The following is a 60948-nucleotide window of genomic DNA, read 5'->3' as shown; positions in this document are numbered from 1 at the left end:
ACAGCTGCCCTCTGAAGTCTGTAGAACATCTCAGAGCAGAATTAAAAAGCTGGTGAGAGCTGGTATGAATTTAGACGACTCAAACAGACCTACAGGTATCGGGAGTTTTAGAAGCACAGAGATCAGATCTATTTGACAAATAAATCCATACAAAATAAAAACCCTCTTTTGCCCCTGCTGGGCTCAAACTCAGCCCTTTCAGCAGATTAATTCTGATGTTACAGAGGAGTCTAAGATTACAATGGCAGGCAATCTGCGGCGAGGTTATCATCGGCTCTGTCTGTGCTCTGCTGGCTCCATCTCATGCTGCTTTATTCATTATTCAATGGGACAGGTAAGAGCAAAGTCTGATCTGACAGTCACGGCCTGAAAAACGAGAAAATGAGGGGAAAGAATCGTTAAATTCTCAAAGAGGAATTGGTTTGTGAAATAAGAAGCTACCACCGAGTACAAAGACGCCGTGGAAACAAAATCCATCTATCGATTAATTTAATACTCATTAAGTAACACGTGATATTTTGTTCAATACTTACAGAAACTGAAGGGTAAGAAACTTTGCCAGTGAGCAGGAACATGCCCTTGGCTGGTTGTTAGGCAACTGCTGAACAGGAAACACATAAAAGTCCCCAAAATGTTGAGTTGTCCTTATTATACTTCAGTTTTCTGCACGGAATAAAGACACAGACATACAGTACAACACCATCATCGGTCAACTTTACAGTCTGGATGCTGGACTAAAGTCTACATTGTATGCTTGGTTAAAATACATCCTATATTTAATATTTTATAAGTCTAAATGCTAAAACTAACTAAACTGCAGCCTTGTTTTGTCCAGCCAATTGCTCTAAATCAAACGTATGCGAAGAGCTACAATGACAGATTTAAATTTCCTCACAGTTCGTAATTAATACACGCAAATGTCTGCGGGCCATTTGATTTCCCACACAGACATGAGAGCATCTCTCCTCAGTAATCTGGCCAACACCAGCGGATATCAGAGTTTCCAGTCACGTTGTTACAGTCTGCTCGGTGTGGTGTAGTAAAGAGACTAGAAACTAGTACCAGATGTCTCTTCCAATCAGATTAAGGCTTTGTGAGGATTAAAACAGTCTGCCATTATAGTGGCTCCGACATTAACCAGCTCTCGACTCAGACAGTGGTGTCCTGGTGGTCTCTCGTGTATGCCCGGCTGCGTGGGAAGGGATTTCTTTGAATAATAAGCAGTTTATTCAGTTTGATCAGTGACCTGCATGAAGAAAGGCCTGCAGCCCTGGAGGTTTAATAACTGCGAGGATCCATGTGATGTAACTTGGTTGAATAACAGAAGAACAGCGAGGCAGCAGCGACGCGGGTTTAAACAGATTACAAAAAGGATGCCGAGTTAAGACAGATTCTGCATTTATTTGATTGAACACGGCAACATTTAAATGAAAAGAAAATGTGCGTATGATAAATGACAGCTCTGTTGTGTCCCGACAGGTGAGAGGAATTCATTTTCCGTCAGAAAGTGAAAACAAAAGTAGCAGAAGAGCACCACCTAGTGGCTACCTGTGTTATAACGACGACGGGACACCAGATCTACATTTTCTGTCTAAAATACAAAGGTTTTTTTTTCTGATATTCTATTCTCCTACTTGAAATAAAAGATGAACCCAAACCCAAACAACTGTTAAACAGCTGCAGGAGCAAACCATCATAAACAAGAGAAGGGAGTAGACTGGGACATTGCTGACTGGCATTATTTTAAACACACGTTACTGAATTGTTAAACACGAGTACGAGTGTTTTTGTTGTTGTATGGTGATGGTTTTGTGTAAACATTAATGGTCGTATTCATATTCAAGTAGTGCATTCGAGCTGGTTGCCGATAGCGGAGAGGGTATTAAAGGTGGCTAGTCGATGTGCGGTGGTGGCGTGTCTCGTGGTGTTTTGCCCAATACATTAAAGCGGCACTCACTGCCGTCAAATTCACAAGGTCCAGAGACGTGGAGCCGGACTGGACGTCCAGCAATCAGGTTCCCCTCACTGGTTCTGCAGTGAACAGCTTCTCGGTACATTTATCACTTTGTCCGCAACACCTGCCAAAACACGTAGCTGATGCTCAACAGATCTACAAAATCTTATCATGCTTTGAAGCTAGTAACGGATTTAAAGGAATAATATTTCAGAACACACGTCCACAAATGTTAGGAACACCGAAGGACTTTGAAACGAGTCGAATCATTTATTTTGGGACTGAATCAATGAATACAAAAACATTTGGGGTTTGACTGACAGTGACGCCACAGAAAGTATTTACAAATGTGTTATCTACAAAACAAACGTACGGGATACCTGAAATCTGAGATTTCCCAAAACGGGCCAAAATAGAGAGAGAGGGAGACTCGACGGCAGAGTGAACAAGTGCTGAAATTTGCGCTCGGGATGTCTGGAAGCAGCCAGCCGCTCCGAACACCTCGAAGCTTCATCACGCCGTGCAGATGGCACCAATCACTCAGCTGACAGCTGGCTGTTTGTATGGTTGACACGACACCTGCTGTGAATGTCTCACAAGGCAGGAGGAGATCAGACACCTCGGGCGGACCGCCGTCGGATCACTTCAGTCTTTCAATCACTCGGGACGAGTCCCGGCCGTCTGCTTTTCTCTATTTTCCCTCCTTTGGTCGGCCAGAAGCAGCTTAGGAAGCCTCCTCGTCAATCTTCGGTGCCAAGTAGTACTTGATGTGTCCCATGTCGGCGATCTTGTACTCTACCACTGCGGGACGACAAACCAGTCTGAGCCACGACAGATCAGATGAAGACCTCGCCGGGAGCGATTTAAGAGAGAGGACACTTACCGAGGGGGATGTCAGCGGACATGCTGAGGGTGACCGTCTTGGACAGCGGCGTGGCCTTGGTGAAGAAGTTCAGGTAGTTGAGGGCAAAGATCAGCTGGACAGGTTCATTCATCTCAATCGTGACCTAAAAACAAGAGACATCAAGATTTCAACTTGTGCACAACAACAAAGGTAAAGTTTCATTCACCTACCGGCTGTTTTAACCGAAACCTTCTCAATTTGCTGGCACAAATTCATCAAAACCATTTTAGATTCATTTGCTATCAGTTAAATTGTTAATTAAGTGTTTCAGCACTATAGTTAAGCTCTCAATTCTTGCTCTTGAGGACAACGACTTTAAATCAGTGTTCAATATTTGTAATTAAATCAGATTTTGTTTGACTTAAATTGCCAACAGTAAATTTAAGTCCTGAATTCAAGCGTTTGCGATCCATGGCCCCGACCGATCAGCTTCTGGACAATTTTAAAAAGAGACACTTTTCCCTGCCGTCTCGATACCATGCTTTCTAGTTCATAATTTAAATGTCCCGTGATTGGGTCGCACTCACCGCCTCGTCCTCTTTGTCCACGTTGCTGGTCTGGGACAGCTTGACGTTTCCGGTGCCCAGCTCTCCTGTGGCGGAGAACTTGACTCCGTCCTTGGCGCAGGAGATCATGACGGCGTCGCCGATCTGGGACAGGTCACGGCAGATGCGAGCGAACTCCCCAGAGGGCATCTTCACCACACAGCTGTACTCCTGCTCCTGGATGGGGAGACAGACAGGGACAGGTCAGGAACAGAAAAACACGTCGGAGACAAAAGGACGAGGACAGACGGTAGCTGACTTACTGGAATACCGAGCTGCTCCACATCCAGGTCCATCAGCTTCATCTCATAATCCGAGACTTTCTCCTGGTCTGCAGAAACAAAGAGAGACACGTGGTGACGAAGACGTTTAATGCTGAAGAAACACGGATGGAAACATTTGATTTCATTCAATCATTTAGTCAGAAACTTACTGAGGGTCTCGAACACCAGGGCGAGTGTGTCTGCATTGTCCTCTGCTCTGAGGGTGATGATGTCCTCATTTCCTGCACACTTCAGGATTTTTGACATACTGGATGAAAAGAAAACAAATCGAAGGGTTGTTAAAAACACAGGGGGACAAAAAAAACAACAACAAAAAACAACCTAATCAAAACTTCAGAGTTAAAAATATATTTAAAAACAAACCAGGAAACCATAATGTGTGAAAGTTTGTACTAAAATGACTCATCTGCTGACAGAAATAAACTTTTCAACAACAATATTGTCTTTAATGTTATGAACAAATGAACTATGAAAACTTTTAAATATCACCACGGCAACGGAAACGTGATGGGTACAATTACATACGTTTTCTGCCATTTTATAGACACGTCAATCGATCAACAAATAAATAAAAATAAAACGGACTAATTCAGTGTTGCACTTAAACCTCGATACTTATTAAATATCTAAACTTAAATGGACATCAATACGTAACAGCAAAGAGAAACATCCAGTGAGCTGGCGTAATGTCGCGGACTGAAAGCAATGACGCACAACCGGAAGTGGAAGTTCCCGGGTTTAACAACAATTCCCGCCAACGCTCTCTGCAGAGCATTTGGCGCTCAAATGACGTCGCTGCGTCGTCTTAAGAGCAGCACACGTCCCTCAAACTGCCCGCATGCCGTTTCAACACCACGCGAACTAAGTTAAGGAGCCCGTCGCGTGTAAATACAAACATCTCTAATTGAAGGCAAAGTTTCCGGGCTCGGGAGAGAGGCATGCCCGGGCGAAGCCGCCAAGATGGCCACCTTCTTTTGTCAGCTTGACTGACACACACACACACACACACACACACACACACACACACACACACACACACACACACACACCATTAAAATGAGCGAACAAAAAAGACACCGCAGTGACCGACAGGCTGGGTGTAACGTTAACCGGTGTAACGTTAACCGGTGGTGTCTGCGCCGTGTACTCCACCTGCTCAGGTTGACCCCCATCGCCAGGTTCCTGTCGCAGCGGTACGAGTCGAAGCCGTCGTGCCGCAGCGTGAGCTGCACCAGGGACACGTGAGACGAGTCCATGCTCTGCAGGGAGATGCCGGACGAGCTGACGTCCCAGCAGGCCTCCGTGATCAGGTCCTTCAGAGCCTCCAGCACCTTCTTCAGGATGGCGCCCTGGACCAGGCGGGCCTCGAACATGGCTGCTGCTGCTGCTGCTGCTGGCGTCTTGCGCGGGTGGAGAACAGGAGATGCGCCGTTCGCCTTCAGCGTCGGCTCCGTCACCGGGTGGAGGCTGCGAGCGTGGAGTTTATCAACCGAGCGGGAGACAAGACGGCTCGCGCTTTTGTGTGGCGTTTAGCGTGCGCGAGGGCAGCGAAGACACACGACTCTCTCTGCTCGCGGGAGGAGTGAGCTGGAAGCGCGCGCTAACGTCAGTATTTAATGATTCGGCGTCGTTGCGTCATTTCCGTTTCCTTTGTTGGGACCGCCCATCCGCTACAACCGAATGGACGTGGAGTTCCGCCATGTTGGAGAGGACAGTTCAGTGGACAAACCAAAGAGCCCAAAGTATATCAGAGGGGAGAAGGAACTACATACACGTACTCAAATACTGTACTTTACTCAAATATGTGTATTTTACGCTACTTTTTACTTAAACTCCAGCACAACTTTAACTTCTTTAACATCAACAAAGGAAAATATTGTATTTTCACTGCATTTCTCTGGCTGCTGTATTTCAATTTAAAATCCACAAGCAGTGTCTACTTGGGGCCTCATCACGTTTCAGATGGATAAAATCAGTCCCTGTAATACAATTCATTACTACAACCTAAATAGTAAACATAGAGTAGATATATTACCTACCCGACCTCACCAAACACCGACGGAGACGAATTTATGGCAGAGCTGTTGACATGATTTGTTACATAATGCAAAGATGTCTCTATAAAGTGTTCAGTAAATGTATAAAGTCAGAAAGCCTACTGCTGTGATAGCTACATTAAAATTCCTTCTGAAATGACCTACTACATGTATCCAAGATGACAACAATACCTGGCAATCTGAAAGAAAGAAAAATCAGTGACAGTATTTAATTAAATCTAATTGGTTATTTCTCACGACTATTTTTTTTTTCAGTTTTACTACGACGGTTGGATGAAAATTAATCCGAAAATGTAACTGCTTTAAAGTATCACCAAGTACCTCATCATTTCCGTTTTGATTTGAGATCCCTTTAACTTGACTAATTCCAAGTAATAATCTGTATTTTTGTATGAAAGAAACACAGCGATCTCTGACTTCTTTTATTGATCAATGACAACTTGTTGATTTGACTGGTACACAGCGTCTTAAAACCCCAGGTCTGTCACGCACACACAGATTAAAAGGTTGTTATCTTTACACGGCCTATAAACCCCTGAGATTATACAGATTCAGGCCACTTGGCAGGTTCATTCGACACTCGATTAAGATATAAGGAATGATCAAAGAGCTTAGAAAAGAGAGCAACTAACAGTCGTACAGTAAAAGCAGTCTGAGGTATTAAGGAACGTGACCGACAGATTGAGTCTGTCAAATTAATGTTTTTGATTTATAGTTGGGACGGTTACAAATTTGTGTAGGGTTTGAGTGCAGAGACTACAGACTTCTTATTCCATCCGTTTAGAGACCATCAGGCAGGATGTAATTGGTTGCCATGGCGAGGATGGGGGATCCTGTGGGAACACCGGGGAAAGGACCGCTGGACCCAGCGATGTCGATGTGGGAGTACGGCAGAGGAGCGCCAGAGTCCACGCCATGCTGCGGAGGAAATCAAAGCACAAAATTATCCAGATTAATCACTGCACTTCTTCTGCATTATTAGCGTTCACTTGCAGATCAATAATCATTTCTTCGGAAAATGTGTGAGCACCTTGTCGAGCCCTGAGGCCAGGATGAGGAACGCTGCAGGCGTCTGATGACCTCGAGGTGTTGCTGAGGACGGCAGGTTGTTGCACTGCAGGATGTCTTCGTACTCAGACTTCCCCTTGTGGAACTCGTAATCCTCGCGTCTGATGCTGGACACCTCGAACACGTCGCCCAACACCTCTCCAGCTGCACGAGGGAGGATGAAGACCATGTATGAGCTTGTGGTGAAAGCCCCCGGACGAAGCAGTGCGCCGAGAGGGATCACTGTGTTTCAAAGTGTTTGACGCAGTCGCAACAGCAACATCTGCTGGGCAGCCTGTGGCACTGCCGATGTGGAGGAGGAGGAGGATCGAGTCCGATTGGTCTCACTTCTGACATGATTATTTTGCCCTACAATAGTTTATTTTGAAAGAATGGACCACATTTGAACAAAATCTGCACCTCTGGTTTTAAACATAGAGGCAAGTTCAAAAGCTCACCCTACATTCACCACCAGAAACTCCTCACTGACACGTGTGGCACAATGAGGCCTCGTGGGGAGGGGTTTGGAGGTGTGGGGGGGGGGTCCACATGATTTCAGACTTGTGCTTTGAAAGTTTGAAACTGTGTTGGGTAGTCCACTTTGAGTGCAACATCACAAGCATTGTTTGTTATCAGGCAGCGAACAGCAGTTATTATCAGCTGTCACTCATCCTGACAAATGAATAGGAGACACAAAATGACCAAAGTTATGTCCTAAAATGGTTACATACAAAACACATGCAGTTTATAATAATATTAAACTAAGAAAAGCAAGCAGCAAAATCTTTAATCCTGTTATCAATAATACAAATAAATCCTGAATAAATCTATTAATGAATTATCTGTTTTAGCTCCAGTTCAAATGAGTGCTGAACTTAGCCCTTTATTGTAGCTTTGGTCATGCAGTTATTCATTTGCCATTTCCTGTGCTTTCAACTGCCTCTCAAAGTCTTCATCAGTGCATTTTGCTCTCTCGTTGTGGTTTATATGAAGGATGATGACGACAATAAAGAGATTCAGTTATGGTTGAAAGCTCTGGGGAAAAACCTCGTACGTTGACCACGACTGACAAATATTTAATCACAGTGCAGTTCCATGTGCAAGAAGGTGTTTTCACCCTCTCGTGTACTGTTAATTTCATCTCACCCTTCTGCCACTGAGCAGCGTTCCCGCCGCGATGGGCCGGCCCGTTGTCCATGATGATCTACAATGACAAAGTACAAACTGAGCTCAGTGTGCACCACGATTTCTGCAGCACTGAGCTGCGTGGATGTTTAACATTCACACTTAAGCATGTTGAAGTATCGTCTGTGTGTCAGCAGCCCTCACAGAGTAGTTGGGTCCCATGGCTCTGATGGCGTGACCGGTCAGGGTAGCAATGGTGAACAGCTGAGGAGCGGTCTCACGCACTGCCTGCACAGACAAACAGGACGGTCACACCGAGAAAGGAAATAACTGAGGCGTAAAGTGAGTCAAAAGGAGATTTTAAAGAGACTTTCTGACCTTCTCCTTCATCTCACAGAGCAGGTCGACCATCACCATACGTCCCTCAGCGTCAGTGTTTCCCACTCTCACCCTGCGACCCGCCCGGGAAACCATCAGCTCATCGGCCACGTAGCAGTCTGAAGGAGGACAGTGTGGAAGGAAGCTGTGATGTTCGAGTCATCAATACTCGGTCCAATAAGTATTTGATGGAGCATGTAGGAATTTGTTATCTTCCCAAATTAGGCAGGGAGAGCGGAGACAGGCCCACTGCTGAACAAGTGATGATTCGGCAATATTTTACAATTAGACCAATCAGACCGAACTGTGTTTAAATGTTGAACAAGCAGTAATACTACATTCCTCTAGGAGGAGCGTGAAGTAAGAGATTTAAACAAATATGAAAGAAACCCTTTGCTCTACATTTCAATCCAGACAGTTCTCATGTGAGACATGTGGGTAGTACTGTCTGTTATACAAAAGTTAAAACTGTGGGACACACAAGAAGACTCTCTGTTTGTCTGTGACTTTGTTCTGGGTCCTTTGAACACAGAAGTGGACACCTTGTAAAAGTTTTGAGGGACAGAAGAAAATCCACAACAGCACTCAGCTGACAAGACGATAAAATTCAGAGAAACCTCATCAGGAACGTGAACCAGCGTCCGACACTGACCTGCACCCACGCTGTTCCTCACCATGGCCATCGAGCCGACAACCTTCAGATGTTTTGGCTTCAGCTGGGCTAAAATCTAAAGAGCACAAGTGGAGGTTAAGTAGGGAGCAGCATTTAAAACAAATGCACACAGTTTCACCCTCCACGTTAAAACATAAAACTCTTCGGATGTTTAAGGACATGAATCTAATCCGTGTCTTAATCCTTTCAAATCCAAATATGGGCGTGCAAAGAGAAAATATTCCTCTCCGTGCATCTAATAGGCTTTTTTGTTAATCACGACTCAGCATCATACAGGTTTGAGTCACCCGGTGTCGATTGCAAGTTACTAAAGATGTATCATTCAGGTGCGGAGGGAGGAGCGTCGTTCACCTGGAAGAAGCCGGCGACAGCAGCAGCTCCACACTTGTCCCTGTGCATCCCGGCCATGACACCACCAGCCTTGATGTCGGCTCCACCAGTGTCGTAGGTGATGCCCTGGAAACACCACACAAGAACCATTGTCTGTTTACATATGTCATACACACTGTCGTACACAGGCGCAGTACATGCTGATATCAATTAAATGATAGACAGTAATAATCTTTACATTTACTCCTGGTTGACCATAAAGAAGGCCAGCAACCAACGATTATTTGCATTTCTGAATTTCTGCCCGGTATTTCTTTGACTACATGACAGATTATTACCCTACGTTGCTAAACTCAAGAAAATCCTATTTACGAACAATTTCAATGATCAATAGAAAACACCACTATTCCATCTCAGCCTTTGTAGATTCATAAATTAATCATTTCCAGCTCCTAAAAACCTAAATGTCAGGAGCTTATGCAACAAAATTCAAGTGTTTAAGTTCAAAGTTAAATGTTGAATTGTTTCTCAGTTGAATTACCACCTGTAGCTCTGCGACACAGAAAAGTACGGTGAACATTTAAAGTATATATTTTAAAAGATAAGACTGCATTTGTTGTGATGGTTGACAGAAAACAAGGGCCCTGACTGAGAGGTCTGACATGTAACAACGATCTCCCAGCCAGGACCTGAATCAAGCACGTGGTTGTTATGCGTCATGGTGCTTTTAGTGCAGTTAGACTGAACTTTGTTCTCATGTTTTAGGGGACATCTGTGTGAGAATAGGACTTTATACATATTTATGTTTTGCTTTTATGTTTTATTCTATCTCAGAAAGTCTCATCTCACCTTTCCCACCAGCATGAGAGTCTTTTGGATCGGCCCCTCTCCACAGTACTGCAGGCGGATCACTCTGGCCTGGTGACGGGGGACGCCTGTAGGAAGAGCAAACCACTAATGACTAACATACGTCTTTAAAAATACAACATTAGACTGTCTTGAAAATCTGTGTTCAGAGCCATGTTAATAAGTGATGAGTAAAAATAATGTTGTCGTACTGTTGGCACAGCGGTTGACCGCAGCCAGACACGGATACTCCTTCTCCAGAGTCTTCAGGTCGCTCACCACTTCCACCTGGAGACAAATACACACAGTTAAGAAGCACACTGATTTATTTTCCAGTTTGCGGTCACAAAAAGTCGCATAAAATGCCACTGAAGAACCCACAAAACAAATCTATCGTGTATTTCTGGATTGACTCACTACCTTCACAGGGCTGTCCTTGAAGAGTTCCTGGATGTAGTCAGCCACACGAGGAGCAGCCATACGTTCAGGGTCTGAGCCGCCGATGTCACGACACGCCAGTCTGAGGGGGGAAATGAGGGTCGGCTGGTGAGAGAGTGAACAGAACAACCTAGGAAAATCTCAGCGGGGGAACGAGGTCAAGCGTCTGACTCACCTCCCACTCTCCAGAGCGTTAGCCAGCTCGGCCAGTCTCTTTCCCTGAGCCTCCTGCGCTGCCCACAGCCCCAACACACACACCTTGTAGTCAGACTGTTTCACGTTCCCCTCTCTCACTTCAAGGGGCTTTATGGGAGAGAGAGGATGCAGAAAGTGAGCTTTTTTTTTGTGCAAACATACACTTTTTTTTTTTTATTATATCTATTGTTCAGCAATCTTATATCTGGAAAGTTGTGTTTACTATCAACTGAGATGAATTATACACATGGAATTAAAATTGTCTGAAGTGACCACAGAATTGAATTTCACTGAAATAGAGCCGCACCTAAAATAACCACACTTTTTCTGTGCTAAACTGAGAAAGACTTCAGTCAGAGACCAAAGACATTCAAATTATCTAACTAATGTGGTCACATACATACAGTACTTCACCATTGATACTGTGGAGTGAGTGGATTACAATGTTATCTACACCTGACCTGAAATGTGATATATTTGATTAAGTAGTTGGACGCACAAGAGACACATTTAAAGAACAACATGCAGAGAATTGATGCAGCAGAAGTTAAGCTGTCCTGTTCTTTTGTTCTTAATATGGATTGAACTGCATACAAATTTGTAACAAAATTTCCTGTAACCTAACCGAGAGCCTTTTTTGTTTGAACTTATCAGTGTCACATCATCCAAACTCTGCAGAGGACTTTATACAGCTGCTACATAGAATCTCTCATGACTGGTAAACTGTACTTGGTCAGTGGAGATCCCTGTTAAAGGTTTACAGTTCCCTCAATAAAGTTTCTTTTCTCACCATGTAGAGAGCATGAAGGGCACCGAGCGCTGCTACCAGGGTGCTGTTCTTATAGTCCTTGTGTGGGGGACACACCAGCAGGGGGCGCTGCATGCCAGCTTTCAAGGCCCTAAAAGAACAAAGAGATGAACATATGAGGCCAGACAACAATGAAACCTGGAGGGAGGGAGGGGGGGGGGTAATCCTGCTCTGACCCACGGACCGTTTGATACCGTTGACTGCTGCATCGCTGAAGCGCCTTATGTCATCGTAGTCGCGGTTGACGGGGCCGGTGGAGGCAAACACCAGGCGGTTGCCGGGGAGACCGGGGACCTTGAGGACCACCACTTCATCGCCCAGACCACTGTCCACCTAGAACGTAACACCACGCAGCAGAACAGCATCACCAGAGAGCACGTACAGCGTCTCTTGTTGACGATCAGCCTCAGCGCTGTGATACCAGAGACAATAAAAACCTCCCATCTTCACACTCAGAGCTGTTTAGCCGTTCGTCTGTTGTTTTTGTTTTAGATAGCTGAGGAGTTCAGGTCTTTTACTGCAGCTGCTCACAACATTTATGGCTCATGACCCCTTTAAATGAAGCTATGCCTTGGTGGGATCTCTTGTCACTGGTTGTACCAGGCCTGACTTTGTTAAAAAACAAGGATTACAGGAATTTCAGAAAAATAAATCCAATTTTGAGCAGCATAATATGCTTTTACTGCATTCCAACGTTGTTAATGGTATGAAGATGCCTCAAAATGATCTTTTTTGCTGGTGAACAGGTGGGAAATCAGCCAATAACTAATCTCCTGATTGAAATCAGCATGATTTTTGAAGGCCGATACTCTTATATTTTGCAAGAAAACAGCATAGTGACAATATGCCTAACCTCTTATAACTTTACTCCTACAATTTAGACATTTTACACACCATATCTTTCTAAATGAACCATTTGTATCAAGTGTGAACACACATTTTTATTGGGAAAATGCAGAAATGCAAGTTAGTATTTTATTAATCAGCACTGTGTGACTGAACAGAAAATCAGAAATAATCCTAAAATACGTGTCTTATTATATGTATTTTTTTCCCCCTCCAATTGCTTTAATTTTTCATGGAGGTGAGAGTTTTGGAAAGCAGACTGGCTGCAGACGGCAGAAGAGACACTTACGGAGCTGTAGTCCTGCAGCGGGGCTTTCAGAAACTCTAGCTCAGAGGGGAGGGTGTCATGGCTCTGGGTCACCAAGACGATGCCATCAAAGCTGGAAGGAGAACAAAGCCATCATGCAACGCAACAATCTGCCAAGAAACTATCGTACCAACAAGCTGACGGCTAAAGAGGAAGCACAGCATTTCTTCTGGTACTCACTTCTGGTTCTTGAGGTCGGTGGTCCACTCGATGGGCTGGACTCTGGGCAGACAAACACACTGCAGCGTCAGCGCTGTCTCACAATCACAGCTAAGATATCTCGAGACAGAGTGACATCAGACAGATTCTACAATGCAGGCTGATGATAACAGGGTGGATCAACCTGTGGAAACCTTGATGACCTTCGAGATCTGCAGCTCTTAAAGAGCGTGACTGATAGAGATGTCTTGTGGGGATAAAGAAACATGAAAGTAGGAAGATGTAGCAGAATTTCTTGCATCTGATCGGAGGGTTCATTTTCTTGTTTCAAGACTTTGCACCTAAAATGTTCACTTTATGATCAGCAATCGCCTTTATTATCAGAAGATTACAAGAGATCCGTTACCTACGCGGGCTTGTTTCAGATTAGTCAGACACTTCTGGTATCATATGACACTTGCAAACACAGTCTTGCTTAGATTTCACTTTCAGTGTGACTTTACTTCCTTTCAGTGCAGACCTGAATGAAGAAACCTCTAATGCAACATAGCAGGATCAAATGTTTCCTCTTTGAACTATGAATGAATAAACATGTTCTGCATTTGGCTAAACTTTAATAAAAAAATAACCAGTAAATGAAAATACGACAATGTAAAGCTCTGCGGAGAGATTATTACACAAAACAACCAACAAAAGAGTCTCCTCGGCTTTGATTTTATGAATAAAAAGCACGAAACCGTTTAATTAACCTTAAAGGACCCGTTTGAAATGAACAGAGTCGTTTATCATACCTGGTGCACATGTCTGTCCTTTTCCTGCGGGATCTTCGGGGTGAAAGAGACAGCTGACAGACAACGGACCCTTCCCTGTCATGTGATCACACCCATGCTGCGTTCACGGACTCACGGAGCTCTTGGGTACTAAATGACGGTAGCTCAGGCATTAAGGAGCTACTATCAGCGTCTGATAATGTAGTTTAAATGTATACTGGGAGTTGTGTCGATATTTTTGACTTACAAATAGAGACGTTTTAGTCACATTTACGTTAGTTTGAGTAAATACTCTGAAATCCCAACGTTACGTTAAAGCGCGTTTAAGGACACTGTAGAGAATTGTAGTTTCCAGAGCTCAGTCAACAATAGCGGAAAGCAACCGTATTACGAATAAAGCAGCTATTGTTTGCAATGATTTAAAAAAAAAAAAAAAAAATCGTGGCTACACTCCGTCGTATGTTTATGTCGCTTTGCATCGGACTGACCTCACGGACTACAAATATCAACCGGAAGTAGTTAAAGTAGTGTTTTCTGTGCAGCGCCGGGGAGGTGAGTATTAACTGGGGACAGTACAAAGGGCGAGAAAGCAGCAGCAGCTTTACCCGGTTAATGAGTAGTATGTTACAGGGGCACATTTAGTCTGAGATAAGCAGAGCGACAGATCGAGCTGCAGGTAGGCTGGAGCCGTGATCCTGATTTACTCCTTCATTATCAATAATGATAATATGCAGACTTCATTTGCACACGCCCCATTTTGGCAGCTTCCTCCCAACAAACTAATTTTGGTTCAGCGCATGTTTCGAGTTCAAGTTAGACGAGTTATGCAACACAACATAGCCTACCTCTGTCCCAACTTTCTTGAAACGTGTTGCTGCCATTACATTCAAAATGAGTATCTATTTTAATACAAAATTAAAATGTTCCCATTTTCAACATTTGATATGTTGTCTTTGGTCTATTTTCAATCAAATACGGGTTTATGTAAATAATCACGTTCTCTTTTTATTTACATTTTACAGAGTACCAACTTTTTTGGAAACAGGGTTGTAATTCACTTGAAGTTTCGGACTTTTGGTTTGACAAAAGAAGTAATCTGAACTGTATCAATCACTTTTCTCACTTCTATTACATTTAACAGGCAAACAACTCATTTGCTAAATTGAAAAAGGAAAAAGATAAACCGTATTTAAATTTGTCTGTTGACATGTGAATGATCAGGTGTGACCCACTGACAATAAAGGAAAAAACAAATCTACTTTCCCGTTTGATTTCTATTTCCCCTGTGCTTGTGTGTCACCCGTCGTCTGTTTGCTTCCTCTTCTCCTCACCAGATGAGACTTCCTCTTCGCTCCTTTTGCATCTTCAGGAGTTTCATCTGTCAAAGGCGAACGGCAGAGAGGCGACACTCGAGCGGTGCAGCGATGCGTCTGGTGCAGTTCCGTCGCCGCGGTGACGGAGGATGCATCAGGGTGGGAGTGGAGCAAGGTGAGGGGCTGAGTGTGGTGGATCTGAAGGCGTTCGACCCCTCCATGCCCCTGACGATGAGGGGGCTGCTGGAGCTGGGAGAGAAGGGTCTGGAGTGTGCACAGAGGTATCAAACACACTCTTGCATCCGGGCATCACTCATCTTCCTCTTAAATCCTCGTCTTCATCCTCCTCAACATCATCTCCAGCTTTTGTAATCCTCTCTCCTACATAAGTGTCATCTACTACATCATTCTCGCCCTTTGTTCAACACTTAACTTGAATTATCGTCTTTAATCATCACCACCCTTTTATATCAACAACCTACTCGTTTGTCGTCATTGAATCATGCCGATAGTAAAACATCGCCATCTTCCTCCTTCAACAGCTTCTTTTTAAATCTTCGTCAGTCGGTCCTGCTTCTACACCGACATCTCTTCCTTAATGAACAACTTCCTGTTCTTGATAAATCACCCTCACTAAAAACCTCATCTTCCTCAGCAACATGAGTTCCCCACATCACTGCTTGTTCTGAATCATCATCACGTTGTTTTTTTTTTTAAAAACCTGCTCCTCTTCCTCCTCAGAGCCCTGGCGTCCGGTCAGTGTGCGGTGGACCGAGCAGACGTCCAGCTGCTGTCTCCCGTCCTGGCCCCGGAGAAGGTGGTGTGTGTGGGTATGAACTACCGAGACCACTGCCTGGAGCAGAACGCCCCCATCCCCAAAGAGCCGATCATCTTCAGCAAGTTCCCCAGCGCCATCACGGGGCCGTACGACGACATCACTCTGCCCTCCGAGAGCCAAGTGAGAGCAACCGAGCAAAGTTCAGAGTTCTTTACAGGAAGAAACAAGGAGAAAAACAAGTGTATGATCCAAATAGGTGGAAGAAAAAGACAAAGATGCAGATTGATTTGGTTTCTTTGAAATATTGTGGGTTGAAAGATTGACAACAGCGAAACCACCATTTTAGGGTTTTCAGCCTCGACCTCAAAACCAGCCAGAAGTCCCTGCTCTTAACATCCAGGGCACAACAACTCTTTCAGGTTTAATGTAATGCCTGTTATGTCAACAGTAAGACTTTTAAATGGGAGCAGCTAAAAACCACCGAAGGTCATTGACCTTGTTTTTATTTAAGAGCAGCGTCGAGGCTGTGCAATCGAGGCAGAGAGGATTAACTGAGGCAGCTCATAAAAGGCGTGACGTAATAAAAACCACAGATGACTTTTACTGAGTTGAAGCAGGCGTCCAGATTTTGCCCCGAGATGAAAGTGGAGGTTGAACGACGACCCCAAAAGGTCACAGTTGGAATTTCTTTGCATTTCCTCGAACCCACAGAGAAAACCTGAGCTGTATTACGAGACGGTATCATGTGGTCCAGCGGGAGTTGTGTTGCGCCCAATTTCACGGCATCAAGCATTTAGAGAAAATGAAGAAAATCGATCTGGTCTAAAATTTTGAAAGACTTGATCCACAGCTAAACACCAATTTAGTGTTTGGTTTACAAGTAAAAATGTAATTCATGAGACCAGAGGAGTGTTATTTCACCTGCCTCCTGAGCAATTTATCTTATTTTTCATCTTGAAGAATCAAGATGGATTTATTCAAGTGAAATCTAGAAAGAAGTTAATTTGCACCATCGTAAAATTCAATCACTTCACTTTCAATTGAGGAGTTTTTCAGATTTGTTTTTATAGCATATCAGAGAGCGAGAGGTGAGCAGCATGCAACATCATCAATATACCTCTGTGTTTTGCAAAGACCAAATCCTGAACTGTCCCAGTTCCATTGTAGTTGTATACCGTATGTACATGCAGTATTTCAGTTTAGTAGTTTTACTGTTCTTGTAGTAAATCTAAATATTTTGTTTAAACTGACACAAAATTGATGGACGTTAATTAAACTGTGACAAAATTGTTTCTTTTTGTTTTCTAAGAACTGCTTTGAGATGTGTCACCAACATTTTTGCAGCTATAACCTGCAGTGCCTCCATTTCTGCCAATAACGTGCATCAACAGCACATTCAACATCAAGCATCTTTCAAAATGCCTGCTGACTGTTTTGAGTAAATTTTGTCATCTTTTTGAACAGAACATACTAAAAACAGCTTAAACTTAGTAAACAGTCTCTGGTTGGGACACATCTGGTGTTTCATGATGCTGTTTTTTCTTCATCTTGTTTTGTGTGCCTGAAGGAGGTGGACTGGGAGGTGGAGATGGCCTTTGTGATTGGACGAAGAGGAAAGAACATCAAGGTCGGCATCACATCACCGCGACGCTTTGATGCTCTGATGATTAGCATCTTATTCGAAGTACATTTCCACTCCTCTCTATTCAGGAGGAGGACGCTCTCTCCTACGTGGCCGGCTTCACTGTGGCCAATGACGTCAGCGCTCGCGACTGGCAGATGAAGCGCAACGGGAAGCAGTGGCTGCTGGGAAAAACATTTGACAGCTTCTGTCCCCTCGGCCCTGCCCTGGTAACCACCGATGCTGTGAAAGGTGAGAGGGAACGAGAAACCACAGCGAGACACGAAAGGAAAATTGAAAACAATCTGGTGAATCACGCAATTACCCGGGAGTTTTTACGTCAGCAGTTTCACTCGGTTTTTAAAAAGCTGCAGTTCAGGGAAAAGTGCAGTTTCCTCTGCAGATGACAGCCACGACCGAGATTATGGTAAATTTGAAGTTTTCGCAAGGTTAAAAACTTTCTTGTTGAATCATTATCATCATTCAAAATAGTCCAAATTCAGGTGAAGTTACAGGTTACAGACCCTGTGCTCTATGTTTAACAGGAGATTGAAGATGATCCAGGTTATTTACCAAATCATAGTATTAAATGAGTATTTCTGTAATGCATTTTTTTCTTATTTTAAAGGTAATAAACTGTGAAGTGTCACTATTACATAGTTTGTCCAGCAAAGGGCAGACAAGTTGATTTTTCAGCTGTTATATGTCCTGCTGAGTGTATATCCGCATATCAGTATCAGTCAAGAATCTTTTAAGTTTATTAGTTACTGAAACATGTTCAAGTTAAAAAAAAAAATACATCGGTAAAATAAAAATAGCTCTTAGTTACAAATGCAATGTGTCTGTTTGCAATTTTCTTTTAATTATTTGACTTATTTCATCAAAACAAATTCATTATTGTAATCTATTTGGCAACTGCTAGGAAACGTGTTGCTCTCCTCTTACTTCAGCGTCTTTCATGTGCAGGTATGTCCATACATCTTCTTGAGGGGTAATTGAGTACTCAAAAGAAAAGTTTAGGTCTAAAGTCAGAACAGGAGGATCGTCTGTCCTGCTTCATAGATCGTTTCTCCTCCAGATCCTCACAACCTGAACATCCGCTGCCTGGTGAATGGAGAGACAGTCCAGAGCAGCAACACCGATCAGATGATCTTCAAGACAGCAGCGCTCGTCGCGTGGGTCTCAAAGTGAGTCCAGTCAGAGTCCCTGCTGTGTGTGTGTGTGTTGTGTGTGTTGTGTGTGTGTTGTGCGTGTGTGAGAACCTCACAGAGACCGTGTGTGTCCAAATCCAGATTTATACATACATACAGGACTTTTTTTAAATTTTCCCTCAGTGAGTCGAGCTGAGAGAACTGAGAGTTTCCATTCAACAAATTAAATCATGTCAGAAATGAATCCACAACATTGAACACTATACGAGCAAATGGCCTCCGTTCATGTCAGAGTCGGAGGTGGAATTGCATGCTTCAGCTAAGACTCACCCACGTCAACCGGCACATTTTCCCCCTGAAGCACGTGGACCGTTCTCTGAGCCGATTCCAGATTTTAGGACGATAAAGCCTCTCCCTCCCTCGCCTGACTTCCTGGTGACGATGCCAGTGTTGTTCTGCAACGACGACACCCCGAGACACTTTTCACAAGATCTTCAAAGACAGCAGGACAATTTGGGGAGGTTAATGTTTTGCACGCATTTCCCAAATCTAAATGAATTACATGACCATGAGAAAGAAAATCCTCATTTCTTGATTAACACTACAAGTCATGGTAATTTTAATGCTACCCTAAGGCACATGCACTTTCCTGTTGTTCCACTCGGGTTGATTTTTTCTTTCTTCCTCCTGTCAGGTTTGTGACTTTAACTCCAGGAGACGTGTTCCTGACAGGCACTCCTCCAGGCGTGGGAGTGTTCAGAAATCCACCCGTCTTTCTCAAGGTGATTTAATGCACCACACTGAAAAACCTAATAAAATATGTGGAGTTAGTTCACACAGGATCTCGTGTCTGCAGCTCCAACTTTAGTTTAATTTTATCCACAGGAAGTATTCTGTACAAGACGGTAGTTTAATGTACAGTGCATCCGGAAAGTATTCACAGCGCTTCACGTTTTAAACATTTTGTTATGTTCCAGCTTTATTCCAAAATGGATTAAATTCATTTTTTTCTCAAAATTATACACACAATATCCTGTAATGACGTGAAAATAGTTTGTTTAAAAGTTTTGCAAATCTATTAAAAATAAAGAACGAAAATATAACACGTACATAAGTATTCACAGCCTTTGCTCAATACTTTGTTGAAGCACCTTTGGCAGAAATTACAGCCACAAGTCTTTTTGAGTATGATGCTATGAGCTTGGCACCTATTCTTGGGCAGTTTCTCCCATTCTTCTTTGCAGGACCTCTCAAGCTCCATCAGGTTGGATGGAGAGCGTCGGTACACAGACATTTTCAGATCTCTCCAGAGATGTTCAAGTCTGGGCTCTGGCTGGGCCTCTCAAAGACATTCACAGAATTGTCCCGAAGCCATTCCTTTGTTATCTTGGCTGTGTGCTTCGGGTCGTTGTCCTGTTGGAAGATGAACCTTCGCTCCAGTCTGAGGTCCAGAGCGCTCTGGAGAAGGTTTTCATCAAGGATGTCTCTGTACGTTGCTGCATTCACTGGGAACTAGTCTCCCAGTTCCTGCCGCTGAAAAACATCCCCACAGTATGATGCTGCCACCACCATGCTTCACCGTAGAGATGGTATTGGCCAGGTGATGAGCGGTGCCTGGTTTCCTCTAAACATGACGCTTGGCATTCAGACCAAAGAGTTCAATCTTTGTTTCATCAGACCAGAGAATTTAGTTTCTCATGGTCTGACAGTCCTTCAGGTGCCTTTTGGTAAACTCCAGGTGGGCTGTCATGTGCCTTTTACTGAGGAGTGGCTTCCGTCTGGCCACTCTACCATACAGGCCTGCTTGGTGGAGTGCTGCAGAGATGGTTGTCCTTCTGGAAGGTTCTCCTCTCTTCACAGAGCAACGTTGGAGCTCTGTCAGAGTGACCATCGGGTTCTTGGTCACCTCCCTGACTAAGGCCCTTCTCCCCGATCGCTCAGTTTGGCCGGGCGGCCAACTCTAGGAAGAGTCTTGGTGGTTCCAAACTTCTTCCATTTACGGATGATGGAGGCCACTGTGCTCATTGGGACCTTCAATGCTGCAGAAATGTTTCTGTACCCTTCCCCAGATCTGTGCCTCGATACAATCCTGTCTCGGAGGTCTATAGACAATTCCTTGGACTTCATGGCTTGGTTTGTGCTCTGACATGTCAACTGTGGGACCTTATATAGACGGTGTGTATCTTTCCAAATCATGTCCAATCAACTGAATTTACCACAGGTGGACTCCAATCAAGTTGTAGAAACATCTCAAGGATGATCAGTGGAAACAGGATGCACCTGAGCTCAATTTTGAGTGTAATGGCAAAGGCTGTGAATACTTATGTACATGCGATTTTTTCGTTTTTAATAGATTTGCAAAAATTTCAAAAATATTTATTTCACGTTGTCATTATGGGGTATTGTGTGTAGAATTTTGAGGGAATTTTTTTTTAAATTTAATCCATTTTGGAATAAGGCTGTAACATAACAAAATGTGGAAAAAGTGAAGCGCTGTGAATACTTTCTGGATGCACTGTATAAGGGAGTGATTTAAAAGGAGTAAACATGTATTTTAATTTTGTGTTTATGTTTTCGCTTTCAGAAAGGAGATGTGGTGGAGTGCCAGATAAACCAGTTAGGCTCAATAATCAACAAAGTGATCTGAACACGGAGACACACCTCTACAGAAATGTCAGCTGCTCAATAAACTGCACCTTTCACAATGATTATTCAAAAATGAACTCACTGATGTGTTTTGTTTCTAATATATTGTGCAAAACCAGCAGGAAACATATCAAAATGTATGTTCCCTGATGAATGTTTTATTCATGATACTTCAATAATTGTGGTATTTTTACTATATGAAACTGTGTAATTGTGCGACTCAGCCTCAGTTATTGAGTCATAGTCATCAGCAGCTGTAAAATACCATCCATCAACACCCACGCACTCGCACCTTACAGCAGAAACCGTGAACCTCCTGACTTACTTTGATTTCTAAATAATAAAAAGTATTTCTAATGGTGTTATATTCAGGACGATAAATTGTATTTTAAAAACTTTATTTCTGCCCGACAGGATTCAAACAGCAACGAACACAAAGAAAGCAGGAGAATTACATTTTATTAAAATATTCTCTTTTCAGAATGTGTCCTTCGTATCGCCTCTGAGAAAACTCTTCATAATGACTTTGATCTGGGCTTTGATTCACGTACCTGCTTGCTTCATTTTCTTTTTGCTGATCTCACAGATGTCTTCTTTCTTTCACCAACAGAGAGCTTTAGGAAAATCCAAGGATTTAATAGACCTGTGAACATTTTGCTGCAGTCTGATGAGGTGACATGTTGAACCTGCTAATTATGTTTACTCATTCAGTCACTGATTCTAAATTAGGTTTTACAGTGGATGAATAATAAAAATAGATTGTAATTTGCAGTTCAATGTCATACTCAAAAACACTCAAATAAAACCTGATCTCCAGCTTCCCCAATAAATTACATGATGGGATTTTATTTTTCTGATTGTGAAGACAGACTGAACATCTTGAATATGAAGTAAAATTGAAATATTGAAAAAGTTAAAATTGCACCACTGGGAAAAAAAAAAAAATCCCTTTCGCCCTGCTGACAGATTTTCTCATAACTGTAATAATTAAAATTACTTAAGTCATTTTTATTTTTGTCTTTTTAAAGTGTTCCTGAAGTTGTTTAACCTCCGTCCACTATCAGTTTCATTTTTCCAGTTGTGAGCAGCTCCCCTATTTCTTTGTGCACTGCATTGTTGCAGAAGAAATAACTTTGCTTATTATATATACGGACTGTTTTAAGAATAATGAACTTATAAACAGATATTTAATTACATTTAAATGAAATAAAATTCAGTACTTAGTGCGGATTTGTGCTTCAATTCCGAGGCCGGTGTGACTGCCAAGCAGGCTTCAGTACCCTGAGTTCAACACTGGGTGGCAGTAGAGTCTCACAGCTGAGACACTGCAGTGTTGGTTTGTACACCGACTCTTGCCTGAACAATCAGTCAGCTGCCAGCCACAAAATATTCTCGCCTGCCAGAAGAAGCTTCGTGTCCTGGTCAAAGCGAGGCATCGATTTGTCTCTGCATCTTGATGTCAAAAGGTCTTCGTCAAACACAGAGATTCTCCAGAGGTCTGACTCAGCACAGACTGATCTACATTCAGGAGAGCCCCTCTGAGTGATGAGATGTGTGGAAGAAATGATATCAAATAGACTAAAGGATTTGTCTACATGACACCTACTCTTTGTGCAGAATTTATGATGAAATAACAACATGTATTTGTCGTCACTGTGAACATCATTAAACCGTTCAAACTCAAACATTTTCACGTGGAACAAACACGCAGCCTTCATTACAACATAAACATGTTGGGAGCACGAGCTGCACCGAGCAGCAGCATCAACCTACAGTGAGTCCTCAACTGATTGCAGGGACTTCATAATCCCCGTCTCCTGCGGCTTTATGTTAATGCTATTACTAAAGATAAACTTAAAATCAATGTCTCATCATTGAAAAATCAAAATGCAATTAAACTAAAGCTCAGCGTGCGTCGTTTTTAAGCGCGAACACAAGCTTCCCTGAAACTAACAGAGGATGAGGTCAGACTCTGCAACAAAACAAAGCTGAGTCGTGGCCTTGAGTCACGTTGTTCGGTTCAACGCATTAATTGTAGAGGTACTGGGAGATGAAGCGGTGCACTTTCTGCCTGTTCTCTGACAACTGGAACAAAGGACTAACACCCAGGAAGACGCTTCCTTTCTGCCGCTCCTCTGAAAGGACCTGAATTGAACATAATGAACAAAAACAAAGCATCATTAGGACGCTCGCAACCACAAGGCTTTTTAGTCGGTAACCTGTATTTGAACAGTGAGTGCGAAGCCTCTTTTTATCTCGAGCAGAGTGCTTTGTGCACAAGGCCAAATAAAAAACAATGTCAAAAATAGAAGAGATAAGAACAAAACAGGAACATTTCAGAAATAAAACAAAGTCTAAGAAATTCCATAATTAACAGCACTTTTTTTCAACTTGGCAAGGTCTGAAATAATGAGGCCAAACTTCAGACTGTAACGTCCTTCCTGCAGTTTTAAACTTGAATAAACACAAACAAAGCACATTTCTGTTCGATTCGAGCTGTAGATCTCAGAAATCATGCCGTCTGGATATCAGGGAGTGGAGCTCACTGTCAGATCCTAAAGATAATTAATAATTGCCTCATGAGATCTTTGGCAGATATATGGGTCAATGATGCTCTATTTTTAAAAGCAGCGATTCCCCACCCCGCAGACTGATAGAGGAGACTGATGGGAGCGGACACTGTCGACTTTACTGAGTTTAAAGGCTGAGTGGTGAAATGCTGGAGTGGAGAATATGTGCAGAAACACCGATTTACATATTTATAGATAACAAATATTGCATCAATTCACTTTCTTCTTAAGTCAACCTTCTATGACAGGTGTGCTCGTGTTAAAGTCGGAGTGTTTAAGTCGGCATTAATTGGCGAGGCTGGCCCTATCTTTTTCATTATTCCTGGCTGTTGTGTGCAGCATCGGTGCAGATGGAGATAACAGATGCTCATATATCTGCCAGACAAACCGTTTACTGCCTCCCCTCTCACACTGTATGAAAAACAACTTTCACAGACTTGAAAATTGCCGCAGCTTTGATAATCCATCACAATTAACCCGAAGACTTTATCTGCCTCTCATCAAACTCTCTGTTTATCCTCAGCTCGTCGTGCCAGAGTGGAGTGTTTCAATATCAGCTCAATTCCTCCAGTAAAATCAGCAATACTCCAGTAAAAATACTCTATTACAAGTACAAGTCCAGCATTTAAAATCTCACTTTAGTAAAGAAGTATTGTCTTAAAAATAAATTTAAATGACGAAAAGTTCTAAGGCAGAAAAAACTATTCGTTAGAGTATGTTATTATTACTCATTATTTATATATATATATATATATTATAAATTATTTTACAGGGTGGATGACTCTACAATAACAAATCATATTTTATAAGATGATCATATATTTACCGTGTATAGTCAGAAGTAACTCCAGCTGTCAAATGACTGCAGTGAAGTAAAAAGTATATGTTTAAGACAGAAGTATTACAGTAAACTATGTATTTATTTGAAGGTGTGTTTGTTTTGCAATTGAATTGTGTTTTAAAACTGAATCCAACATACTTAAAGCATAATGAGAGAAAATGTGAAATGGATACAGACAGCACTATTAAGATTATAGATGCATTGGACACCAGTGTTGTTCTTTACACACCTGCATGTAAAATAGAAATCATTTTGCCACTGCTAAGAGACCTTAACCTGCCTGTGCTACTGTTTTCCAATTTCCAATTCTAATTCACTGGTGCCCTTGCCCCAGCGAATTCTCTTTATAGGCCAACATTGCTGCCTCGAACACGATTGGATGTGGCTGTCTCCGGTCAGGCGAAGTTACTTCTGCATTAAAATCAGGTTGAATTCCTGTTCACGCTGAGCTCGAGGCGCAAGATTACTGTCGAAAAACACTTAGACAGTCATTGACCGATTATAAGTGATTTTGAGATTTGGGGTCAGATTCAGGGTCACCGGGGAACAGATTAACGTCAGGAATGAACTTCGTGAGAGTTGGACTGTGCTTTAAGTTTCAGTCCTGAGTTGGGCTCTAATTCTCGGCAGGCAGACAGATTTAGAGACACACACACACACACACACACACACACGGAGGCTGTCACTCACCCCCAGGTCTATGAGTGTTCGAACTGCAGTGTGTGCCGCCTCCTCTGAGCAGCTCTCTGAGAGATACAACACAAAAGCAGGCATGAATCAAAAGAACAGACAGATATCCGATAGAGAAAAAACAGGTCGGGGAAACAGAACAAAGCCATTACCAGAGGGACAGTAATTTTTACACTGTGTATTATTGAAGGGTGCCATCTGGGTAGTTTCTGATAGTCTTATGTGTGTTTTTGGACAGGAAGAGAGGAAGCTGCTGTGTTTCTTCTCTGGTCTCCGCAGACTTGTTAAAACACACTGAATCTCAGGGAAAAGGCAAAGGTAACGAGGTTTTAAAGTTACGACAAAGAAATGGAAGATCTGTGTGTGTGAGAGAGAGAGAGAGAGGGTGTGTGTGTGTGTGTGTGTGTGTGTGTGTTTGGGAGGGGATGTCAGCTTGCGCTCACCGTAGTGCTGTTTCTTCTTATTTGCTGTGTCACACAGATGGGAGTGGATCTGAGCCACAAACTCGGCTTCTGCAGCCGGAAAGATGTGAAAATGGAGGCATTACTGCAGCAAAGCAAAGTGAGGACAGTTTTCTAAGCTAGTGTGTGGAGTCTTTAGCAGGTCAATGTAAATGTGGTGAAAATAAAAACATGAAGCCCACCATCAATATTAATTTTTAACTCCAGAGTTACTCTTTTACCTTGATTTAAAAAAGAACATGATGCACCCATTAATAAACATAATTTGGATGCCAAATCAAAGCCATGCATTACCATAAAAGCAAGTCATGACCCATTACCTGTGCTACCTCCACACACTGATCAAAGTTTATCACTGTCTCTTTAAAATAGAGGTCACATACCAGCCAGAGGTGTGTCTACGAGGTCCAGTGCCATGGTGGTCCAGCACAGCGCCCTCAGATGTCCAGCGAGCATACTGCAGAGAAAGAAGAGCATCTCTGGACACTGACTAGGCTGACTGATCTGGAAAAGAAGACAGAGAGGACGGGAGGTCAGAAAATGAAATGAGCATTTTCCACTAGACTGAGCACATACTTCAAACTCACTGTCAGGAGGATAAAGTACAGCTGCAGGATGCAGAGGTTTGACACTCAAACTCCAAAAAGTTTTTAGGTTGATGACAATGATTCTTCAGCACTTAGGAGTGTCTAATGGCCAATTTTAACATTTTAGTATGCTTGTGCACTGAGAAACAACAAGGTCACATAGATGTTAGAGATGATTAGTGTTAAAAAGTGCTTTTCTGAGGACTGTTTCTGGGGGAACAGAGTTTCACAGCTTGTTATTGTGTAACCAACCACAGTTATCTCGCCTCGCAGTTTGCCTTTCCCAGGGAACCAATACTCGGGGTTATCGTGAGGAGCGATAAATTGAGAGTGTGTCCCTCATTCGTGGTCCATTCTGTCCCATTAAACTGTGATTCTTGTCCCACTTGCAAGTGTAACAAAAATAAGAAAGACAATTTCTCTTTGGAAAGCTTTTGGTCCGAATTTACACAATAAATTGGCGATGACGATGGGTTGCTGAATGTAAACCAGTGTCGAGCTCATTGTCGAAGGAAAAAGCCACATGTGGGCACAAGCCCGTGACATTTGACAAGCTCCAATACTTCCTCTGACAACAGCTTTGCAACCGAGGTCTCGTGGGTGACAAGCGTGGCGCCGAAGGCCTGAGACCAACGCTGAGTCACTGCAGCATCTCTTAAAGAGGCTATGAACAGGATTTCCATCAGAGAACTTGGATTGTCTAAGGGGGGAAAATTATTGACAATTTAAAGCGACTTTTTAAGGCAACATTTAGGGCATTAAGACGCCAAACTGAGCAGGCATTGCGATCAATTTCAATTCCTTATTTGTGCACGTGTGTGCATTGCATAACTACTTGAGCAGGTAGTAGAGAAGAGAGCCGAGTCCTCGGCTTTTATCAATTCAGACTAACGTAATGGGATCCCAGAAAAGTAGTCCTTGCAGTTATCCACCTGACGTCCAGCATGTGTTATTAGAATATATTTCTGACAGCTGCACTTGATTGCAGATTTGGGTGAAAGAGCTGAGATTTCTTGAGGGAGGCAGTTTCAGTCATCCACAATTAGATATGCTAAAATGTACGTTACAGTACGAGGGAATAGAGGATAGTAGAAAAGAGGAGACACTGACAATAAAAAGAAAAAGAAATTGAACTTTTGGTAAAAAGAAAAGGCAGATTTAAGCGAGACGGAAAAAAGACTGACAGTCCAACAATATTGTCCAGTGTTAAAAAATCTTTTAAACCGCTATTTGGATTCAAACACCGTTTCCAAACCTCGAGGCTGTGGCAGCCAAAGAATATGCACGAGTACTAAGTGAAATCATTGCCTCCGATCAGCCACACACGGCAGAAATATGTCGTTTCCTACGCTGACACATGAAACTGAACTGGCGTTGTGTGGAGAGAAACTAGCTGACTGAAGCCCAGAAATGGGAGGAAAACCTTGACACAGAATATCAAAGGGCTGTGAAAGATCTGCTCAAGCACATAGAGGACACTTTCACACCACAGCTGAACCTCACAAAAATATAAAACTGCAGACAGCAGCCAAATGAGACACCTGCGAAAGGTGTACGAGAACAGTTCGATCGTCAGATCAGGTCCCATAGAATCGCTTCCCACTGCAGAGCCAACAGCCTGGAGAGCCCAGCTGAAATACTATTTCAATGCAGGCCCGCAACCAGACATGTGCAAAGATGTCAAACAGCATTCTGTTGAATGGGAGACAGGCAGGCTGGAAAGTGTGTCAAAGTTTGCTGCCCACTATGAGAGTCGGTGGCGTGAGGCCCAATGGCAAATGGACAAGAAGAAAACAAATGCTGCTGAGAAACTCTAGATGGCTCAGCTCTAAGCATACAGCACTCTGCCTGCTCAAATGAAGGCTCGCGGCCGAGGCAGAGGAGGAGGAGGAAGAAGATGAGGAGGATGAGGAGGAAGGATGGCACAACATAGATGACTTTGTGTGTTACAACCGCAACGAGAGAGAGAACACTTGGTCCGCAACTGCCCCAAGCTCCATGAACGCACCCAGGTGACGGTGGGCAGAGACAGAGACAGATCGAGGGACAAAACAAGGACACTAAGAATACTGACACACACACACACACACACACACACACACACACACACACACACACACACACACACACACACACACACACACACACACACACACACACACACACACACACACACACACACACACACAGTACAGGCATTAGAAAAAGGACAGAAAACAGACACTTTCACAATAACCAACTTTTAACATCTACCAATCAGGTGCATAAAAAACATTATTGCCAACAACAACACTGGAAGTCAGGAGCAACAGAGTCCGTAATTAAAACAACCAATCTCTCTCCTACCCCAGTGGTAATGCTGTCAAAGAGAAGTACACTGTTCCCCTTCCAGTTAAAGATGAAGTCCTGGGAGGATTCAAACATTAACATTTTAACATCCTATTTTCATCCTGTTGGCCGATGAATTCACTGGGAAGAGATTTGATTTGTATTCATGACTTTGTCTTCGTTTGCACAGAACAGGGAATCCAGATTAAAAGAAAACACGCGTTACACTCTGGACACACAACATGCAAAACAAATGGGGAAACAACACAGCACCTGTGTTTGCAGGGAGAGAGTCACTTAGACAAACTGCACAGGCACAGGAGATTCAACCCAGGCCAGAAAATGATCTGCACGGCACTACACACAGCTCCTGAAATGATGCATACAATGAGAACAATTGGTTCAGAGAAGGTTTATGTAACGGATAAACTGACTGTAAGACGGCTCCGTTCGAAGGTCCCAGTTTAACCGACAGAGCATCTCTAAATGTCTAGTTCATATCCTCACATTTCTTTAGCTAGGGGCGGAAGGATTTGGGACTATGGATGAGAAGCTGCAGTGACTCACAGTAGTGGTAGGAGATAGAAACTCTGCAGGTATTTTACAACCAGCGCTTGAACATGTCTAGAACAGCGTGTTCAAATGATTGTGAAGGACAAAAGAGTCGTACACCTACAACCAGCCCACACTTTGGGTGCTGAGTAAGTATGACGTAGGCCTCATAAAAAAAAAATGCAGAACCTGTATTACAGGCCATGTAGAGAACAATGTCCATTGAAGCCTGAAGCAGTTGAAGGTATTATACGGGTCTTAAACTTTCTGCTAGTAGAAAACTCCTATTTTTCCTGCTACTGGTCAGCCATGGGAGTGATTTGTTCAGGACCTGCCAGCAGTAAACCCTGCGGTTCATGCTCGAGCACCAAATGCACCAAATGTACATCAAACTTTGTCACAGGTACCTCCAAATAATAAATGGTTCACAGCAGTTGATTTGACTAATGTTTTTTTTCCAGTGTTTCTCTGCACAGAGACTCCCAGTACTGGTTTGGTTTTTCCTTTAAAAGAAAGAATTTCACAGTCAGTCAAGATTACTGTGAGAGCCTAGCAGTTTACAATGCAGCTATAAAGGAAAACTTGGAGGACTTCACCCTGCCAGGGGGAAGTGCACTCCTGCAGTATGTTGATGACCTGATGATCTGTTTTCCCACAGAAGAAACATGCAAAGTAGACACAGTGGTGGTGTTGCTGAAAATGGTCAGAAAGAAAAGTCTTAATTATAATGACATCAAAAGCAAGTGACCTTTTAGGGCATGTGATCACAGCTGAAGGTAAAGCCTGATCCCGAAAGGTGTAGAAACCATCCAAAACCAAAAACAACCCAAAACAGGTCATGTTTTGTTTGGGAATGACATCTTACTGCAGACAGTGGACTCCCAACAATGCAGAAAAAGAGGCACCGTTCGGCAACATGACTCGTGGTAGAGGGAGGTAAGCTAAGAGAGACACTATAGCTGCAGGTCTACCCAGGTTTGACAGAGCTTTAGCAGCTGCTGAGAAATCACATTTCACATGTGACCCTGTTGGTACCACATTCTGTCTCTGTAATCTCATTTGAACTAAAGACTGCACATCTTTCAGCTGCAAGTTGGTTGAGATACAACACAGTTTTTCCAGAAATACCAAACTATTCAACTTTGTACTGTTCTTCATCCAGCTACTCTTCCTCCAACACCGGAGGATGGGGAACCTCATGGCAGCGTGGTAGCTATTAACATTGTTTGCAGAGCCAGTCTGGAGGCAGTGCTGCTTCCTAAACAACTTGCTGTCTGCAAATGTGATGCTTACACTAATAAAAATGATCCTACATTCCCAGTATATGCAGTTGCTGCAACGAAGCATGCAGAAAAAGCAACAACTCCGTCTTTCGCCACGAGGCAGTTAAAAAGTCATGCAACTCCTACAGAGAAGTGAATTTGTCATATTGCAGGTGCTTCATTAACTAATGGTATCTGCTATGGGCCCAATGATGTCCCTTTTATGCCAAGTTGTGACGTGGTGTTGACCATGTTTCCAAAGGAGGAAAGATAACAGAGGTCAATAGGTGTTGGTTTATGAAAGATTTCTCAAGCTTTCCCAAAATTGTCAGTGAAAAATGTTTGAGATGTGCTAAACACAATCCAAGGAAAGAGCACCAAACCCAACAGGAAGCTCGTTTTCCGCCTGCTGAGCTGTTTGATCACTTACAAATGGATTGAACGCCAATTGAGAGAATTACATTGTTGATGTATTTTCCGAATGATTTGAAGCCTATACTACATCAACGGTGGACCCCTGCGTTGTAGTAAAAACATTGGAAAATAAATAATTCACAGATGAGAAATTCCCCAGGAAAATAAGCAGTGACATCGGCACTCGTGTTATCACTAATGCAGTAAGAGTTTTCTCAGATTGAACTTGAAACGACGTTGTGCATATCACCGCGCTAGTGAAGAAGTTAAGAGAGAAAACGGTACATTAGAGAAGACACCGGTTAAATGTTGTGAAGAAATTGGACTATTTTGGACACAAGCATTACAAATGGTCTTAACTCAAATAAGAGCTCGGCTCAGACCTATGAATGGTCTCAGCCTATTTAAAGTGCTGTTTGGGCTGCCAGTGATCACAGGGCACTCCCCCAGTCTCCTAGTACAGAACAATATAATGATGACCTGTTGAGATACTACATAACCATTAATCTGAAATAACTTCACACGCAGGGGAGAGCAGCGTAGCTCCAAGGACTGAAGAGCCAGCTCCACAATCTGAAACCTGCAGAGTTGATTCTGGTCAAAGATTTCTGCAGAAAACACTGGAAGAATCAAAGGTGTCAGGGCCTTTCCAAATCCTCCTGTCCACACCGTCAGCGGTAAAGGTAACAGAGGAAGTCTACTTGGATTCACCCCAGTCACTGCAAGAGAGTGCCAAACCCGTTCAACGTATACTTGCCACCGGTGCATTAGCAACAACCTCCATAATCTGTCTGACAGCCAGCAGGATGAGCCAGAGAGAGACAGACGAGGAAGAGAAGAGGCTGACAAACGCTCCCCTGAGTGGGTCAAAAGCTCACTGGGAGCCGGCCTTCCACAGTAGATAAACATGCTACTGCAACACATGAGTTCAGGGTGACAGAAACTACAAGTAGCACACACAAAGAAAAAGGTCATCCTGTTGCATATTCATTCCAGCAAATGAGGAGAATAGACAAGCAATTAAATTAGGTATTCGCAGCATGACAGAGATGCTGAAGGAAATGGAATCCGAGGACCTTGTAGCATCAGACTGGTTCAACTCTTTGAGACTGGAACACTCCTGAAACTCATAATCCCTGTACAGGTCTTGTCTTTGTACTATTTTTCAGTGTGTGCCACCATTCACGGCCTTTTGTATTATTATTTTGAAAATATACAATATAAAATAAAGGTTGAAATGTTTTGATTGAGACCTCATCTTTAAGATGGTTATAAATTTTGATTTCCGAGTATGTTTTTAAACCTGGTGCTGGTAATGACTTGGCGTAAGTAACATTTATGAAGATGTTAAGAGTTACTACAAATTGAGACCAGTCATGTTTTTCCACACTGGACTGGGAAAACCATTTGTTTGTGGACTTGACTGTGAGCACTGCTCTGTTGAAACAGGAATGGGTCGACAAAGCTGGAAACACACTGTTGTCAAAAACGGCATTATGTGCTTAAAAATGTAAACTTCCTTTAACTGAGCTTTAGGCAGACCATGAGTACAGAAAGGTACATGGACATAAGGTGTAAACTGGATACCTGCACAAGGCCCTTCATCTATTTTTAGAAGCTGAAAATCAACTTTGCTATAAAATCTGTGTTAACGATTACATCTGGAAAGGATCATGAAAGCACTCGAAGAGTTTAACAGCATGTTTGGGGCCATTATAATTATGTATTATAGAAACATAGGAGAGCAGAGTGTATATTGTAGACTGCAGCTGGTCCTGTAATATTGTGTTGTGTTCCTCAGTCATTACACAGCATTTCAAAGCCATTATGAAGTGTACATTCTCTCAAGAGATGGATGTTTACACTGGAACAGCATGCTGAACAGTTTGCCTCAGTTATCTGCACATATGAACTCATCCTTGTGCAGCAAGCTCATCAGACTATGTTGAATTTTTACTCATGACAACTTTTTTTTTGTGTCTAAAATGTGTTTAAAAATATATAAATCAAGATTTAATTATAAAGTGGTCTTTTGCTCAGCGACATTTAATATTAGTCGATTAGGCTAATTTGTGTTTAAAACCATCATTATGTGAAGGTGCACCACTTAAAAGCATCAGTAGACAGAACTTTAAAATCAAAACGGCAGCAAAAAACTGGAGAGCAGCCAGAGTAACAACTGAGGTGTATGAGCAGCAAAAACACATTATAACAAAAAGGGTTCTGCAGCAGCTTTGTATAAACAAGGCTCTGTAAAGGAGCGAAACATAAATTGAATGTTCAAGTGGATGAAATGTACTCGCAGTGTAATATTTAGGCAATAAATAAAATAACTAAATTGCATCATGCCAACAAAAGAACACGGAAAGAAAGTAAAGATATAAATACTGAGACATCGGCCAATATAAGCTCATCACATGGATTTGTATACATCGACTGATAAATAAAATGATACGGCACTATTTTTCATCCGGTAATTGTCCTGCTTAGTACAGATCAAGTTTTAAATTGATCTTATTTTCAATTTCAGGGATTATTCACGTTTTTATATTGCTCCCCAGCTTGCATAACTGAGATGCAACATGAATAAATAACTCAATATTCAAAAATAAAAAATGCAGGTGCGTTAGGAAAATTTTAATTCTTCTTGTTTGTGAATAAAAAAGTTCAGGTGTTTGGGAGTAAATCTCTAAACTTTGAAACGGGTTTTTCTTAAAAATGAGCTATTATGGGGATTTAATTTGGACTACTGCTTTGTAAGATCAGCCTGGAAACGGGCAGCAGGGGAGGAGATGAGGAAATATATTCCATTGTATGGTACGGGGGTGTTTGATGTCCTCGTTCAGCACCTTCGCTGAGGGCAGCGGATCAGGGGCGTCAGGAGAGGCACACTCCTGACGGATGGAGAAAGTTAAAAGACGGACCTTGAAAGAGTAACTCTGCTTAAAGATTTTCAAGGCTCTTGCTCAGCAGACAAAGCTGAAGTCAGAGAAAGGATTCAATACCAGTGTGGGTGGCAATGGTTTTACTGGACTACTGTGGTCTACCGTCATTTTGCTTGTGGCAAAAGTGGTCGTAACAACTTATCTGGGTGTATTTCCTATAGTTTACTGAAGCCACTTACAATGTTCCTTCAGTTCTGTAATAATAACAGGGTCTTAAATAATGGTTGTATCTCAAGAAACTCGCAATATGGATAGTCTGTGAAGTACAAAAGATGCATGCTGAACAAAAAGAGAGGTAGTCTGCACACTCAACAAATAACAAAAAGAAACACAAAACAGACAAAAAAGAAACCATTTAACATTGTTTACCCTCAAGAAGTATAAAAATCAAGAAAAAAAGAAGAAGACCAAATCAGGAGGAAAAACAAAGAGGACAAAACATTTCCTGGTGGGAAATAAAGCCGCACAGAGGACCGAAAAAAACCCTAGCATCTCACATGCGACGTGACGGACCAATGCCCTGCGGAAGCCTCTTCTGCCCACATGTCGAAGTCTCCTTGAACAAAACCTCTATTACCGCCAAGGTTGAGTCCGTGCCTTTCACGACAGCTCGCATCGGGATACGTGTGAGTACTTGTATTACTACGGTTGGGGGGGTGTACATGTGTTTACACGGTCGCATTGTGAGGACCTGCCTACCTTTTGGGAACCAAGTAGTTAAGAGTTACGCCAAGTCTCTATGAAATGAATGTAAGTCAGTGTGATGTCCTCTGAGATGAAGAAAACACAACTATGTGTGTGTGTGTGTGTGTGTGTGTGTGTGTGTGTGTGTGTGTGTGTGTGTGTGTGTGTGTGTGTGTGTGTGTGTGTGTGTGTGTGTGTGTGTGTGTGTGTGTGTGAATGGGTAGGTCGGAGGGAAATTGTAAAGTGTTTGAGATAAAGGCCTGGTGTCCATTTACAACACCATATCTAAAAATGGTCTGATATGAACAAAATAAATCTGAACATAAAATGTTCCATAATTAGTCATTTTTGGAGAGCTTACAATATGCTACATGTGGATGACCTATCTCTTTCATTTGTATGTCAAGTTGCATCAGGACATTCAGCTCACAGTTTTCACCATTTACTCCAGCATTCAATATATTTGTTTGGCCATGAGGCTCTGTTCACGTGATATTTGAAACTAATCCAAGCAGGCTTGACACTGACCGTCCACTGAGCCTGGGATTCACAACATTTAATGAACACATTATAAAAACGTTGTTCCACACTGGCAGTGTAAAATGAAAACTCCTCTGTGTACCTTTAACCCCTTCATACTCACCGGTGCAATTTCGTGACGAGTGAAATTTCTCCTGCTTTGTTTCGTATGACATCAGTCCATTCAGAATATTCAGACAACCAGAGTTTGTTTGGAAGCACAAAGCCTCATGATTCAAATGGTTCAAGCAATTTTAGGATACTAATACCGACTGCAACAATAGATCCTTCTCTGACATTCAACGAACAAACTGCACCGAAGCTTTCAGTCTGTTTTTAGTCAGATAATAAGGTGACTGTTTGGTGGTTAAATAAAAATGTGTATAAATGGTTTTATTGTGTTTTGAGGTGCTGAAAATGAGAAAATAGTTCTGAATTGATTGATGATGGTGTTCTACCATCAGCTGTCAGCTGCTATGTTTCAGTGTTTATCTATTCACATCAGCGCTGTGATTGTTGCTCTTTCTCAGTGCAGTTGCGTGTTATCACTCTTGAGACTGTCACCTCAAAGTCACTTTGCAGCACTTCTGACTGATGCACCTGCACCTCTGAGCGCTGGTTGTTTGGTCCTTTTGGAAGATGGTTAGCTGCCTCGCGTTGCTTTGAAAAATCTCATGTAACGGTCACGACGGTTGGACTTCTTTTAAAGCCGACATACACTGTTAATTAGCATGCAGGATACGTGACTCATCTGTGTAGGTGCTTTTGTAATGGAGATTTAGTTGCTTCAAAGTTCTTTTCATGTGGTGTTTCCTGTGTTTTGGTACATGCCCTGTAGGCAGTCACATGGAGTGCGATCTTCTGATGGTTGGACCAGCATTGACTATTTGTCCCATCATATAATCTCATGGCTCTCCTTGTGAAGGAGCCATAGGTGTTGTATCTGCTGTACCTTGTAAGAGTGCAGGTCCTGCTCTTCGCAGTCAGAGTCGCTGTGATAAGGATCGTCACTGGTGGTCCAGGTCAGAGCACCGTCCTTCTTCCAGAAATCACACACGGGAATGTCCCTGGGAATCTGCACAGGTTGGAGGGTAAAAAATACAGCAGGATGTCACAATGCCAATACAATGCTAAATAAATAACTCATGTTATGGGAAACTGTATGAGGTTTTAAAAAAAACAACAACGATTTCATTACATTTTCTAACTAAATAATTCATATACACCCACTTTATTAGTGACAATCTAGTTACATTACATTACATTTAATTTAGCTGACGCTTTTATCCAAAGCGATTTACAATAAGTGCATTTCAACCATGAGGGTACAAACCCAGAACAACAAGAATTAAAAAAGTACAATTTTCTTCAAGAAAGCCAAACTACAAAGTTCTATCAGTAAGTGCCATTTTAAGCACTACTAAAGTTCTACTGTTCAAGGTCAAGTCGGAAGAGGTGTGTTTTTAGTTTGCGGCGGAAGATGTACAGACTTTCTGCTGTCCTGATGTCGTTGGGGAGCTCATTCCACCATTTAGGAGCCAGGACAGCAAACAGTCGTGATTTTGTAGTGTTCGCAGCACGGTACGCAAGTACCAATGTTTTGAAACGGATGCGGATAGTTCAGCCCATAACACAGATTTTATCATGTTCACCTTGAATGACATTGTTGCAGGTGTTAAAATTCAATGACATAATTATTTATGAAAAAGTGGTGTTGTGCTGGATTGTAGTATATTGAGAGGTGTTTCATATTTGTTGTCCTTCCAATTTACTTACATGAAGGTGGTCGAATATTACGCTGTAATTATAATGCAGTCCAGTACAACACCATCGCTGACTGTGACCCCAACTTACAATTTAATGAACGGTCTTTAACAGTCTCAAAAAAACTGTGGACACAAGCAAAATACTTAAATTCAAACAAATAACAGGTTGTACAAAGAGTTGAAGCATTAAAAATGTTTTTGCAGATAAAAGGCAGAACAGATCAACTCCAATGTTGAATAATGAAATGAACTTTAAGCTAAAATATTTTTCAAAAACAATGTTTTAAATAATGTAGTGTTTGTGAGCTCAACTTTTAGAAGTGTCTAGGTGTTTCTTACTTCTTCCATGATCAGGATGCCACAGCGTACCAGACTGTCAACGGCATCCAAGGCGAAGCTCTGGGACGACTGACAGGGCTGCAGGGAGAGAGCGAGGGGGAATGGGTGGAGCGAGGTTAAAGACGCAAACAGATTCAGCCCATCACAATCCAAGGAGTGCAGATGGAGACAGCTGACAGAGAGCATGAGGTGTGCAGTGGAGATATAGAAGAGATCATAGAAGAATGAGAGGCGGCCAGCGGGGGAGATATTTTTTGGTGTGGAGGGGGGTGAGGAACATAGCTGCAAGTAGAGGAGACAAGAAAGAGCAGCTGCTGCTGTGAAAGGTGGACAAACAGAAAAGAACAGCATTTCTGGCTCAGATACGAAACCCTTGAAGTCGGTCTGATGATGCACTATATGCACAACTACACACGCGCGCACACACACACACACACACACACACACACACACACACACACACACACACACACACACACACACACACACACACACACACACACACACACACACACACACACACACACACACACACACACACACACACACACAAAATCCTCTATCTCTGCCCGAGATAATAGAGGCAGGCAGCAGAGCAGGATGAATGGCTGTTCAGCTCCATTAAACATCCATTGAATGAGACACTCTGGTGTGTGTGCGTGTGTGTGTGTGTGTGTGTGTGTGTGTGTGTGTGTGTGTGTGTGTGTGTGTGTGTGTGTGTGTGTGTGTGTGTGTGTGTGTGTGTGTGTGTGTGTGTGTGTGTGAGATATGAATTCAAACTCACTGGCATGAAGCCTGGCGGCAGGAGATGGCAGAGCTGCAGGGCTCTCTCAGTCAGCTCGGACTGGCAGAGCACTACATCAAACTCCATGTCACCTTTGACCTCCTCTCCCTCCACGCCGTCACTCCTCACCCGGCTGCTGACGCCACTGAAAGCCACCTCGCACAGCATGGCTGACACCGAGCACGCTATAGGAACAAAAGCACTCACACATTTCATTGTTTGCTCTGGTTCTTCAAACACACGCTGTACATACAAACAGGTGTTTGATGTTATCACAGGTGAAGCAGGTTTGGGTCTGTATCACAGCAAAAACACGTCACGATGTGGTGGCTGAAATGTGTTGGAGACTGGACACAGTCTTCAGATAAAGGATCAGCAGATGAGATTTTGTTGAGAAGTCTTTATTTATACTTTTAATCTCTGCTTTTATCCTACTTTTTCACGTGCTGGTGGGAAAAGTTTCACAATGCAGCATTCAGATTTCACAAAAAAGTCAGCAGGAGGACAAACACAAACCTCAACATACAATAGCTGATGAAATCTATTTTTACCATTTGAGGTCAGCGCCCATGTCTGAATATAGTCCAAAAGAGGCTTTTAGCAGTACAAAGCCGACTGCCCACCAGCTTCACTTCCTCTACAACCAAAATAAGTCATGTAGGAATAATTAATCATACAGGACAAGTAGCTTCCTGCACTTCAACACACATTATTTTTACCTCCACCAACAATACTAAAACGGGGCTACAGTAAATCTGCGGTTTCATCCCAGTCTGCCTGTCAGCATGACAATCAAAGTCAGTCAACAGATAGCTCTGGGCTCGAGGATAGGTTGATAGAAGATGCTGGGAAGGATTTGGGATCTAGGCTTTGTGCCATCAGATGATTACCATACAATAAATCATTCACATCTATAATGCCGTGTTCCCAATCCTATTGCCAGAGAAGAACATTAACATTGAACGACTCTGCAAACTGAAAACACTAAATGATGTTTGATGCAGATGTTTTTTTTAAATTTGATATTTCTGTAAAAGCTGCGGTGATCGTTACGTTTGAACAACACAAACAACTTTGGTTAAGATTGGGGAAAAATCACAAGCTAGAGCGAGCTTCTACCTGGTTACATTAAGAGTGCCTCTTGAATGGCAATGAATGGTGGTTCTGGAAATAAATTGTGAGGAGCACAATCAAATCAATCACCAGCAAAGATCTGTATTTGAAAGTAAAAGTGTTCATACTACCATGTGCCTTACAGCTACATTAAATTATCCACGTCCACATAAATCTGGCACTTCTGCACATCTTCCTATCAAGACGCTACACATTAGAGTTTCTTAATTTTATTGCGTATGAAGTGATGCCAATATAATGTTTGCAAATGCTTGAAATGGAGCTCTTGACCAAAGAAGCTGTCACAGATGTTGGGGTGACCTCAGTGTTTTCTTTCAATGATTTAATAAGTGAGGCATCATTTAACTGTCCACAAGAACCAATGACTTTAGCAAATATTTATAATGTGTGTTCAGGAGATGAAATCAATTCACATCTTTGCACATGAACAGAATTTTCAGAATGTCTGAAATCATAAATAAACTAATAAAAAGATTTTCTGAAAAACAGCAGAATTGGGTGAATCATTATTAATGAAATATTTAGAGTATTACTTTGATGTGAGACCTACGGCTTCACAGAAATGAACTTTTCCCCCTCAAATTCACCGTGGCCCTTCTCCTTCTGGGCAAAGGCCATTTTACCCCAAAATGTGGTCGGACTATCTATCCCTCCAGCTGCTCTTGTTTTCCATTTGAACAATTATCAAGAATGCTTCTTGTTCAGCACTGACACCCAATTACTGCTTCCTGATTAGCTGTTTTGGGATTAATAGACTCCTAAATATAATTTCTATTTCCATGGTGTATTTACTCCCTGGGACACTAATGATAATGATATACATAGATATCACACAGAATAATAATCAACATTCATGTTCTGCGAAGGTTGAGAACCTCTTTTTATTAGTAATATTGATAATATCATATCATATATTGATCATATCACTTGCATAGTTTTAAAAGTGGAAAATACATCTGCTGTGTGCTTTACCCTGACACTTCTCAAATCGTGGTATTCCCTAAACACCGCAAACATTCATTTATCATGATTTAAAATGTCATATCTCAAACCGATTCTCCATCCTGACATGCCAACAGTCGGAGCAACTGCCAAAGCCTCCCACAAAAAATAAGGTGCTTGAGAACACAGGCTCTCTAGATCAAGATGATATTTAAGCTTAAGTGTTAAGAAAGTTCTGCACACATTTACATATACTCACCCCCAACAGCTTCCAATATGAAGGTGTGTGTGACGATCTGGGCCTGAAGGGAGAGGTGAAGTATGGCAGCAAGACAAGGCCGGGGAAAAATGAGCGGGTCTTTCCTAAAAAAACAAAACAGACATGGACCAAATGGAAGAATAAGACTGAGGTTTCACTGAGAGAAAATATACTTTTGACAAGCAATAGATCTTATCAGTGTTTTTCTTTTTTTGACAGAAAACCAACCTGGATGGTGTTGCTGCCATGACGAGGTGAGGGGCGAGCACAGAGAGGGAATAATGGACAACCTCCACTAAACTTCCCCCGAAGCCGACGTCTTTGTTCCGGAACAAGAGCTCCTCCGTCAGCCAACCCACATCACGACACAGGACAGATGTACGCACACCCTGCGGAGGAGAGGAAGAAGGAGAAGTTTAATTCCTAACTCATACGAGAGCATTAACCATCTGCTGACATTAGTTAGAGACTTGATGGGTATGACTCAGAGAATCACTGTCACACTCTACTAGACGAACACAAAAAACTTTTCTGTTTACGAGCCTCTTGGAGTACTGATGGATCCTTACAGGGGCAGATTTTAACAACTGACAGCACCGAGTGGAAATTTGCTCTACAAACCCGCCTGCATGTACCATGTAGTGTCTGTACAGCAACAGACTGGACATGAGAGCGGTGGACATCACAGCCGTGCAGGAAGTTGCAGCTACAAAGACACACAAACACACACATACTGAGATAATGTGGCACAATTTGCATAGCATTAAAACAACAGTTCATAAAGATTCATTTATGATTCAGCCGGGGTACATAATCCAGGACTTACAAAAGATGAGGTGGAGGATGATGGCAGTGCTGAGGTTTCTGTCTGGGTGACTTGGCTGCTCAGGTTCACGTGCATAATGAGACAAGGGCAGAAGCCATGACATCCTCCTCTGGCCAAACACACTGCTGGTTCTTCAAAGAAAAAGTGAGATGAAGGTACCAGGGGGAATTTACAATGCTTTTAATTTCTGCTGTCTCAACTAATTTATACTCCTTTAAATAAAATAAATAAATAATCAAAAACAATTGTTCTAACTAATCAGGGTCCATGTTTTTCCTCAATGGCCATTTAACATATTTAGATGCCTCTTTATATATTGTCGTTGTTTTCAGTATAAGTGGTGGAATCCACCAATCCAAGGCCTAATTCAAATTGCCTTCACTCGAATGAGGGATTATAGGAAACAAGGCAAGCATGTAATCCAGTGCAGGCTCACTGTTTACTGTCTTTACTGCGTCAGAGCTGCGTCACATTTAAAGTGTTCGACTAGTAAAGCATGGGGCAGGTTTTATTGTGAGGCACCTACAGAAAATGCAAAGTATCTGCCACTGCAGTGAATGGTATGTTTGTTTATAAACAATGTGTTAACAAAATAAGATAATGGTTATACCAGTTGGTCTTTTGTTGTATTTTTGACAAAGCAGCTGTTTGGTTGAGCATAAAACCACACTTCCTGTTACAACGGTAACCCCAGCTGTCATCAACCAGGACTGAAATTTGAAGGATTATAAGTGTAAAGAAGAACAACACAGTCAGTGAACTTTAAAAAAAAATGACAAAAAATACAAAAATCCCGTTGGCCTTTTGCCATTAAATTGTGCTGCAGTAAATTGCATTCATTGTTGAGGGAGTTGCATAACGAATAATTTGAATGAGTTTAAGAAAGTATGATTTGTTCAAGTAAGTAAAAATGAAATGGTTTTTATCTAATTATATTACTTGGAATTTTTCAGTAACAGTCCGTTTGCTGAAAAAAACAACTGAATTTACAGTAAACTCTTGAGTGTTCATCAAAACTTCAGAGGTGAATTAAAACTGTATTTGTGAGTATCAGAGGAATATACACCTAAACTGCATAAAATAGCAGGTATAATACTCAAAAAAGTAAGGTGTGTGTGACACATTTTATTTGCTTTTCTGAGGCCATGCTAGTGTGATGAGCACTATTTATACTTCTTGGTTCTACATTTTATGTAAAAGATATGCAAAAAAGTGGAGAGGTTTGTCGAAACTGCCAATGTCAACACATAAAAATTAAAGACAGTGACACTGTTCATCTCAGCTCACAATAAATAAACTGCACTTAGTGTCAACACCTTCATAAGTACAGGGTTCTTACTACAACCCACACATCTCTGGTATTGTTTATACTTGGGAACAATGAAAACAAACTTCAAAAGCTGAAGCAGCCAGCTACAAACAGAATGAGAGAGCATGGCAGAGACACAGTGTAAATACCACAGCATGATAAAGATGTAGACACGCCCAGAGAACGACAACTGCTCACATGCTGATGACAATCCAATCTAACGACCCCACCTCGCCTCTTTTTATCTATCACTTGCCATCTCTTGCATTCAGCCTCTTGTTTTCTGCATCCCTCTCTCAGAAGAATTAAATGTACAGAGGGGAGAAGCCACTTTGCTTGTCAGGAGCCAAGCAGAGACTGAGCGAGGATGTTATTTTCTTTCTGTTATCTTTTTTGCTGGCAGAATGTGTAATGCTGATGGTAATTGGACTGAGTCTAAGAGGATGAAAACTCTTATCAGAGCTTGCGTCATATCTGTGCCAGATTTAAGCAAAGTTAAAGAGAAAGTAACTTTTCAATTTCACAGATGTTAGATAAAACACAATCCAAATCTGAATCCCATCGTGATCTGTTCACATACAGTAATAACACTCACTGATGCATGCAGGTGGTTTGATTACCTGTTGTGGAGGATAACAGGCAGCAACAGGTCCTGCAGAGGGAGCCATTCATCTACTCTGCACCTCCCTGACTCGCACATCTCCTACACACACACACACACACACACACACACACACACACACACACACACACACACACACACACACACACACACACACACACACACACACACACACACACACACACACACACACAAAGAGGATAACGTATGCATTCATACAGACTCACAAAGCTCAAAGAGCTGGAAAATCCTTTAACTCTGACGGTCTAGTTAACTGAGTTCAGAAAATTTGACAAAGTTTGTGTTATTAATTTTGCTGCAGCTCACTCCCCTATAATTGACGCCATATTATAAGTTTCCAGTTTATTAGGTACAGCAAGCTAAAGCTAATGAAGTGTGTTATAAATACCCCGCTATTAACCCCACTTTCAGGAAGGTGATGAGGTCCAAGCTGCTCGAGAGGAATTGATGTAACATTTAATCGTAATGGGGCCTGTCAGTGGTGTGCTGATTTATATTTTATATACTGACATATTTATAATATACTTGACTTAATATTCCTCCATTCAAGGTAAAGACAGGACAAGGTTCTTTCTCAGCTCAAAATTGCAAGTTTTGAGTGAGGATAAATTTAAAACAAAATAACCATTTCAACACTTGTTTGTAAAAGAAAAGTTTGTGAGTCTACCTCGAAAAGGTCAGTGTGATTTATAATGAGACTTACTGTTTGCCCGTTCAACAACATGTAAATCAATCGCTCCCAATTTGGAGGTGAAGCACCCCAGAACGGGTGAAAAGATGATGAAGAAATCAGAAGTATGATATATTTTTCCAGAGTTTTCTCTTTGTTTCTAAAAAAAAAAACCCCTCAGCAATCATTCAAATTGCTGATAAAATTCTCATAACTCTGAAGCAAACAAATGTGACAACCCTCCCTGTAAATGACAAGCAAGTGTTCAATGATAATGGTCTTTCTGCTGAGCACCTTGAGAGAAAAGGGCTGTGCGAAGTGGATCCTCACACTTCCTCCTGGTCTCCTCCAGAGAAGAGACCTCAGCCACTGCAACGCAGATCCTAAGCCAACCTGTGAGGAGAGAGAGAGAGAGAGAGAAAGACACACACACACACACACACACACACACACACACACACACACACACACACACACACACACACACACACACACACACACACACACACACACACACACACACACACACACACACACACAGCCATTATATCATAATGAGGTCTTCACCTTTAGGAGGGACATTCCAACAGCAGTAGCACTAATGAGCAGGATCTGTGACAAGCACTAAGATAAACAGCCGGTCTCAGAGAGTGTATGACTACAAGAGTACTGTGTGTACAGTACTCTATGTGCGCTGTGTCTGAATGACAGAACAAAATGATGAGGCGAGGACCTTATTATCGCAATTAACTGAAAGCAACACCCACTCCAATATTGTTTCAAAGTGCAAAAAACAGAGGACAAGATTAATGGAGACTAATTGCCATCACTGTTGCCTTGAAAAAAATTAAATGCAGACCTCAACTAAACAACCAATGGTGGCCAGTGAGAAATTCCAGAGCAAAGCTGGAAAAGGCTCTCAAAGCTTGATCATCACTGGCAATTTAGTTTTTTCTGTAGACCCCTAAGTTTGACACTATGAGCCCCACTCAGATAAATCTGAGATAACGGTGCCACCACCACTTATATTCAAAACCTTAGCTATGTCAAAAATATTAACAGTGCAGTGTGAAATAAGTTAAAATGATTGGACTCAATGATCTCTGTCTTACTTTTGTTTGGGGGACAACCATTCACTTAGTTTTGAAGCTACAGATCCATTTATTGGACGTAATAATAATTCATTGAGTTATGCTGTCGGCTACAACTTGTTTTTTAGACTACAGCTTATTTACATTTTAGCAACTGGCACTGCTGCTAATTAGCAGTTCCTATTTGCAAAGTGCCCATGGATGTACAATGGTGTCGGAAAGTTTGTGAATTTTCTACATTTCTGCATAATTGTGACCGAAAACATCATCAGATTTTCACACCACTCCTACAATTATATGAAGAGAACCACATTGAACAAATGAGACAAAAGTATTTTACTTGGTCATTTATTTTTAAGGAAAAAGATTAATAGTCCAATTCACAGTCAGATAAATTGTGTATAAATGGAAAAATGGTTCTCATCTTTTATTTTCTGAACTTAAACCACCATGGGGTCATAACAGTGACATAGCTTTTTAAAACATTCTTTGAATATAATATAAATAACAGATTACATCCTCTGTAAAAATAAGTGCTTTAAATGCTTTTTAAATTCAACACATACGGTATGTTCAATATCTTACAACTGGAACGCTGTATAAAACTCATGTAATCTAACACATACTGTGTGATAAGACTGGTGCAGGGAAGTGTGATAACTAAGCCTAATTCATGATAACACCACATAAAGGCACAGATCTCCAACAAGAACATTGCTGTCTGTCTGCAGTTCTCTCAAGATCACAAGGATACGCCAGAAGGCTATTGGGTAAATATTTTGTGGGTGAATGAGACAAAATTAGAACTTTTTAGTTTAAATGAGGTGCTATTTTTGGAGTGTAAAACAATGTACTTCAGCATAAGAAGCTTATCCCTTGGTCAATTGTCTTTTTTTAGTTGTCTTTTTTCTTTTCTGAGTATGTACTATTTAGAAGAAGAGTTTGGAGATTTGTTGGCACGGATGTGGCAGTGATATCTGCATTCAATATCTGAAGCATATCTCGTAGAAATGCTTGTTTGATTCTGACAATCAAAAAAAAAAAAAAAAAAAAAAAAGAAGAACCTTATCCCATCAGTGAAACATGGTGGTGGTGGTATCATGATTTGGCCTTGTTTTGCTTCCTCTGGACGAGGACGGCTTGCCATCATTTATGGAGCCATAAATTCTAAATTAAACCAGCTAAATCTACAGGGAAATGTCAGGGCTTCTGTCTGTGAACTGAATCTCAAGACAAAGTGGGTCATGCAGCCAGACAGTGATCTTAAGCACACAAGTTGTTCTACCAAGGAATGGTTTAAGAAGAACAAAGTTCATTTTTTGAATAGCCAAGTCAAAGTCTTGACCTCAATACGACAGAAATGTTGTGAAGGGACCTGAAGCGAGCAGTTCATATGAGGAAACCCACCAACGTCTCAGAGCTGAAGCTGTATTGACCGGAGGAATGGGCTAAAATTCTTCCAAGTCAATGTGCAGGACTGATTTACCAGGACAGTTACCAGAAACATTTGTTGCGGTTATTGCTGCACAACAGGGGTTCACATAAGGTACTGAAAGCAGAGGTTCACATACATTTGCCACTCACGTGTATGTAATATTGGATAATTTTCCAAGCAAAATATTTTTGTCTAATCTTTTTTAATCGGCTTCTCTCGCTACTTTTAGGACTGATGATGTTTAAGGTCATATTTATGCAGAAATATAGAAAATTCTAACTCACAACCTTTCAAGCAGCGCTGTACAGACAACTATCACAGGATAGAATGGCTGGATTATTTTGACACTGAGAACCTAAAAATATGGATTTACACTGAAACTAAAAATATGTGTGAATCATGATGTCTCGTGATGTGCTATATTTGATGCAAATTGCAGCACTAATTGTTTCAAAGTACCCTAATTGCCTTCAATGAGCTGAATGTCACAGCAACTGCTGCTGCTCTACCTGTTGGCTGTGTTCTTAAGCGAGCAAAATCAATCAACCAAACTACAATAACTAACTTGCCGATGTTTTTTGAACACTGGCATCTGTTTTTTTCCCCTCACACAGTATCTCTGCCTCATATTTCTTCCTCTCAGTTTGAAAACCACTGCTCCAAACCAAACCTGTTAAGTTGCTCCTGAGGACAGAGCAGTTACTGATGGCTCTTGTTAAATGTGTGGGCAAGGCCGGTGTGTGTTTACTGTACATGAACCCACCTGTATGTCGGTCTCGGGCACACAGTCGTACGAGATGCCCACAGGGACCAGACTGACGTCGGGGACAGATCCCTCTTTGATGAACTGCCTGAAGTGAGCCAGCCACTGGCCACCGATACCAGACGCCGCTGACACACCAACACTTATCGCCTGGCCCTCATGTAGCAACTCACGTACCAGCTGGGGGGTGGGGGGGGGGGTGGTGGGGGGATAAAAGAGGAGAGGTGTGAAAGGTCTGAAAAGTCCTGGCAGTCGGGGAGGAATCAACATAAAATGTCTGCTGTGCATTTTTTAAATATACACAAGCAATATAACAAACCAGACCTGGGAGGGAAGACACATAAGGAGGAAGAGGGCAGCTGAAAGACAAGTCAATGTGCAGGAAGAAGATAGGATAAAGAGCATAAATAAAGGACTGTGGGGGACACTTTATGACATTCAGAGATACTTCCCTTTCCTCTAATACTGTTTTCCACTTACAGACGCGGAAAATTCAATTATAATTGAACAGCAGCTAAGCAGACCAACACTCAATAAACAATAAAGGTCTATTAACACTGAAATACAAGCAATAAACAAGCCTGCTTTCGCACGCAAAACTGATTTGCTTATTCATATGAATGGTCAATGAAAACAACAACAACGAAAAGTACTCACAGTTACTCATAAACAACCTGGTTATGTTCCACTGTGGCTGCAGTCTTGTACATTAACATCAGATTCAGTTGTTTTATTCAGCTGTATAACACAATATTGATCTTAACAAAGCCAGTAACTCCTCCAATTTAAATATGTCTCATGGCAAACTGATACAAAGCACAAATAGTTTCATTGCTCGAAGCAAACACAACAGGATATTAATGATTAGCAGGTGTGGACCATTGATAAAACTAAATAGAGGCACTTAGACAAAAGTACAAAGAAGGAACTTGAAGAAACTATGATTAATGTGAGAAAGTAGAGAGAGCAAAAAACAGAGACCACGAAAATCTCAGAATAAGGTGAAAAACACATACTACCTTCCAATGACAAGGAAAAAAAACCTGCTCAGACCTGCCAAGCGCACACAATCAAACTAACCACCAGTATTTCCATTTCTCCATCCTCTCCTCATTGCTTTGTCACTCCAGCCAACTCCAAAGCTGCAATCTCGATAGAAAAACTCAGACCCATTGGTAATTTTGGGAATGAATAGAAAGCAGGATGAGGCTGCGGTATAAGGGAGAGGGGGGAAAGATGGTTTGCATTCTGATTGAGGAGCAGTCTGTGATAACATTTCACCATGGAGTGCAATGAAAAGTATCAGTATGAGTGAGAATGTATGAATTGAATGCACATATACTAAACAGCCAAATTACAAAGATAAGTATCTCTTGCTTACTCTGCAATTTTATGTAATTACCTGCTGTCTGGGAACTGAAAACACATTTCCCCTTGTTTTTTACCAACACCTGGTAGTAATGTGTCATTTCCACCAGAAGGTGGCAGTAATGTACCTAAAAGCTGTTTGCAAACTTCCATTACACAACAAAAGAAGAAGAATTGCGTCCTCAGGTTCTCTTTCAGATCTGTTAGTCAGACCCACCTCTCACCTCATCCCAGCTCCACCCTCCTGTCCAAATCACCAACATGGTGATGGCAAAAGTACCAGACTTGAGGCTTCAAAACATTTGCTTTAACAACCAATTGTTGACGTCACATTTCCCTGCCACCTGGGTTCACAATTGCTTTTTGTGAAATATGTCAATAACTACAGAATGAATTGCCATTAAATTTGGTCAAGACATTTATGCCTCCGCAAGGAAGAGCGGTAGTAACTTCAAACTCAATGACTTTTCATTTAGTGAATACTTCAACTAAAATTTTGACATTGCCCGAAATTGTACGCTGTAGTTTATGCCTGATGATCAACACAAACAGGGTAAACACTACATCTGCTTAACAGTAGCATGTTAGCATTGTCATTATGTACATTAGTGTACCAACGAGAGCATTTAGTTTAAGTATAGCGTCTCATAACCACTTGTCTTATTAAACCAATGATGATTAAATGACCAAAAGTTTGTGGAAGATAATTATTATTTCTGAAATCAATATACAACAATCCCCAGAAATATTAGGAACCTCCACATCCTCCCCTGTCTTAACCCCAAATCATAAACATGTCAGACTTACAGAGGTCATGACAGGTGAGTACAGTTGGTCCATCGCAGCATCCTGCTCAGTCAGTGCAGAAGGTGGGAGGAGAACACCTACTTTCTGCAGGATTGATCTGTAGGATAAATAGGGAATTCTGTAACTCAAACATTATTGGTGTAATTTAAGAAGCTTTGAGTGATTGATCTAATTTTATAATAAAATAGATTAAAACAGACCAGCCAACAAAAAAAGGTTCTGTGAATAACAGTGTTAAAGTCTGCCTCTCATTTCTGGCATAAAAAGAAAGTGTCTGCAATATTGATGCGAGGAAATACGGTATGTTAGGTACTTGTTCCTGCAGTTCAACTTGCCTAAGAGCTCCTATGTGGGTTTGTGTGTGCATGAATGTACCTTAGGAAGGAGCTGTTAATGTGGAGAGGACAAACAGTGTAGGGGACTCTCAGGTGGTGACAGAAGAGCACGAGAGGGATGAGAGCACAGTCCAAGGAGCTCTGACGCACATACAAATAAACCAGCAGAGATCCCTGAATCACAGAACAGAAGCAGCTTTAGATAAACAAAATTCCTCACGTTGTCATTTGCTGAGGCAAACAAACATGGACTGTGCAGAGGTGACGCACAGCTGAGGAGAGGCTTTCTGTGATTGTATGCCTTATCAGTGTAATGATCAAGCCCCACAAGCTTCAGATAATACAAGTACATAATACAAATTTATAATTTAAAAACCAGCAAAGACACAACATCTGACAATCTTATTATTTTACGCTCAAAGATTTGAGATAGATGCAGGCAGAGATTAAGTATATTGCGCTAAGATTTAAATAGCTGATTGTACTTTAAAAGTTGACCACACCGTGAGTGTTTTTTTTTAAGGTCAACAACAGCTCTATTATTGGCTGTGTGGTCCTTAATCTTTTGAGTATCATTTGATTTGATTTCATTACAGACATGGAAATGAAGAGGCACTATCACAAACTCTATTATACATCGAGTGCAGTCAAAGCAGAGCCTGATTGCTCTTTTGTGCATATGATAATGTTGCTACATTAAAAAGGGCTTTCCAATACAAATGCTGAAATACAAAAACATGTAAGTAGCCAGAGTGATGCGAAGCTCTTTAAATCGATGAGGAAAACATATGTACTGTTTTTTTGTTGAACATCTTTTATGTATATGGCACTCTCAAAAACTGCCTCTAGAGTTACAATGATGTTATATGAATTAGTGGCTGCCACTTGTTTTAATTGTAATCAGTACACAGGGATTAAAACTGTTAGATTGGCACATTTAAGGCCTGATGAAATGCCAAAAGCATTAGGAAAGTTTGGACAGTACCTCGTTTAATAATCAACATGTGAAATAAATGTGAGATTACAAGGTTAAAATATGAACAATCAGGCAACACATTTGAAGGTAAACTGAGATACATCAGTATATTAAGAACTAAACTCATTTCCTCCAGGATTCACAAATGCCTTCAAATACAATCATCAGGAACAGACAACACTATTCTTACATTATGTACAAAAAAACCTGAATTTGCACTGGCTGACAAGTTGATAACAAGAAAAAAACAGAACTGTCACTAATACATTTTTTCGTGGTGTGACATTTGCTGACTAACCAAGAGACACAAAGTACATTTCAGTGAGCTCTAAACGACACAGCTCACTGAATTCATTCATGTCCCTTTTGGGCCTCTGGAACAGGAGCCTGACTCATACTTATTTACTTCTATTTAACTTAGTAACCATGTAATTAGAGTTGTGCAGTTCCCAGTAAAAAACTGAAAATAAAAAAGTATAATAAGGGAAGTTAGAGAAACTTCAACTTTGAAAAGACATTTAAAAGGCTGTACTTCTTCACTGAAACTTGAAATGTCATTGCAGTAAAAGTGTACAAACAGGACTGTAGCTGTTTAGCACATCATTACATGGCTGAGCACGAGCTAATTTCACATCCTGAGTGTGGATGTGTGTGCGGCTAAAACAGCCGAGTACATCCATGAGCCATAACTCTGAATCAAATACAAAGTGCACTTTCCATGTTTTGCATCATGAGGTGATACCTTTTGAGATAGCAATTATTGACACATTTTATTATCTCTGAATGAAAAAGGCACTTGTACCTCTTGTGTGGCTTTATGTAAAGCCGACAGATGGTTGAGGTTAACTTGAACGTTGCCAAAAATGGAAGGAAACATCTTCAACATCGTCCAGGCCACAAATCTAGTAAGCGGAGGAAAGTGGGTGGAGAGATGTATGGAAAGAAAGGAGAAAAAAATGAATAACTAAAGATAAGGAAAACAAAGGGGACAATGTACACATGGGAGTAATGGACAGAAAATAGTCGCTAACATCGGGATCAAGCAAGAGGTAGCTTTCGCAAAGGAAGTGAGGACGGAATTAAAGGTGACAACATGTAAATTAGAAGGATGGGAGTGAGACAAAGTGGAGAGAAAAGGGATGAGGATGAGAGAGAAAGTGATGACATCTGGAGGAAACAAAACAGAAAACCATTAAGAGCGGCGTGAGAGGGGGACAGCTGTAGATAGAGACAAAGGCCGACGCTGTAAATGATGTCGAGAGAGGAAAGGAGAAAGAAGAACAAGAACAGATTATAAGCTACAAGAAAGCCCAAAAAGTTTCTTTGGGGAAAAAAAAGACCCAAAGTTTCCACTTAATTTCACCAAACATTTGCAGAATTATAAACACTGTTGTGGCTACAGCAACAGGCTCTTAAGAGCCGACGGAATCCTAACACTCAATATCAATTTAAAACACATCTGGCATCTTTACATCAAGAGCGATCGAAGTGTGTTGCGTGTCCTCCTCTGCCCAGGGGCAAATTATACCTCGACAACAGTCAGTCATATTGGAGAGCATGGTGACTGACTGATGTCATGCATCTGTAAATCAGTCACATAAGAAGCATAGCAATCTCAACAAACATCCTACAGGTCAAGGAGGATACGAGCCATTTCTGTGTTTGTCTCCTTGAGGTGCAGTACCTTGTCTTTCTTGTTTTTAAAGCTCTTTCTTACTGTTCAGTCATAAACAAACCAAAGGAAGAGACTATTTTGGGATCCATCGTTCCAGGTTTAAATCTGCTGTTCATTTTTTGCAGATTGAGTTCGGTGACTGGCAGGTGGGGCACATGGGCAAGACTTGGCTTGGCATGAAACACTCCCAATGTAATCATTAGTAAAACTGTGCTCAAAAACATCTTCTGAATGGCAGCTAATTCCTGTGTGTACAGTCAAAATTACAAACCGGTATACATAATAACATCTTGGCAACAAGATAAATCTTTTACATTATTTTATCATGAAAAGACTCCTGTGAGGAAAGAAGACGAAATCTCTGCACATTATAAATACATCATATATCCCGTTTGTTTATTGTTATCTCTGAATAAAAAGGTCAAACAGTGCAGCTCTAAATCAATATGGAAAGGTAATTTATTAATAAATAAACATCAAACAACCATCTTTGAACCTCACTCTTTGCCCATCGGCCCACAACCACACAAACCTTAAGAGGCCAGAGGAGATGCAGGTGTTAATGAGGGGGAGGAGGGGTGAGAGGCAATCCAGCTGCCCTTGGCTGCCTCCATCCTCGGATGCTTTATGCACCGCTGTGAGCGCCTCCTTCACCCTGAAACACATGGTCACAGGAAAGCAGTGTTTACACGGCACAAAGCCTTATTTGTGTCACACTTTGACAAACACCCATCTTCCAGTAAGAAAACAACAGCAGCATCCCGGAGTGAAGAGGTTACGTAAAGGTTAAACTCAATTACACAGAAGGAGGTAGAACAACAGATAAAAACTGAAGACTCAGTGACAGAGGTAGGGAAAGTGTGCAGACTGTCCCGCAAGTTATCCCACTTTTCCTTGATTCCCCCTGAACAGATGCCAAGATAGCCTTCATCTTCTCTATCTTTTTTTGTGTCTCTTATCTCCTCTAAGTCATTTCTCTTTCTCTCACTCCAGAACTGCAGAAGCCCGTTTCATTTTCTGTATCTCTGCCTATCATTTATTTACTCTCCTCTGGCATCTCCACTCTGGTCCTTCTCCTTTTCTTTCCCCTCAGGTACCTGTTGCTCTGACAGACTCTCTCCAGCCTGTTGCTGACTGGACTCCCGTAAACCTTGCGCCCGCTCACAAACAGGGCACAGCACACCCTCCGCACCAGCCAGCCTCGGTACCTGCCAGAGAAAAACCCGTAATTCAGAGAGATGGGCATAGGTGAGCATGCTGGGAGTGAGTACTGTGGATACAATCGCTACCTGGTTTGTGTCTCGTTGATGCTCAGCAGGTTGTGGAAGCCCAGGGAAGAGCTTGGTCCAAGCTTCTTGCGCTAAGGAAAGACAGAACAACATGCAGACGGATAATCAACTCAAGAATGAGTTCAGTTGAATAAAGTTCCTCCAATTCATCATAGAAAACATACATGCAGCGAGTGGATACCATCTGGATGGGAACATCTAAACTTAGTGTGCCATGCAAAGTCAATATCTTTTCAGTTTTAATGCAAATCTACAGCTCTTCTACGTCAACCTCTCTCATCTCACTTCATCAGTCTCATCTCACTTTTCCTTGCCTTCTCTGTTTAACCTCCTTCGCCCGCTACGCTGCTCCCTTACCAGACTGTCCGGGGTGCACTGGTGGCAGCACTGGCCCACAACTGGTCTGAACTTGCCCAGACAAGGTGTCACCGTCTTCAGCTTTTTCTTTATCTTCGATTCCCATGACAACTGAGAGGGATGGAAACACAATTACACAAACAGGATGTCACACACATGGATTGCAACCACATGCACTTGTTGGAATTACACCCAATTGGCAGTTTATTAGGTACACTGAGCTGAGACTAATTCAGTGTATTCCAACAGTCAACAGTCCTCAATTTTGCCTTTATGAATGTTATGAGTCTTCATTTTTGTTCAAACTCTACGGATTTGAGAGAACTATTGATGTAACTGCATCATCATTGTGAAGGCTACAGTCTGTGGTGCTGTGGAACCTTATTACATTACACTGAATATGGTTTTGTTATTTTCTTTCTGACAATAACAAAAAAGGGAGGTAGTGTGGCTGTGTCAATAAAATAAGAGGGGAAAAAAAAAACAAGCGTAAGTGCCTTGTTTCTTTGCTCTTGATTTAATTTTGAGTTTCTCTGCTGCTGTGATTGGTTTAACTCTGAATCATGTCAGAATGCAATAACTAGCAATGCTATAAATATTAATACAGATCCCATTTGAGAGCCAGTATCAGGGACAGATGAAAACAAACAGATCGGGCACTCAACTTGGTCGACTTTGTACTGTAGACTAATTGACAACACTTCTAATTTCCCACAGCAAGTTGACAGCCGGTCAGTTGTACAAATATTTGTATTACAATATAACGACAACAACCGATTGACTATCATGCTGTGTGTGTGGTGTCAGTTAGGAATCAGACTGATCGCTCCAGTTAGACAAAACGTGCTAATGAATCCACCAAAATCAATGACACTTTCTGCTGGTTGAATAATGGCGACGGATTGCAGAAAGCCATGAAAAGGTCGCTTGAAAGACAAAACACTACTGTAATGACTAAGCTTGCATCGAATAATCAATAATTGAAATTACCATAGTAGCTCAGAGAAAAGAAAGGAGGGAGAGGTAGAAGTAGTGAATGATACCGGTATGGAGGCACGTTTTAGCTAAAATCCCGTACCGGTCTGCATGTAAATAAACTGATTTCATTTGTTGACGAGCGGTAAAGGAGAAGATTAGATTGACACCACTCTCAAGTCTGTGTTTTCCACAGAGGAAAGCTGATGCTGATGATATTCATGATTTTGCAGGCTGATGCTTATTTTGTGGTACGGTTGATTTGCTCACAGTGCTGAGAGAGAATAATGTTTACATAACTAGGTCACATATATTCCACACATAACATGATGCACACTGTAAAAACAAACCTCTGAACTGCGATATGGATATAATGTGAACAGGTGCAGTCAACTCTAGTCATGCAGTAGTTTGTATTTCTTTTTTTAACAAAAGAAAGACCACAAATCTCTCCAACCTAAAATTAAAAGGAAAGCATTGTCCAAAACTCAACTTTAGGACTTGTTGGACCCAGATGTTTAGTACTTGACCGACAGCGGTCAAAAAACACCATGAGGACGAGCGACCTGCTGAGCCACAAAGTCTATAAAAGCAGTGGTCCGTTTCAAATTTCGCAGGTGAGCCACACCTCCAAACTGCTGTTGTTGGTTGGAAATGCCAGTATTGTGTTCTGGTTGAGGTTAATGAGCATCTGTCTATATCCTGTCCAGACCGAACTGCAACACGTACACATTGACACTGTGAAAATTCTAGAAATACTATCGGATATTATACAAAATATGATATTAAAAACAAAATTCACAACAATTACAATTTCATAATTCAGCTCTTCAGCTGTAAAACATAAACACTGCTTCAATACTCTTAATGCAGGTGCATGTGCACTGTAAGCTGTATATTTGAGGGGGAAAGAAATAGAATTGAAATAAATATTCAATCGTAAAATGTGGTCATGAGATCCATCAATTTAAAATGCTCATAATATTGGCACCTCAGCACAGAAATGACAGATGGTGTCTGGGATGTTGAGAAGTCAGAGACACTTCTGATTATTATGAATAACCTGTCGTAATAGGAGCTGATTTTCATGTGAAGTTTCACCCGGGCTGTAGCTGTACTGTTTTTGTTGTTGTTGTTAGTTTCAGTTTATTTTAGTGTGCCATCAAAATCAACTAGAAGAGCTTTGGAAGCTGCTCAACAGACCTAAAGCTTCATTAAAGTCAGTTATTTTAATAAATTCATATAATTAAAGCAGTGATGCATTAACCAAATATTTCTATTTACTGTCAGTTACAGTCAAACAGTAAATTCCACATTGGGAATGGATCTTTTATGGCCAGTATAACAGCAGGGAAAACCTGTTTTAATGTTCATATGGGCTCTGGACTATTAAATTGAAAGGGGAATTTCTGGCATGTCTCCCATAAATGTAGCTGTTGTGGCTTGAAGGCTCATGATAGTTTTGCACTCTCTCCTTCTGTTGTCCTAAAAGGATCCAGCTTGCAAAATGAATGGCAGCTAATTTCTGTGTTTACTTGAGTCAGCCTTGATAATAAACATCTTAAATGATTCATGTAAAAATCACTGGTTGTGGAAAGCTGCAGGGAGTTTACGCCTCAATATATGCTTTTCACACACATTTGTGCAAATGCTTGGCTCATTTTTTGGACAGCATTAGAGCGTTCCCTCTGTCCAGCATGGAAACATATAGGGCACTACAAGTACCCGGCTGGTGCACTCAAGTATGAAACGTTGGACACTTTTCCACACCCAACGGCCGCCATCTTGGCTACATAGCAGGTAAAGGACTACTGTCCTGAAGTATTTTGAAACTGCAGGAAGCTGCTGCTGTTGCTGAACACTGCACAAAAGTGTTTATTTTTCACTTTGTATCACTATACTGCTGTTGGACTGATGCCATCAGTGTTTATTTTCTGTGCTAAACAGGAGGCACAAAAACTGGTTTATTTCTGCATAAAATAATGAAAGCCAGCCGATATGTTGGCGGGTGAAGCATTCAAATGTTACGAATACTTCCACTACATGCAGAGTGACAGTGATTTGAAACAGAACTACCCTGTGGACATTCAAGTGCTACACAAATCAGAGTAAGAGTGCTGTATGTGAGTGTACAAAGGGAAGTGCATTATTTGGAAAACAGCCCTTGTTTCTCCGAATTTTTACAACAGAGATGGAGAGTTCAGAGTTACAAAGACTCACACAGTCTAAACAGCCACATTGCTGGGAAATATGTCAGGCGGACATAAATAAATAATCTTTAGGGTGCCAGCAGAGGAAGTAGTTAGCTTTATTTATCATCTCCTCCTGCTCTCAGTCTTCATGCCGAGCTAAGCTAACTGCTTCCTGCTCAATACTGAACGCACAAAATCACAGATGTGAAAATGGTATCAATCATCTCATTTAACTGGACTTAAACAAAAAAGCGTATTTCCCAAAATGTCATTTTTTCCTTAAAAAAAAAAGTCTGTTTCCCTGTCCGGTATGACTCACTGATGCATCACATCCTGTGATTTGGTAGACATCAAACAGCACATGGAGCCATGAATGTTCTCTTGTGATTGTGAAGAACAAAGCGTTTGAGGGAGCACAGGGAGCAAGTGGGAGATGACGGTGGGAGAGATCCATGCAGGCAGTGTTCTTACAGCAGGTCTTTTATTTTGAATTGATGGAAGGACGATGTCTTTGTTCATCCCGTCATTCCTCTCCTGCACCATGTTGAGGCCCCTGCTGATTTACACCCAGAAACCTAGCAAACAAAAAAAGAGTACAGGGCGTCACGTTAAAAACAGTGCAGTCGCCCGTTGTGTTGGGTAATCAGGATTGCATGTAAATGCAAGTGGGCAGTGTATTTAGGAGCTTTGAGAAACAACTTTGTGAATTTTCTGAGGGCTTCAAGAAAAGACTTCCATTCTCCAGTTTTAGAAAATAAACACACATCCACGCACAATCTCAGCAAGAGTCAAAATTCGTTCTGTATTGTAGTCCTTGGCAGGGAAGTGTTGGCAGCACTCTCAGATATATCACCTGATGGCCACAGCTACAATCTCACCCATGTAACCATCAGTCTTTTCCCTGCATCCACACAAATTCTCTCAAATTCTAAACCTTCCTTTCATTCTTTTCAAATTAAGAGGAAGCAGCCTCTTGCTGCCGGTTTCATCGGATTGGCTTGTCATTGTTTCCTTGTATTGGACTCGAGGCAAATTTCGGTTTAAAAGTTTTGTGATTACTTCTGTATGCAGGTAGGATTAAAACAAGGACAGAACTGCCATTAAGAGGTAAGCGATGGAGAGAGACTCGAGGCCGTCTTTGCTCAGCGGCGTCCAGGTGGAGCGAGGCAGACAATCATTTGTGGGTTATAAATCATTCAAATCGGGGTACTGAGCCACCAGCTGAAAAACAGCTCTTATGTAACTAATGCTGGTCTCTTGCCAGGCCAAATGTAATAAGATCGAGTTTTAACAGGTTGATAGCACTGGCTTTGTTGGAGCTCAAGTGAGTAATCATCTGAAATTAAGGCAGATTTCATACAGATCAGGAATCAGTCCCACTCTCCAAAGAGAGAGCTTAAGATAGCATAAAAGTCCCACATCCTGAGAGAGATTCCCTTTGGTTTGTGTGAGGCTTTGTTTCGACTACAAAAGGGTGCAGACATGTCCTGCTGTCATCAACTCTCCTCAAATACATTTTTCTGTGCCTACATCCATCAGATTCAGGCATGTCATATGGCTCAGTGAGAGATTCGCATCTCCATCTCTCACTCTGTTGATCCCACTCTGCCCCATTAACTTTGCTAATTAAAACTTAAGCCTTCCCCATGGGGAGATGCTCCATTTCAACTGGCTCAAGTTCCCACATTCATTACCGGCTCCGGTGGGAACACAGACATTGAGAAGAGGTTTGCCGGGTTCTGTGATGCATCGCAGGTGCAGCAGGTGATGGAGGACACAAGGCTGTAAAACGGGGAGTCAAACAGTGTAAAACTGCAAATTACCCAGCGAGAGATTCAGCGGAGGCTCTAATGGGGTTATATAAACTCCTCCAGAGGGAATATGATTCCACACGGAAACAGCTAGAGCACTATGTCAAGGCCAGACCGGTGTAACATTACAAACAACAGTTTCATTTACCTGTCAACATAGTGCATATGAGCTCACACTGATATGTAGAAGCAGAACCAGACAGGTATTTAAGATGTGTGCTAAAGGTTCCTCCTTACATGACTCATGTCTGTGCTTGCTTGGCTCTTCCTCTCGTTCAAACTTAATTGATCAATTACAGTCTGTAATTAATATGCTGTAGTTTGCTAATGTGATAGCGCAGACTTAAATGGGCTCGTGATGAGAGAGGATTAAAAATCAGAAACCATTACAAGATGCCAGGTCAGATTAGAGGGAGGATGTGAGAGCTACAGTTAAAGCGATGTTGGTTCTTCTATTCCTAAAACCGTTCACCGATTAGCGGGAGCTTTTAATACACTTAGTGTCTATTTAAAAAGGAGCCCCACATGGAGAATTAAGAATTCTAATCAGATCAATGTCAGTTTATATTTTGTGGCCTAGCGACATACAGGTAACATACCCGAGTTCAGACCAAAGATTGTGGCGAGATGATTTCAAACCTGTAACAACATCAAAGCATCGAGACAAGACGGAGTATCATCTCTAGTATCCTCTTCATTTAACTGCAGGCTTTCATGCTTTTTCAGAGCTGGATATAATTTGGAGCATCTTAAACATAAATGAGGATAGTGATAGCGAGTTACTTGCAACAGTAGCATTTTTAGTAGCGATGAAACGGCAAAAACAGTTACCCAGGGGGCTTATGCAAATTCATGCCATGAACTCGAGACAGTCGATCTACCTTGTTTTGTAAATTTTTCCCATCTCTTTCTGGAGCAGTTCTATTGCTAAAGTGTTGGTGTCTCCTCTAATTAAGCAGGAAAAATACTATCATGTCTTCCAGTCTAAAGCTGCCCACTTGCGACCTGACAAGCTGAGTCGCAGGCAGCACCAGCAGCTGTGTTGAGTCAAGCTAAGATGTGCTGGTTCACACTGCTGAATATATATATATATATTTTTTATATATATAAACTGATATATATATATCAGTTACTGATATATATATCACTGATATATATATCAGTATATATATATCCTATATATTTTTTTATATATATAAAATATATATGTATGTGTGTGTGTGTGTGTGTGTGTGTGTGTGTGTGTGTGTGTGTGTGTGTGTGTGTGTGTGTGTGTGTGTGTGTGTGTATATATACACATATATATACACATATATATATATACATATATATATACATACATACATATATAGTCATTAAGCAATCCTGGCGATTCAAAAAGAATGCTAATATGGTAAACATACACAACTATGCACCTGGATGTCTTAGCTGTCTCACTGCGCACGCACACACACAGGAAATCAATCAGTGAATCAGTAGCCGTGCGTCATGGAGCCAGAGAGTATCATTGATTTCCCTGAACAAAAGGAATTCTATAACTTTCTCCCTTTCGCTCCACATGGTTCTCACTTTAATGCCAGGGGCACAATGCTTGTAGAAAATCCTTACATAAACATTCTGACAGCCAACAATCAAATTATGAAGGTTTACAGACAGTTATATAACTGTAATTAATTGCACTATAATCTGAAAAGATATGAATAATATGGGTGAGCTATTTATGTCATTTTTATTTTACATTTCAATGCATGGCATGGTTTATAACAGACTTAGAGTACAATATGCAAGAATCCACATAATCCTCTTTTTTTTATATAATGAAAAACAGCTCTTGTACAGCGTCAGTGTTTATGATCATATAAATACCCACATTTTGTTCCGATGAGGATTTCTGGATTTTTCAGCTAATAGTTTCACTAAAAGGCAGGTACTTTTAGTAAGTTCTGAGTTTTCATTAAAAAATGCCTCACATGACTTAAACAACACCAGTGAAGTTAAAATGGAAAATGCAACGCAAAAGTAACTTAAGCACTAAAATTACTGTCCTGTCCCCATAAAACAGCACCAAGTGTTTGCTGTTATTAAACAGTTTGACTTCTACACATTCATGACTCAGCCTCACATTTAGTATGCCTGATTAGTCTTCGTCTCAGGAAAGTGTGGCAGTGCACAGA

At 41.6% G+C, this 60948-nt stretch overlaps 4 protein-coding genes across 7 annotated transcripts; 1 reads left to right on the top strand and 3 right to left on the bottom strand.

The window, feature by feature from the left end:
* Window positions 1–2201: 2201 nt before the first annotated feature.
* pcna (proliferating cell nuclear antigen) lies at window positions 2202–5281 on the bottom strand. Its single transcript, XM_069707818.1, has 6 exons — window positions 4840–5281; window positions 3837–3934; window positions 3667–3734; window positions 3386–3580; window positions 2838–2961; window positions 2202–2755 (listed from the first exon to the last, which is right to left on the bottom strand). The coding sequence occupies exons 1-6, from the start codon at window positions 5058–5060 to the stop codon at window positions 2679–2681; spliced, it is 783 nt and encodes a 260-aa protein (XP_069563919.1). The 5' UTR covers window positions 5061–5281; the 3' UTR covers window positions 2202–2678.
* An 871-nt stretch (window positions 5282–6152) lies between these two features.
* LOC138626253 (putative aminopeptidase W07G4.4) lies at window positions 6153–13774 on the bottom strand. The gene is made up of 16 exons (XM_069707769.1): window positions 13688–13774; window positions 12918–12959; window positions 12720–12810; window positions 11769–11917; window positions 11567–11675; window positions 10757–10884; window positions 10564–10663; window positions 10356–10431; window positions 10147–10232; window positions 9319–9423; window positions 8947–9022; window positions 8295–8413; window positions 8121–8204; window positions 7938–7995; window positions 6775–6956; window positions 6153–6662 (listed from the first exon to the last, which is right to left on the bottom strand). Exons 1-16 carry the CDS (start codon window positions 13696–13698, stop codon window positions 6525–6527), a joined length of 1554 nt encoding a protein of 517 aa, XP_069563870.1. The 5' UTR covers window positions 13699–13774; the 3' UTR covers window positions 6153–6524.
* A 28-nt stretch (window positions 13775–13802) lies between these two features.
* fahd2a (fumarylacetoacetate hydrolase domain containing 2A) lies at window positions 13803–21658 on the top strand. Of its 4 annotated transcripts, XM_069707772.1 has the most exons (9): window positions 14225–14342; window positions 15001–15260; window positions 15721–15937; window positions 17325–17384; window positions 17468–17630; window positions 18457–18565; window positions 19224–19311; window positions 21114–21202; window positions 21590–21658. In XM_069707772.1, the coding sequence occupies exons 2-8, from the start codon at window positions 15001–15003 to the stop codon at window positions 21174–21176; spliced, it is 960 nt and encodes a 319-aa protein (XP_069563873.1). In that variant the 5' UTR covers window positions 14225–14342; the 3' UTR covers window positions 21177–21202; window positions 21590–21658. The 4 variants fall into 4 exon arrangements, with proteins under 4 accessions (XP_069563872.1, XP_069563873.1, XP_069563871.1 ...); XM_069707771.1 differs by lacking the exon at window positions 14225–14342 and adding an exon at window positions 13803–14218 and having other exon boundaries at window positions 21114–21658; XM_069707770.1 differs by having other exon boundaries at window positions 21114–21658.
* Window positions 21659–22320: 662 nt separating this feature from the next.
* Window positions 22321–57506, bottom strand: gpat2 (glycerol-3-phosphate acyltransferase 2, mitochondrial). Its single transcript, XM_069707768.1, has 22 exons — window positions 57435–57506; window positions 53797–53907; window positions 53440–53510; window positions 53248–53358; window positions 52683–52805; window positions 51278–51377; window positions 49540–49673; window positions 49165–49261; window positions 46990–47169; window positions 43995–44093; window positions 43008–43090; window positions 41079–41209; window positions 40888–40958; window positions 40481–40641; window positions 40253–40356; window positions 37918–38102; window positions 37134–37211; window positions 35981–36103; window positions 26121–26241; window positions 25720–25788; window positions 25277–25332; window positions 22321–23320 (listed from the first exon to the last, which is right to left on the bottom strand). The coding sequence occupies exons 1-22, from the start codon at window positions 57504–57506 to the stop codon at window positions 23204–23206; spliced, it is 2397 nt and encodes a 798-aa protein (XP_069563869.1). The 3' UTR covers window positions 22321–23203.
* Window positions 57507–60948: the final 3442 nt, after the last annotated feature.

This window comes from Brachyistius frenatus, unplaced genomic scaffold (genome assembly GCF_029030835.1).
Source record: "Brachyistius frenatus isolate BFR_SWC_R1_liver_20210118 unplaced genomic scaffold, ASM2903083v1 Contig_72, whole genome shotgun sequence".
Classification (NCBI taxonomy): domain Eukaryota; kingdom Metazoa; phylum Chordata; class Actinopteri; family Embiotocidae; genus Brachyistius; species Brachyistius frenatus.
The sequence above is the reverse complement of the archived record's forward strand: the minus strand, read 5'-3'. Positions and strand labels throughout refer to the sequence as shown.

What these genes read in the sequence shown, in the direction of transcription:
- pcna (XM_069707818.1), bottom strand. Translation starts at nt 5,060, where the DNA reads ATGTTCGAGGCCCGCCTGGTCCAGGGCGCCATCCTGAAGAAGGTGCTG. An exon ending in ATGGGGGTCAACCTGAGCAG is followed by an intron (nt 3,935 to 4,839) that starts GTGGAGTACACG and finishes CTTTTCATCCAG; the next exon opens with TATGTCAAAAATCCTGAAGT. An exon ending in TGGAGCAGCTCGGTATTCCA is followed by an intron (nt 3,581 to 3,666) that starts GTAAGTCAGCTA and finishes CTCCCCATCCAG; the next exon opens with GAGCAGGAGTACAGCTGTGT.
- LOC138626253 (XM_069707769.1), bottom strand. An exon ending in ACCGACCTCAAGAACCAGAA is followed by an intron (nt 12,811 to 12,917) that starts GTGAGTACCAGA and finishes TTCTCCTTCCAG; the next exon opens with CTTTGATGGCATCGTCTTGG. An exon ending in GAGGAACAGCGTGGGTGCAG is followed by an intron (nt 8,414 to 8,946) that starts GTCAGTGTCGGA and finishes GTCCTCCTTCAG; the next exon opens with ACTGCTACGTGGCCGATGAG.
- fahd2a (XM_069707771.1), top strand. Translation starts at nt 15,001, where the DNA reads ATGAGACTTCCTCTTCGCTCCTTTTGCATCTTCAGGAGTTTCATCTGT. An exon ending in CTCGTCGCGTGGGTCTCAAA is followed by an intron (nt 18,566 to 19,223) that starts GTGAGTCCAGTC and finishes TCCTCCTGTCAG; the next exon opens with GTTTGTGACTTTAACTCCAG. An exon ending in ATCCACCCGTCTTTCTCAAG is followed by an intron (nt 19,312 to 21,113) that starts GTGATTTAATGC and finishes TTTCGCTTTCAG; the next exon opens with AAAGGAGATGTGGTGGAGTG.
- gpat2 (XM_069707768.1), bottom strand. Translation starts at nt 57,506, where the DNA reads ATGGTGCAGGAGAGGAATGACGGGATGAACAAAGACATCGTCCTTCCA. An exon ending in ATTAACAGCTCCTTCCTAAG is followed by an intron (nt 49,262 to 49,539) that starts GTACATTCATGC and finishes TTTATCCTACAG; the next exon opens with ATCAATCCTGCAGAAAGTAG. An exon ending in GCATCCTGATCATGGAAGAA is followed by an intron (nt 36,104 to 37,133) that starts GTAAGAAACACC and finishes CAACCTGTGCAG; the next exon opens with ATTCCCAGGGACATTCCCGT.